This window comes from Ascaphus truei, chromosome 17 (genome assembly GCF_040206685.1).
Source record: "Ascaphus truei isolate aAscTru1 chromosome 17, aAscTru1.hap1, whole genome shotgun sequence".
NCBI lineage: Eukaryota > Metazoa > Chordata > Amphibia > Anura > Ascaphidae > Ascaphus > Ascaphus truei.
The window spans coordinates 18192431-18264276 of NC_134499.1; the positions used below are offsets into that span (position 1 = coordinate 18192431).

Consider the following 71846-nt stretch of genomic DNA (forward strand, 5'->3'; position numbering starts at 1 on the left):
GGGGTGAAAGGATAAGGGGAGGGGGTGACAGGATGAATGTGGGGGGTGAAAGGATAAGGGGAGGGGGGGTGAAAGGATAAGCGGAGGGGGGTGAAAGGATGAGGGGAGGGGGTGACAGGATGAATGTGGGGGGTGAAAGGATAAGGGGAGGGGGGGTGAAAGGATAAGCGGAGGGGGGGTGAAAGGATGAGGGGAGGGGGTGACAGGATGAATGTGGGGGGTGAAAGGATAAGCGGAGGGGGGTGAAAGGATGAGGGGAGGGGGGGTGAAAGGATGAGGGGAGGGGGGTGGAAGGATGAGGGTTGAAAGGATAAGGGGAGGGGTGAAAGGATGAGGGAGGGGGGAGAAAGGATAAGGGGAGGTGGTGAGGGAGGGGTGAAAGGATAAGGGGAGGTGGTGAAAGGGAGGGGTGAAAGGATGAGGGAGGGGGGTGAAAGGATAAGGGGAGGTGGTGAGGAGGTGTGAAAGGATGAGGGAGGGGGGTGAAAGGATAAGGGGAGGTGGTGAGAAGGAGGGGTGAAAGGATGAGGGAGGGGGAGGATAAAGTTGCCCGTTATACCTTTGTGCTACCTGTCTCTCTTCCCTTTCACTCCCTCCCATTTTTCTTCTTACTTCATGATTCCCTCCCCCCTCAGATTCTTCCCTGTGTTAGTTCTATTTCACCAGGGCTTTTTACTTTCTATTACTGAGTCTGTATATGCACTGTGCCTATTTTCATTTACATATCACCATGTGTCCCTGTGTGTGCACTGCGTCTGTTTCTACGTATGCTTAATTGGCTCTTTCTGTTCAGTAAAATATATGTCTTTTTGACGTACTCATGTCTGTTTGATCTATTGCTTTTTGCTGGAGTGCTGGGAACGCCAAGTGCTTTGTTTGGAACCTATTTTTATATCCAAAATGTTGGGTCCATATTTTTTTCTTTTTTAAAATGGGTAAAATTCCCAGTGAGCGACTCAGCTCTGTCCCTCAGATGTGTGCACGCTCTTCAGCCGTAGCTAACCACCAGGATAGATATGAAGATGTATAGTATTGTACATCGGTCCCAGTATCACCCTCCTACAGATGAACCTTTCGTGGAGCTGAACAATACGTTTGGGATCTCTAAAAATGCAGGTTCAGCAAGCTAACCATAAGAGCGACAGGACCAGGAATTTCATAGGGCTCATTAGTTAACAAAATAAACTTTGTGTAGCAACACCTCTTGGAGAAAACCAAATGCAGCCTGATCTTGAAAATCTTGACACCCTGCCCCCCCCCCAACACCAAATACCTGAAATCTAAGGTAGCTGCTGCATAAACATGTATATCAAGCAGATGATTGTTGCTAATAAAGGGTTGTGATGGTAAGGGGTAGCTGGCATCACAAAACTAAAATGAAGCCCAGCTTGCTACCCCTAAATCCATGTAACTTGGCCACCCATGTAAGGCTTATTTCAACCAAATGTATTTCATATCTGGGGGACAACAAGGAAATGTATAATGCACTATGTGAGAATCTATTCCAAAGCACTTTATTCCCGGTTAATGCAATCCCCAAGTTGAGCAAGCAATATGAGGTAAAGTGTTTTGTTATCCATGTGTAAGCACAGTGATGTGATTTGGGAGGCAGCCCTGAAAAGTGTTAATTGGATTATGTGACTTATGTACTCATTTCTAATATAGCAGACTTGTAATGGGACTTGCATGCGAGTTGCATTCCTATGGAGGGGACTCTGTGATTTAATCAGCTGAGGTTCCTGCAGATGTGTATTGAGACATTGGTTGGGAGCGCGGAGGTGATAGACATTTGGTGAGTTGACTGGACAATCAGGTTTGCTCTGATTGGCCAGCAGCCCCCATCCCATGTTAAAGGATAGCGACCAAGGGGTATATAAGGAACACTGCTGGTCAGAGCAGGAGTTGGGCATCGAGATGTTGGATGAACATCTAAAGAAGCTCAACGAGAAATTCTACAAGGAACTGGACCAGAACTCAAATCCGCTGATCAAGAAGCTTGCTGCGATCTCTGCAAACCCATTTGACCGCTACCCACGACCCATCACAGCGCTGACCCTGTGAAACCAACTCAACTGTGGCAAGTAACACAGATCAAGAAGCTTTCTAAAGTGTGCGACAATACACTCAACAAGAGAACTTGGAGTAATGAGGCTCAAGCCTCGGTATCCAATATCACCACTGACAGATTGAATCTGTCAGTCAGAACAGGCAGAGCAGGAGTTAGTTATTCCACAGAGGGAGAGACACTATGGGAAGGACTGTGGAGTTTCCCTCAGAGGACCATCTGAGAGACAGACATTCTGTGAAGGAGTTTGGATCTTGACAGTGACCAACTGGAGATACGTCATACGTCAGAGGGGCTGCTGTGTGATCAGCCCTCTGATATCCTGGACTAGAAGTGGACAGGATAAGCCTTCTTGAAGCAGGCCCCTCACCTAGCGAGGCTAGAGTCTACTCCCCAGGTCCCCAGTTGGTATTGTATCTTGCTTTGTGCATCTTTGTTATGTCTGCTGGCGTGCCGGAATAAACATCATTTTATTCAACAACCTTGTCCTGCCTGGTGCTAGTGATCCCAGTGGTTTCAGTGTAAAAGTACTGGTCTCCCGGGATGAAGGTGTTTAAATATCTGCAACTCAGCGAGAATCTGACATCACACTTTGATCATTGCAGTGAGGCATTGCAAAGGGATGTGTGACATTGGTGTGTATCCTAAACAGAAGGATAAACAGGTCTGTACAGGCTGCATTTATAGGCAAGGACACCGTTGGCTAAACGCTACAGGGCAGAGACCGGTGTTTACTGGTCTTTACACAGCCCCGTCATCTAAGATGCTTTTGGGACTGGCCTGTTTGCACAGGCGTGTTTAAAGCCCTAGATTTAAAGGATATCAATCGTCCTGCTGCAAGCCCCACTATTCATGAAAGGGTTAGGCTTGCATTTCTGTTTATAGGATTTTGCTTAATCTCCATTTTTGTTTTTTTTTTGGTGGGGAGAAGAAAATAACAAATCCTTTCATTTATTTATTTTTAGTAAGAAGCTCGGCACGGCTCCAATATATTCTGCAAAATGCGAGAGCCCCCTGCACGCGGGACAGGGGCACTAAGGCTGAGTCCAGGGTCAGCGCTGAGCCGCGCTCTCGCTTACCAGTGAGCCCCTGCAGCCGCAATGACAGCGGCTTTAGCAGGGGATCGCGCACGCGTCCGCAAGAGTAGGTCTTAGACATTTTTTTAGTTTCAAGCGCTCACGGGAGCGCAGGCCCGGTCACGGGAGCGGTTCGCCCAATGAGGGCGAACCAGCTCCGTGACGTCACTGGCCCGCCCCCCCCCCGGACGGCGCGCAAACCAAGGCCAGGGAAAGCACCCGCTGTCCCTCAGCCTCAGTGCGCCTCCGCACGGCTGCTGTAACCCTGGACGCAGCCTTAGAGACAGTGATGCCCCTTCAGGGACGAGCCTGAGAAGCCCTGAAAATACCACAGATCACTTTAAAAATTATTCTTTTTATTAAGAAAGAAAAAAAAAAATAGCAGCAAAAAACAAAATGTAAATGCGGGATAAACAAAGATGGAGACACTCCGAAGGTTGTGCAGACGGGCAGGGTTCGTCACTTTAGCTCCTTGTAACGTCCCAGGATGAGCTTCCTCGTGTTATCCCTGTAGGATTCTCCTGTTGGCCCCTTCTCTCGGTTTTTACCCTGCACGTTCCCGTCGCCCACGGGCTCATCACTGCAAGGGGACAAGACGGAGGGAGAGAAGGGTCATAGAGAGATGTGGCACAGCAGTGATGTGGGGGCAGTGTCATGCAGAGGCTCTCAAATGCCCATCTCAGGGATACAGACCCTGGCAACCCAGGGGCAGCCAACTCACGTCAGGTCAGGTTCTCAGGGTAGCCCTGCTCCCCCCCGCACAGGTGGCTCAGTCATGACTGAGCCACCTGTGCTGCAGCAGGGATATCCTGAAAAACCTGACTTGTTGGAGGCCCTTGAGGACTGGAGTTGGCCGCCCCTGCTCTAACCCCACTTGGGTGATGTGGCTTAGACACACAGGGTGGATGATATTAGGGTAATGGCATGCAGAGAACCAGAGGCTGGATCTCGGGGTGCAAAGACCTCAATCTGTAGGACTAGAGCTCAGCATCTCTAAGCTGAGGACTATTACAACGATGCACCTCTGGGTCTGGATGGATGCAAAGTCCAGTACACCTAGGACAGCTATGGATGCACGGCTGCGATGCAAGGACATGCGGCTCTATGGCAGGCGGTTGAATGAATGGGTTATAATGCATCAAGGTTTCAGCTGCATTACCCGAGGGAAACGCCAGCGTACTTTGGTCTCTTTCTCCCTCGGGAGCTGCCATCGGTCCCCTGGTTTTCCCGTGTCTCCTATCACAGAGCAAAGCACGTGTCAGAAGCCAGGCCCTCGCCAGGCGCGGTCGGGTGGAGCATGCAGGGGACAGCACGGGGGAAACGCAGCTTCCGGCTTTCAGGTACGTGCGGCGGCAGAGAGCCCGGGAGAGGCTCGTCCCTGGAGCCCTGCAACAGGTGAGGAGCATGCAATGTGTGTGTGTTACGGGTGTCATCGGTGGGCACAGAGGGGGCTGCAGAGCAGGTCTGAGGTGCAGTAAAAAGGGCTTAGTACTGGAATACTAATCCTGCTGGCAAAGACTGCACCCGTCGGCTCCCCTCCCCGATGCCCATGTGTGGGATTTAGTAACAGGTAGGCACACTGCCCGATGCCCGGTGTGTCATTGTGTGGGATGTAGTAACAAGTAGGCGCACTGCACAATGCCCGTTTGTATTATTTAGTAACAGGTAGGCGCACTGCACGATGCCCGTGTGTGGGATTTAGTAACAGGTAGGCACACTGCACGATGCCCGTGTGTGGGATTTAGTAACAGGTAGGCACACTGCACAATGCCCGTTTGTATTATTTAGTAACAGGTAGGCACACTGCACTATGCCTGTGTGTGGGATTTAGTAACAGGTAGGCACACTGCACGATGCCCGTGTGTGGGATTTAGTAACAGGTAGGCACACTGCACTATGCCCGTGTGTGGGATTTAGTAACAGATAGGCACACTGCACAATGCCCGTTTGTATTATTTAGTAACAGGTAGGCGCACTGCACGATGCCCGTGTGTGGGATTTAGTAACAGGTAGGCACACTGCACGATGCCCGTGTGTGGGATTTAGTAACAGGTAGGCACACTGCACAATGCCCGTTTGTATTATTTAGTAACAGGTAGGCACACTGCACTATGCCTGTGTGTGGGATTTAGTAACAGGTAGGCACACTGCACGATGCCCGTGTGTGGGATTTAGTAACAGGTAGGCACACTGCACTATGCCCGTGTGTGGGATTTAGTAACAGGTAGGCACACTGCACGATGCCCGTGTGTGGGATTTAGTAACAGGTAGGCACACTGCACAATGCCCGTTTGTATTATTTAGTAACAGGTAGGCACACTGCACTATGCCTGTGTGTGGGATTTAGTAACAGGTAGGCACACTGCACGATGCCCGTGTGTGGGATTTAGTAACAGGTAGGCACACTGCACTATGCCCGTGTGTGGGATTTAGTAACAGGTAGGCACACTGCACTATGCTTGTGTGTGGGATTTAGTAACAGGTAGGCACACTGCACTATGCCTGTGTGTGGGATTTAGTAACAGGTAGGCACACTGCACAATGCCCGCGTGGGGGATTTAGTAACAGGTAGGCACACTGCACGATGCCCGTGTGTGGGATTTAGTAACAGGTAGGCATACTGCACGATGCCCGTGTGAGGGATTTAGTAACAGGTAGGCATACTGCACGATGCCCGTGTGAGGGATTTAGTAACAGGTAGGCACACTGCACAATGCCCGTTTGTATTATTTAGTAACAGGTAGGCGCACTGCACTATGCCCGTGTGTGGGATTTAGCAACAGGTAGGCACACTGCACTATGCCCGTTTGTGGGATTTAGCAACAGGTAGGCACACTGCACGATGCCTGTGTGTGGGATTTAGTAACAGGTAGGCACACTGCACTATGCCCGTGGGTGGGATTTAGTAACAGGTAGGCGCACTGCACGATGCCTGTGTGTGGGATTTAGTAACAGGTAGGCACACTGCACGATGCCCGTGTGTGGGATTTAGTAACAGGTAGGCGCACTGCACAATGCCCGTGTGGGGGATTTAGTAACAGGTAGGCACACTGCACGATGCCAGTGTGTGGGATTTAGTAACAGGTAGGCATACTGCACGATGCCTGTGTGTGTGATTTAGTAACAGGTAGGCACACTGCACTATGCCCGTGGGTGGGATTTAGTAACAGGTAGGCGCACTGCACGATGCCCGTGTGGGATTTAGCAACAGGTAGGCACACTGCACGATGCCCGTGTGTGGGATTTAGCAACAGGTAGGCATACTGCACGATGCCTGTGTGTGTGATTTAGTAACAGGTAGGCATACTGCACGATGCCTGTGTGTGGGATTTAGTAACAGGTAGGCACACTGCACGATACCCGTGTGTGGGATTTAGTAACAGGTAGGCACACTGCACTATGCCTGTGTGTGGGATTTAGTAACAGGTAGGCACACTGCACGATACCCGTGTGTGGGATTTAGTAACAGGTAGGCATACTGCACGATACCCGTGTGTGGGATTTAGTAACAGGTAGGCACACTGCACTATGCCCATGGGTGGGATTTAGTAACAGGTAGGCACACTGCCAGTGTGTGGGATTTAGTAACAGGTAGGCGCACTGCACGATGCCCGTGTGGGATTTAGTAACAGGTAGGCACACTGCACGATGCCCGTGTGTGGGATTTAGTAACAGGTAGGCACACTGCACGATGCCCGTGTGTGGGATTTAGTAACAGGTAGGCACACTGCACCTGCCGGCTGCCGCCGCCCTCCTCTCTCTCCAGCTCCTCCAGCTCTCTCTTTGCCTGCTGCAACCTCTTCTGTATGGACTGATTCTCCTGTCAATAATATCCACATTCAGCCTGCGGCCGGCTATGCGGGGTCCCCACCCTCCCCGGGGGAACAAGCCCCCCTCTGGACCAGGCACCACACGTGCACAAACATTCATTATCAGCTCCTCATTGTACTATGAACAATACGCTTAGGGCTGTGAGGTCAGCCAATTGGAACACGCCATTCTGTTATCTGCAATAGATGCGTTGCATGCACAGAGCTTTCAGAAATAGAGCGCTCTGATTGGCTCCCGCGGTGGACGCGGAAACACGGGCCCGGCCTTCTCACTCACCTGTAAACCAGCGTGTGCATCGTCCCGTTTACCCACACATGTATGGGGTTTACCTTACAGAACAATGTCAAACTCACGCAAGGTTTCCCGTTTCCCCACTGATTTTGGAGATGTCCAGAGATTACAGCCCCCCGTGTCTGATATTAGGGTTCATCGCCCCCCTTGCAGAAAGTAATCCTTACACTTCCTGTAAGTGGGACACCCCCTAATCACCTAAGAGGTCGGTTCCAGTAATTTGGCGGAATCATGCTGCGTATCGCCAGCACACTTACCTCTCTCTCCCTCTGCTGGAGGTACGCCAGCTCCCTCTCAGACTGTCTGATCTTCTGGTGAATGGCCAGGTTTTGCTGCGAGAGAAGCAGACAGTTAGCACAGGAGTGTCACCTTGGTGTGAGGGGGACTCCATGGCACATCGTTCCCTTCTGCCCATCACGGTCACCTTGTTCCACACCGGACAGACCCCGTTTCCCCTAGGTTTCCCTTCTGTGTCACTCTGAACTGGGAGGGACAGCCTCCAAGCTCCCTTCTGTCAGTCACCCTGCGGTGGCAGGGGCAGCCTCCATGATCTATTCCGTCACCCTGCAGTGGGAGGGACGGCCTCCATGATCTATTCTGTCACCCTGCAGTGGGAGGGACGGCCTCCATGATCTATTCTGTCACCCTGCTGTGGGAGGGACGGCCTCCATGATCTATTCTGTCACCCTGCGGTGGGAGGGACGGCCTCCATGATCTATTCCGTCACCCTGCGGTGGGAGGGACGGCCTCCATGATCTATTCCGTCACCCTGCGGTGGGAGGGAAGGCCTCCATGGACCATTGGCCCCTTCTATCGGTGTCACCCTTTAGCGTCACTGACAGACTCCATGTGTTTCCATCGTATGGTCACCTTGTGCAGGTCCGACAGCTGCTGGTGCCTGGTCAGAGCTTCCTTGTTGGGGAACTGCCTGCGGCACAGCAAGCACGCCATCTTCTTCCAGTCTGTCAGCTTGTCCTGGGCACTGCAGACTGGCACTGTGGGAGCTGGTTTCGAGGTTGGCTTCGAGGCTGGCTTCAGGGCCAGCAGCTTCAGTGTTTGCTTCAGGGCTGTCGGCTTCGGAACTGCTGGCTTCGGGGCTGGCGGCCTCGGGGCTGGCGGCTTCAGGGCTGGCGGCTTCAGGGCTGGCGGCTTCAGGGCTGGCGGCTTCGGGGCTGGCGGCTTCGGGGCTGGCTGAGAGGAGCGAGGAGGTGGCTTTCTCCTTAAGGGGGGCAGCAGCATCTCCTGATCCTCCTCTTCCTCCTCACTGTCGCCTCCATACTCACCAATGAGCCCAATCAGAGGGTTCATCTGAGGCTGGGGAGGAGGGGATAGGAGTGTGTGGTGGGGGGGGAGAATAAGAGAGGGGAGGGAAAGAAGGGGGGGGGAGAGAGGGGAGAAAGAAGAAAGAGGGGGTGAGGGGGAGAGAGGAGGGGAAGGAGATATGTAACAGTATTTTTAACCATGTATTATGTCATCATAACTCTATGCCCAGGACATACTTGAAAACGAGAGGTAACTCTCAATGTATTACTTCCTGGTAACATTTTATAAATAAATAAATAACTTACCTCTGGGGGGCTCTGCTCCTTCATCATGGAGGGGGGTAAAGGCTTCTTAAAAGGATCTTCATTTAGCGTATTCCCCTGAAAGTCCAAGTCACGGCAACGTCAATTTAGACTGCAAGCTTCACGTACAAAATGCTACAGTTACTAATTCATATGAAAATCACAATATACAAATATCACTGTTCCTGGTTAATCAGAAGAGATGCCCGTGTGTCCCTACAAAGGCCCGCCCTGCGTGGGCCAGGCCCGTATCTCCCTACAAAGGCCTGTCCTCGTGGGCCAGGCCCATATCTCCCTACAAGGGCCTGTCCTCGTGGGCCAGGCCCATATCTCCCTACAAAGGCCTGTCCTCGTGGGCCAGGCCCATATCTCCCTACAAGGGCCTGTCCTCGTGGGCCAGGCCCATATCTCCCTACAAAGGCCCGCCCTGCGTGGGCCAGGCCCATATCTCCCTACAAAGGCCTGTCCTGGTGGGCCAGGCCCATATCTCCCTACAAAGGCCCGCCCTGCGTGGGCCAGGCCCGTATGTCCCTACAAAGGCCCGCCCTGCGTGGGCCAGGCCCGTATCTCCCTACAAAGGCCTGTCCTGGTGGGCCAGGCCCATATCTCCCTACAAAGGCCCGCCCTGCGTGGGCCAGGCCCGTGTGTCCCTACAAAGGCCCGCCCTGCGTGGGCCAGGCCCGTATCTCCCTACAAAGGCCCGCCTTGCTTGGGCCAGGCCCGTATCTCCCTACAAAGGCCTGTCCGTGTGGGCCAGGCCCGTGTGTCCCTACAAAGGCCCGTCCTGTGTGGGCCAGGCTCGTGTGTCCCTACAAAGGCCCGTCCTGCGTTGGCCAGGCCCGTTTGTCCCTAACAAAGGCCAGTCCTGGTGGGCCAGGCCCATATCTCCCTACAAAAAGGCCCGTCCTGCGTGGGCCAGGCCCGTGTCTCCCTACAAAGGCCCGTCCTGCGTAGGCCAGGCCCGTGTGTCGCTACAAAGGCCCGCACTGCGTGGGCCAGGCCCGTATCTCCCTACAAAGGTCCGTCCTGCGTGGGCCAGGCCCGTGTGTCGCTACAAAGGCCCGTCCTGCGTGGGCCAGGCCCGTATCTCCCTACAAAGGCCCGTCCTGCGTGGGCCTAACAGTAGGCGAAGGGCAGTGACCCCTTCTATTTACAAATCACACATGTATACACGTATTTGAGAATACATTTTTAAACAGATACGCAGCAGTAGCTTGGGTCCTTGAATTCAGTGTTCCTGGAGCAATTCAAAGCACTTTCATTTTTTCCCCCCAAGGTACAAATCAGTAAAACAGTCACAATTCGGGGGGATCCAATCTTTCTAAGGAGCGTAATTACACCAAATTGGGGATTTGGACCCAGTATGTCAGACATAATCTTTAATTAACACCAATGCCAGAGAGATCTGTTAAAGGGGCATGTAGCCCCCCTCCCCCTAGATTATGAAGCAACAGGTCTGTGGAGCTGAACCACATTCATCTCAGCTCCCTGCTTCCCGAGAGACTTCTCTCAGAAGGTTCTTCATGCATGTTTAAAGGCCCGGCGTCATGCAGGCCAATAAGAAGCCACGAAGGATGATGTTGTGGCTTCTTATTGGCCTGGGACCTTAAAGCTGCCATATTGTTCACCCAGGAGGGTACAGTACCCAGTACCTTCCGAGTTATTAATGTGGTCCAACTCCGGAGACCCCGGCTTCAACACCTACTACCAACAAAATAATAATAAACCCCTAGGCTGAGCCACACATTAAGCAACGCGTTTCACCCGCGGTTGCCAGAGGCCTGCCCAGAAAGAGTTAATCTCAAAGCCCTGTAAAAAGCAGAACTGCGGGTGGGGGGGACGGTTGAAAGGTAACATTGGCGTCTCACCTTGTCCTCTATGAAGCCCCTCCTTGCCCTCGGCGCACCTTCCTCTTCCTCGCCGGCCGCTCTCCGTAAATTGCGCTCATCGGGTTTCCGCTGCCGGGAGAGAGGAGAAGACGAATGTGACATCGCTCAGACCAAAGAAAGAGGCTTCCGCCCGACAGACGGGAGGGACGCGGGACAGTAACACGGGGGGTTCAGGGAAGGGGGCGTTTAGACTGTGAAGATTAACACGAATAACAAACTGGGGACTTGCAGCTGATTGAAGGGACGTACGGACAGAATATGGACCAGTGAGATGCCATCACTACGGCAAAAGGGACGTGTGGCTAACTGAGTGACACACAAAAGGCTGTTTCCATGGAAGACGGCATGTGACAGAGACGGGGTACATGTCCTAAGTTGACATCTATTATTGTATATAGACAATGTTACCTCAGTAATAAGAATACATTGTAGCTGCTGAGTTACACTGACTGCAGGATTGATTGAAACTGAAAGGCGGCCATTACGTGAACCCTGGGAAGCAGGATCTTTGCTGATCGATTAGTTCTCCCGTAATCGATTGTCAGCTTAGGTAATTAATTTTCAATAAATAAGAACATTTTAAGTGTCGCATGGATTGCCTGTTTAAACCAGAGTAAGAATTCTTAATCACGTCTGAAAAATGTAAATATGTGATTTTACTATAAAGTTTCCATTTGAGGCAGAGTTTTGTCAGCAGTGTCCCCCCCCAGTGTCAGAAGTATCTATTCAAATACATAACATCGCTACACTACATCTTCCTGTTATCCGGGGAGTGGTATGAAATTAAATGGGACGTCCCATCGCTGAAACTTCCTGCACCACAAGTGACATCACTAAAGAGGCGATATGATGACTTCCTGTTCTACTTCTCGGACACATTTGTGCGGTAATCTCACCAGTGTTTTGGGGTCATAGTACTTGTCGGTCAGGGGGTCCAAGTACTGGCCGGATTGTGCATCAAAGACGTAGCTAGGACCCTCGATTTCAGCTGTAAGACAGGAGCGTGACCCTCAGTGGGACGTTATACATCACACACATTGGTTACATTATCCCGGGACGATTCACGGTTTTGCCTTGTTTGTATGGAAGGGGATACACTTTACCTATGAATGAGAGGACATGGCTAGCAAACACAGGGTTAATAGAATAAGAATAAACCGTAATAGATGGGATTGTAATTCTGTTTTTTCCTTCTTCTGGCAGCTTAGGCCATAAATACAGTGTCGGATGGGAACTCTGCCGGGTGGTGCAATGTTAGAAAGGGGGTGGGAGGGGGTTTACCTTTAGGGGCATATGCGGGGAACATGCTGCGTTGGACCCTCTGCCTCTTCGCCTGGAAGGAGAATGGAGAAAGTGAGAGACCCCCCCCAAAACCAACCCGTGTCACCGTTTAGAAGGAATTATGGATATTCTGCAATGTACTAAAGCAGGGGGGGGAGAGAGGGGCAACCCCCGTCCTCAAAGGCCACCAACAGGTCAGGTTTTAAGGATATCCCTGCTTCAGGACAGGTGGCTCAATACTGAAGCAGAGCTATCCCCAACACCTGGCCTGTCGTGGCCCTTGAGGACGGGAGTTGGCCGCGCCTGTACTCGGCGTACGGTGACTGTAACAGAGGTCTGGTATTCCCGAGCACCGTTAACGCGGTGAGATTGCCTCACCTGGCTGGGAAACGTGGTCTTGTTGGCCCTCTGGTATTTGCTAGGTTCAATCCTGAAAGGATCCATCCTACGAGGGGGGAAGCAAAGGAGGTCAAGTTCTGGAGCCAGAATAGGCTGCTCTATCCCCCCCCTCACCCCCAACTCCCGGTGCAGGGAGATATCCCTGTCCCCTGCCCCCCAGGGTGAAGGCCTTTCCCCCCGCACAGAGATTATTTGAGGGCCTCATCCTATATTTCGATGGTCACAGCAGTGAGACGAGACCCTCTCCCTTGTGTCCCCCAGCGTTACCTCCTCTTCCCGATTGCCAGGTTCACTGTAACAGGGATTCCATCCACGGTCAGCGGCGGGTTCATCTCACGCACCAGCACCATGAGGCGCACGGCTTCCTAGGAGGCAGAGAGGGGGGGGGGTGTCTGGTGAACACGGGCAGATCACAGGCATCCTGTATGTAGCCCCCCTCTAGGGACTACCAAGTCATGTAAAGGGTTAACAGCATTAATTGGTTAACCGGGTGGGAGCTTAAAGAAGCATATGAATAGCACTGTGGATATTCTGAACACAGGATACATAAAGCTTGGCCCCCTGCAGACGCACTTACCAGAACTCCCTCCTACTGTCTCTGTACGTTCTCCCTACCTACCAATTAGACTGTAAGCTCCTCGGGGCAGGGATTCCTCTTCCGAAATGTTACTTTTATGTCTAAAGCACTTATTCCCATGATCTGTTATTTATATTATCTGTTATTTATTTGATTACCACATGTATTACTACTGTGAAGCGCTATGTACACTAATGGCGCTATATAAATAAAGACATACAATACAATACAATCACCGATATTGCCCTCCCCCATCATATGATGTGGGATGATTATGCAGAAGGGGTAGCCCCTCCCTTGTATGTCTTGTCACCATAGGGAGATAGGGTGGAGCTATATATACCCTTCTATGTTCTAGAAGCAGGTTCCTCGGAGTTCAGACTGAAGCCGCACAGTGAATCCTGTAAATATGTTTACGTGTATAGTTATGTATATTAACAGGGTCCTGTCCACGTTTGTTTTCAGTAAAGGTACGTGTCCTACCTAGTTTAGCGCCTAGAGCAGTGTTTCCCAACTCCAGTCCTCAGGGAACCCCAACAGGTCAGGTCTTAAGGATATCCCTGCTCCAGCACAGGTGGGTCAATCAGCGGCTCAGTCATTTTGACTGAGCCATCTGTGCTGGAGCAGGGATATCCCAAGACCTGACCTGCTGGGGTTCCCTGAGGACTGGAGTTGGGAAACACTGGCCTAGAGTAATAGCTCAAGATCATCCAGGAAGAGGAGTGAGCATGTGCTCAGAGTAGTAACTCTGAAGCATAAAATCGGCAAGTCCTTGGTAAGCTCCCGATCCAATATGCATGGACGAGGTATGCAGTACACAGTAAGGGGATACTGATCCCACAAAGCGGTGTACACTCCCATAGGGGCCCACCTGAGATTGGCACTCTCCTGCATATCTTCAATACAAAGTGAAACAAGCGTTAGTACCTCCCCAGCGTAGGCGTGAGCGCTACCAAGGGAAGAAGCACAGAGTGACGTGATGATTTGCCACCAGTTAATATGTCCGACATGTGAATAAAGCTCCTGTTTATACTAGGAAAATTATTGGCGCCCAATATTCTTCTATCTACATATCCACGACCAGCCTGCCTGGACCCAGCATCCGGACCAGGTATGAGAGACTGAACACAGCCAGGTGTATATATTCAACTCCATGCCAACGCCTTTAGAGCCGGGCAAGGAGGGTTACATGTAGATTTGGAGTAACCGACAAAGGGCCCATACCTGCCTCTGACTCCGCATTGTCCGCATAGATTGAGCAAGAACTGACTTATTAGCCCCAAACCCGCGCCCGCGGCATGCTGGGATTTGTAGTCCTTAGAAAAGCAGAAGACTACAAGCCCCAGAGTGCTTACAGATAGAAAGCGGAAGGACAACCTGTCTCTAAGAGTTGGGCGCTACCTGACCGGTATATACACCTGGTGTCCGATAGCAGAACGGGTACCAGAGAACAATGACTTCTGTACCGACAAACCCGGGCAGTCCCTTTATATTAATAAGGCTCTTCCACCCCACCCCCTCTCCCGTAACCTGTCACAAAAGTATACAACGCATCTGTGTCATTGGATTTCCCCCGTATAAGAACCGCAGAACCTTTTAGGACCCCGGCCCAACGTCGCCTATGTGCGTGAAATAACAGCGCTTCATATACACAGAATTATTATCCGCATCGAGTTCTCCTGAAACTACATCTCGGTACCACTCATTTATTCGCGTGGTACCTTGTGGTCCTTGAGCTCTATGAAGCCGAAGGTCGTCGGCCCGCCGAGTTCATTCTTGCGGTTCTTGATGATGCGCACGTTGCTGGGGGCAAGGTGCACGAAGCGCTCCAGGGCCTTCACCACGCTGTCGGGACGGCTGTTCAGGGAGATCCCCTTCATGATGACTGCTGCAGGCGCGGGGGGAGGGAGATAGAGGCAGAGAAAGGGTTTAAGGCACCTACCATGCAGGGGTCCCGGAGCTGAACCTCGGTAATTCCAGCTCCGGAGAACCCTTGCTTCCCGAGATACTTAGCAGGGACAGCGCTCCATGATGCCCACATCTACTGTGTACGCAGCACACCGCGCGGCGAATGAGAGACACGCCAAGGCCCAGTGTTCTGCTAGAAGACTCCTCCAGCTCTGGCAAACCACGGTACGTTATAGCAGACCACTGCTTACTAAGTATGTCTGGGCGGCGCCTGTTCCCTTTGTCAGGTGGATAACACGATGTGTATGCTGTGTGCGCGTGTAAGGCCGCGCTTATAGTGCCGGCGACCGAAAACAAATACATTGCCGACGCGTGAGCTTATAGTGCACGCTACGGCGACAAGCGACGGAGCGAAAACCTGAAGCCGGCAAAATTTGATTTTTCAAGGGCCACCGCGTCACGTGACAGCCCTTGAACAAATCAAATTGGCGGAATCCCGCGCGCCGCCTGGCGAAACATAACTTTCGCCGGTGGCGAGTGCGACGGGTGAGGTCACCCGTCGTGTTGCCGTCGACGGCACTATAGGCACTGTGTGCGCTTGCACTCTACCGTGTGACCGTGGGCACTTTAATCCCATCAGAAATTAGACTGTGAGCTCCCGGGGACAGAAGTGTATACGAGAACAGATTTCCTGCTCACTTGTGCTCTCTGTCTCGGTCTGCGGTGATCCCTTTGCCTGCCTCCTGCTAGCTGGGGGGCTCCTCTCCCTGGGGGGGGTCCGGTCCTTCCGCTTCTCCTCCTGGCTGGGGGGTGGGACGGTGGGAGACCACTTGAGCTTACGCTTCTTGCCGCGCTGCGATGCAGGGATGGCCACCGGCTTGGACTCCTTCGGTGAATCTCGGAGGGGGAGATGGTCAGATCCTGGAGGGGGGAGAGAGAGGTTATTCTGCCCTGTGAGGGACGGGGGGAATCAGCAGGAGCAACTTAGAGCACTGAGGGCGGGAACCCAGACCCAGTGTGATACTCTTATGACCTTGGGTACATCACAGTCAACATTTTTGATTGCAATCTGGGTGAAAGGTGCCCCCAGCATTGGAATAGCAGAGTGACGCAGTTAGATGCAGTGACAGCTGTGTGTGTGTGTGTGAGGGGAGAATGCAGAACTGAAATAGGAGAGTGAAGCAGTGAGATGCAGTGACAGCTGTGTGTGTGTGTGTGTGTGAGAGGAGGATCCAGCACTGCACTAGCAGAGTGAAGCAGTGAGATGCAGTGACAGCTGTGTGTGTGAGGGGAAGATCCAGCACTGGAATAGCAGAGAGAAGTAGTGAGATAGCGGTGTGTACTCGCCTGACCGCAGAGCACTGCACTGCCAGCACCTCTCTTTGGACAAGACATTAACCGCCTCGCACTGCAAAGAAAACCACAAACAGGAGTTACATTTCTACATGACATTGTATCATTATCTCTCTAGGCACTGGGACCCCCAACCTACAGTTCACCCTTAACTAGAATACACCCCGGTCGGGTTATTAAAATGGCGACCATCTGTCACAATACGTACCTGGAGGCAGCGCCACCTGTCTGAGTTTGGGATGTATTTCAGGGTTACCTTCTTGCCTCTGATGGTGACTGAACGCTGCAGAGTAAAGGAGACAGGTTACAGACCAGGACAGAGAACTGCCAGCCAGGCTCCAACAACAGGACTATATCCAAGGACCCCCGCCCACCCCACCCCCAGTGACACATTTCTGAGTGGCTGCCAGCCTGGGGGACAGGGGTAATACTGACAAGGTGGGCACTTGCACCCCAGCACCGGCTTGGTGCATTCCATGCCGTGATCTCGCAGTCAGCGTGATCACTGTCTGCTATCTTACAGATATAACTGCAGTGCCCCCACCACTGCCCTGTAACCCACACTGATAACCATGCAAAAAGGTGCAGCGAGGTGCAGATATCTGTGGCTTGCTACAGTAGAGGAAAGGTAAGCAGGCCTGCAGCAGTCAACACAGAAATTCTAGTTAGCAAAGTTATTTTGCAGGTCAGCAAGTTACATTAATAGGAAAGGCATTTAAAATGGAGAGGATCGCTATATAATACGTGTTCTCTGTCCAAATACATTGGTTTTTGTTTTGCAAAACAGAAAATAAAAGCACTGAAAAAAATACAGAATTACATTTTTCCCCAATTCCTGTTCGATATGTTGAATTAAATATTGAACCACACGGACCTCATCCCTGTTGCCTCGCCGAGAGGAAGTCCCCAGACACACACCGCTGCCCCCGCACAGTGAGGAAACCTTACACACTCCCAAACCCTGCCCCCGCGCAGTGAGGAAACCTTACACACTCCCACCCCCTGCCCCCGCAGTGAGAAAACCTTACACACTTCCACCCCCTGCCCCCAGTGAGGAAACCTTACACACTCCCACCCCCTGCCCCCGCAGTGAGGACACCTTACACACTTCCACCCCCTGCCCCCAGTGAGGAAACCTTACACACTCCCACCCCCTGCCCCCAGTGAGGAAACCTTACACACTTCCACCCCCTGCCCCCAGTGAGGAAACCTTACTCTCCCACCCCCTGCAGCGAGGGAACATTACACACTCCCACCCTCTGCCCCCGCAGCGAGGGAACATTACACACTCCCACCCCCTGCCCCCACAGTGAGGAAACCTTACACTCCCACTCCCTGCCCCCACAGTGAGGAAACCTTACTCTCCCACCCCCTGCAGCGAGGGAACATTACACACTCCCACCCCCTGCAGCGAGGGAACATTACACACTCCCACCCCCTGCCCCCACAGTGAGGAAACCTTACTCCCACCCCCTTGCAGTGAAGGAACATTACACACTCCCACCCCCCTGCAGTGAAGGAACATTACACACTCCCACCCCCCTGCAGTGAGGGAACATTACACACTCCCACCCCCTTGCAGTGAAGGAACATTACACACTCCCACCCCCTTGCAGTGAAGGAACATTACACACTCCCACCCCCTTGCAGTGAAGGAACATTACACACTCCCACCCCCCTGCAGTGAGGGAACATTACACACTCCCACCCCCCTGCAGTGAGGGAACATTACACACTCCCCACCCCCTGCCCTCAGACTCCCATCATACTCTATCAAACCGTATCATGGTTTTAATCTAGAAACGCCAAATCTCACTGGTTTTCGGTCCATGGACCTACACAGTGGTGTGCGTCTGATGCAGTGACAGAGCAGCTGTACAATTCACACGCCCCGCACCTTCTGATCATCCCTTGCATACGGCACAGACGCACCGTTGTAAGATGTACTTATCCTTTCTGTGCTATATAAGGCAAGATTGGTTGGGTAATTTATAGGCCCTTCCACTGCACGGGTTACCATCTCTCTTGGGCTCCGGTGCTAATTTCAGCTCCTGTCTCTGGAATCCAAATGAGTTGTACAGGTAGGTGATTTTTCCAATTGGCGCGACACAAACAATCAGCAGCGCGGTATTAGCTGCTGAGCAATATACGCTTCCGTCTCTTTCCTGAAGACGAGTGGGACATCACAGCTGATTTGGTTCCATTTCTCTTCCCATAAAGCCAAGGTTCGCATACGCTTGTCAGCAGGAGGATAAAATACATCGCTTCCGTCTATACGCCGAGCCTCACTCAGTTGGTCATCTTTACTGAACCTGTGTTGGGGTGCCACCTGATCTCTGGACATTATCTGGCATGCGAGCCGGAGACCGTCCGCTAACATTAGGCCGTTGAATAGGAGATGGAAAACTGAAGGTCCCGTCCAGTGGAAGATCTGTCCATATTTGAAGCGGAGCAGTGAGCTGGGCGAGGGTATCTCAAATGCACAGAGAGGTCTGGGAAACGTAGAAGACGTACCATGAAGCAGAGTATCTGCCAGCATGTCCCAGAGCCCTCTCCCATTCTGACCTCGGTCAGCTTGGACTCAATCTGAAAACCAAACGGACTTTATGCATGGAGGGAAGCCAACAGCACCTGGGCTAGGAGGGCAGAAGATATCTTCTACAAGAGTGGGTGCTTTGGGATTTCGCGAATAAACTAAAGGAGCATGCAAGGGCAGTCGCCACGCCAGCCAGCTTTAAAATATGGATCACACTAGAAATGGAGAAGCATTGGGTTTAGAAGAGAATTAAATTGTGTGTGTGTGTGTGTTTATGTGGTGTATATGAATGTATATATATTTTCTTTTCCAATCTCTGTCTAAGTCATAGAAACCTTTGTATATCACTATTGCTGACCTGAGGAAGAGAGGACAACTCTCGAAAGCTTGTCCTATGACATACATTGGTAGTCCAATTAAAAAAAGGTATCACCTAATACTGAAGAACTCATTTATTATGAGATAGAGATATATATATATAAATAATAAAGAATATCACTTGTGAGCACAGTACATTTACATGTCCTAGACAGGTCTTGCCACCACCTGCCTTTCAACCATTATCACCCACCTAGCATACAGTGCTCCCACTGCAGCAAGGGATTCTGGGAAATGACATGCAAATGAGCACACAATATGTCACCTTTTGTCTGAAAAGCCATTTACATGGAGCCCATATAAGCAAATGCATCGCTGTTCACAGATTTTAAGCACAGCATGGGATATGCAAAACCAATAAAACCACTCAGACACAGCAAAAAGTGACACATTGTGTGCCCATTTGCATGTCATTTCCCATAATCCCTTGCTGCAGTGGAAGCACTGTATGCTAGGTGATAATGGTTGAAAGGCAGGGTTGCAGACCTGTCTAGGACATGTGAATGTGCTCACAAGTGATATTCTTGATTGGCTATATGCCAACGGTGGAGGTTTTCTGTTGCCTCCTTCACCCACCGTAACTTAAAATGTGTATGATATATGAGAGAGAGAGAGAGAGAGAGAGAGAGAGAGAGAGAGAGAGAGAGAGAGAGAGAGAGAGAGAGAGAGAGAGAGAGAGAGAGAGAGAGAGAGATACATAGAGAGATACATACACACACACGTATGTAACCTCCCACCCCTTTACAACTTATTTGACTGCAGCCTCTCCCAACACTGACTGCACACAACTGCCCCTTCCCTCAACCCTCACCCACTGCAAAACCCTGAATAGACCCTAGCATTGCAATGGAGCAAAACATTTGACAAGCAAAAGGCACACCTCTGCTGTTTAGTCTGCACACACTCACTTGGCTCACTACAGCTCCATGCAGCATTACCTACCTCTGTGATAATGAACTTGGTATATACCTCAACTTTGTTCTCTCGTGGCCTCATGGAAATGTTACTCTATTCACTACAACCCCCCCCCCCCCTTCCCCTGGCCCACACCCATCACCACCATACACCCTGGATTACTCAAAAGCCTTGCACTATCTACTGAATGTTGGTGGAGAACTCTAAAAACCAGCACACCAACCACCGCACACTCTAATGGCAAACATCACAAATTAGCAACTTGCAAACAACTACTCAAATTTCTACTCATACTATTACTCTCTTTAGCAGGTGATACTGAACCTAACCCAGGCCCTCCCATTTCAACTCTGTCCCTTACCCCTGAGAATACCCCCTTCAAATTCCAAAAAGGGCTATCTGTCGCCCATATAAATATCCGGAGGCTGCTGCCCAAACTGGATGAACTAAGAGCATGGTGCCTTATCTATAAACCCAAAGCCATCGTTCTCACAGAAACATGGCTACCCCCTAAAACCCCTGATGCAAATATTGCCATTCAGAGATACTCCATTTCTAGGAGAGATAGGTCAAAGAGAGGAGATGGGGTGTTATTTTATATTGCAGACACCTTACAATTTACATTGTTTAATTGCCCCCCCCCCCCAAGCCCATCCTCTTTTGAAATACTAGTTGGCAAAATCTGCCTCCCCCTTTTCTAAGCCCATCTTGGTTGCTGGCATCTACCGCCCCCCTAAAGCCCCTCTACAGTCTCTGACTGATATCACACAGTTTCTTGGCTCAATTTCCTCTCTGAATGAGAAGAGTGAGCTGCTAGTTCTTGGGGATTTCAACTACAATTGGCTCAACCCTAAAAAACACAAAATCCAGTTGCAACTCAAGTCACTTAACCTAACGCAGCTCATTTCCCAACCCACGCGGACAAACCTGAAATCACACAACCATTCCTTGCAAGACTGGATTCTCTCCTCAAATCCCAGCAGAATCCAATCCTCTGGCATCCTTCCTGACATTTTCAGTGTCCATGCAATAGTGTACTGTGTAAGGAAAATTAAACCACCCCTATCAAGCCCCAAAGTTCTCACTAGAACATCTAGAAACTTTAACCCACAACAGTTTCTGGCTGACCTTACCAACTGCCCTTGGTACAAAATCGACTTAATTCCCGACCCTGATTCTGCGCTCGCCTATTTTCAGTCTGAGTTCTTAAAACTCTGTGATACCCATGCTCCACTACGCAGAATAAGAGTACGTGGGGCCCACCTTCCGTGGGTTACAACTGACCTTATAGTGCTTTACCATCTTAAGGGTGCCTTGTGGAAAAGCTACAAAGTAACTGGCACTACCAAGGATCTTAATAACTACAGATGCCTGCGGAACATGTGCACAAGGCAAACAAGGCATGCAAAAGCACAATATTACTCTGACAATCTCCTCCAGAATACATCAAACCCAGCTAACTTCTGGAAGGTTATCAATAACATATTCCAGCCTCCTAACCATCAACAACCAAGTAATATCCCTAAGAAGGATATTACTCTGACAAACCCTACTGACATTGCAAATGCATTCAATGATTACTTTGTGGGGTGTGCCACTAACTTACTAGCGAAACGCAGCCCAAACCACAAACCCGAATCTCATCCTGGGAGTACCCATATAGCCCCACCCCCTCCCACAATTTTCAATTTGGCCCAGTATTCGAAGAGGAGATAACACAAGCGCTCCTCAAACTAAAACCAAGCAGCCAATGTGAACCTGACTTACTACAATCTAGGTTCCTAAGGCTGCGCTTATAGTGACGGCGACGCTGACGTCACGGTCGCTGGAAAAAAACACATTGAAGTGACTTCCAGCGATCGCGACCAATCCATTGCGTCGCTCCTACTATAAGCGCACGCGACGGCGTCAATACATTTGTTTTGAAGCGACGTCGCTGTCGCCGGCACTATAAGCGCAGCCTAAGTCTTGGTGCCCCAGCCATTGCCAAACCAATTGCTTCCATAGTCAACTCTATCCTGTCTGCAGGCCATATCCCTGAGATCTGGAAAACTGCCAGAGTTGGCCCAATCTTCAAAAGTGGGGAAAAAAAACACAGTCTCAAACTACAGGCCAATCTCACTTCTCCCAAATCTATCCAAAGTCGTGGAAAAATGTGTTCACTCCCAATTAAGCAATTTCTCTAGCCAATTCCAATCTGGGTTTCGTCCCAAACACTCCACGGTAACTACCCTGCTAAAAGTTTGCAATGAAATCCAGTGTGGAATGGAACGGGGACAACTCACTGGTGCAGTATTCCTAGATTTTGCAAAGGCTTTTGATACTGTTGATCATGCTATCCTGCTCAACAAACTCCAGAGCTCTGGAATAGGGAAGCATGCTTTAAACTGGTTTCAGTCCTACCTATCAGGTAGGACCCACCATGTGTCCATCTCGGGCTCTAACACCAACCCCTTGGATAGCACCTGTGGTGTCCCGCAAGGCTCTGTTCTGGGGCCAAGTGTTCCTCAATGATCTTCCTACAGCTTATAACGGAGCTTCAATACACATGTATGCAGATGACACAATCTTATATGCACATAGCCATAGCCTCTCCGACCTTGAACACATACTTAAATCTGACTTTGAGACTTCAAAATTGGATTTCCCAAAACAAACTGTTTTTAAACACTGACAAGACTGTAACAATGGTATTTGGGACCAAGACTAAATTGTCAAAGCTTCCAGTGACTGAGCTCCAGATCAGAACCAACGCTAACACCAACCTAACTCCTGTTACTAGTTTTAAATACTTGGGCATATGGTTTGACTCCCATTTAACATTCAGGATGCACATTGATACCCTGACAACCAAGACCTATGCCAAACTAGGGGTACTTTACAGGAACAAATCCTCCCTAAGCCTGCTGGTCAGAAAGCGTATTGCACAGCAGATGCTAATGCCAATTATCGATTATGGGGACATAGTATACGGTTCGGCACCCCAAACCCACCTTAGCAAACTTGACACCCTCTACAATTCAATATGCCGTTTTGTTCTCCAACGCAACTACAACACACATCACTGTGAAATGCTCAAAGAACTAGATTGATCATCACTTGAGTCTAGGCGCAAACGTTCACCTTTCCTGTCTTGCCTTCAAATTCTTTCTGGGCAAGCTACCCAGCTATCTGAACAAGCTCCTCACCCCTACCACATGCAGCACTTATCATATGAGATCTGACTCCAGAAGACTGTTCATGGTCCCAGGGCTCACCAAAGTATCCGGCCGCTCCTCCTCCTCCTCTTACCGTGCACCCCAAAACTGGAACAACCTACGGGAGACTCTCACATCCACCACCAGTTTAAGTGCTTTCAAAACTAAAGCTCTCACACATTTTAATCTGGTCTGTAACTGTTACATATATTATAAGCGTATTATCTTTAACTATGCATGCATTGTCTTGTATATAAGGTATACCCTGCTCACTTATGTAACTATGTATTTGTCATCTTAACTCTGTGCCCAGGACATACTTGAAAATGAGAGGTAACTCTCAATAATTACTTCCTGGTAAAACATTTTATAAATAAAAAAATAATAAAATATATATATACATATATATGCACATATACACACATACACACACACACCAATCATTAGAATACAAAAGTGATGAATATAATAAATGCGTGACAAAAATTTAAAACACAACCCCATATCAGGCTTTGAGGTCCGTCTCTATGGGGAAGGTCCCAGAAATATAGATGCATAAATTGGAGTGCGACACTAAGGAACAACATGTGGGGTAAAGAAAAAACACAAATCGCCCAATTGTGTGTGTTGCACTGTTTTTTTTTTCTTTACCCTGAATGCGGTTCCTGAGTCACACTCCAATTTATGCAACTGTGTGTGTGTGTGTGGTGTGTGGTGTGTGGTGTGTGCCTATTATATATACATTCATATATATATGTGTTTACTGGAGACTGTAATGGCAGATACAATAGATTTGTTAAAAAAAAAGGTTGGACATCTTTTTAGAAAGGAAAGGTATACAGGTGTATACCAAATAAGTAACATGGGAAGTATGTTGATCCAGGGAGAAATCCGATTGCCAATTTTTGGAGTCAGGAAGGAATTTATTTCTCCCCTTATGATACATCATTAGATGATATGTTACTGGGGTTGTGTGTTTGCCTTCTTCTGGATCAATATACTGTAAGTACGGATAGAGGATAAAGTATCTGTCATCTACATTTAGCATAGGTTGAACTTGATGGACGTATGTCTTTTTTTAAACCTCATCTACTATGTAACTATGTAACTATGTATATACCGACACACCGACACGCCGACGGCTTAGCTGTCAACTTGGAAGAGGACATGAATGGATTGAGGGCGCGAGTTACACCAGGAAGAACAGCCCCAAAAAGAAGAAGCTGAAAACTTTACTTTCCATCATACCTCTCCAGGATAGATAAGTCCTGCACATCCCCCGTACCGGTCACAGAACGGGTGCAAATATCAGGCTTTTTGTTCTTTTTAAAATGGAATGAGGAAAAGGGGTTCGAGATTAACCCTTTGAGTAACGGACGGGCCGTGGTACCTGAGTGCCACGGTCCATCTGCACAAGTACGGTCACATGACCTCGGCGGCCATTTTGCAGGAAGAGGAATCACCCTCTGCCGTTTCCTTACTGGTTAGATGGCATTGCTGTGCTCTGTGGGAACACAGTACGCCATCCAAGCGCCAAAACCCACCCGCCCTGGTCATGACGCAATGACGGCGCCCGGGGGCTCCCAAAGGGCTACGGACAACTTTGCGTTTCCGAGTTTTCCCAGGAGCGTTACCCACACCTATACCACGGAAAGCATCGTTTCTAGGTGATCAGGGAGTAAAAGGGCAGGGCGGGAAAGGTTTGGGGTAACACGCACAGTTAAAGTGACCACTATACCCTCAGAGCCCCATGACTTAACACGGGAGGCCACGTGGTCGGCGGCTACACGAGATGCTGCGCAGCATCTCGTACACTCTCGGCAATTCGATTTCACCCCTGAAACGACAAAACAACGGTCTGCCGGCCGCCCCGACAGCGAAGAGGACATCGGTGCCCAGAAAACTGGACAATGTTTTGGGCAGCAAGGTAACCAAAACACCGCGGGAGGGGCTATGGGAAGGGGGCAACCGTTAACGAAAACGTACTGCGTCTTCCCGCCCCTCCCAGAAACAAAACGGGTGCAATGGTACGTTTGCCGGGTCCGGGAACACAAAGCACACGATATGCATGATACAAGCACACATGCAGCTTCCGGCAAAGGAGAATGGGATTTGCCAAGGAGCACAAAGACCGACGGATGGATGGATGATGGAACGTGTGCGAAGATGGGCTGTTCAGATGAAGGTGCGTTACCCCGACGCTGCGTCAAAGGATTATTAATGAAATGTCAAAAGCAACGAGGTCTTATTTTACAAAAGCGGCGTCCAAGCACGTGTCCAAGAAGACTATACGACCCCCGTCTACATGGTGGAGGGAAGGGGCATTGGAAGGGGGTTAATGTCGGAGCGGCTTACAGGACATACAGCCGATCACCACTAGGAGAAAGGCCCGGGTACAGCGATTCAGATTAAATCCCCGGGTCAGGCGAGATGTTCAGCGATACAGACCCGGCCCATCTTTCGACTCGGGGAACTAGCAGAGAAATATTACGGTGGGTACATGAGCGGCTCCGAAAAACAGAGCCCGTCACGTGTTGGACAGTTCGGCTCGGAGGGAGGGCACAGAGATGCCGACATCAGATCGCCTGATACCATAAAGCATGAAGAGCTCAGAGTGCTACTTCACATACTACACAGAGCCTGGAAGTAGTGTGGGTGATGGCGCTATGCCCGTGCTACCTATACCGCACAAGCGCAACACTAATCCGGTGGTTTTCAACGTCTTTCCTGGGGGAAACCCAGCCAGGCCATGTTTTAGGGACAACCAAGTCATAGCCTATTTATACGCAACCTACATTCTCTCTCTTGCCTGTTAATTCCTTGGTCATTCCCAAACCTGGTGTGGCTGGGGAGGGTTAGAAACCGCTGCTCTGTGTCTTATCTGGAGTAGGGACTCTCCTAAGGAGACTAAGAGCAACGCGCGAGTCCTGGCATTTACCCTATTACCGGTGTCTGAGAGTCACGCAGAGGCCAGGCTGCAATCCTACGGGGGATTGTGGGAGTGTCTTGGAGCCTTGCTTATGCAGTGACTGTTCTTGGCCGTCACAGAGCATGGCACTCCGCTACACCAGGAGTCTGATCACACAACCTCATGGGGCAGCACACGGAGGGTACCCAAGTGTGGCCGCCTTGGCACAGCACAACTAGTGGAGAGGCTGTGCAGACACAAACAGGCGTGGTGGTCCCACAGGTGAACCCTCTGTGTGCCCCATTGGTCACACATTGACCTTTCAGTGTAAAACCCGTTCCCACATCCTCCCTCCCCCTCCTCCTCTCCGCCTCTCCATCCTTCCACAGCAGGGCTGGATCGGTGGAAAAAGCAACCTTGTTGGCTTCCATGCATCCGACGGCCTCTTCCACGAGGGAAAACTGCACACAGACAGAGCCGAGGCTGTAACCTGGGGACAGCATGTGATACAGACAGGACGCGAGTTAGTGCTGGTCTGGGAACGCACAAAACGTCACATATTTACCCCCCACCCAACAGCAAAGAAGAAAACAGTCTCCTTTATTCTGATCCCCAAAACAGCCCACCCGGCATTGTAATTACACATACCCCAACGCTCAGCCACACGGAGCAGGCTGCACACACACAAAATATATAAATATATATAATATAAATATATATGTATATATATATATATATATGTATATTATGTATATAGACATTGTGTGTCAGTTATCATAAGACATTGTAAGAACATTAGAACCGTGGTGCACAGAGGAGGAACCGGAAACGCAGAAACACAAAACAGAGCGGTGAACGCGGTCAGAATTAAAGTCAATTACCACTGCAAAGTCTTACACCAAGAAAATCTCAAGAAACCCAAAAGCCCTTTGTACTAAGAGAGTGTTTTAGGTTTTTAGGATTAGCAAAATGTCCGCAGGGGGCGCGCCGGGCGGGACGTCAGCAGGGAGAGCGCGAGGCGGGACGTCAGCAGGGAGAGCGCGGGACGGGACGTCAGCAGGGAGCGCGTGGAGCGGGACGTCAGCAGGGAGCGCGCGGGGCGGGACGTCAGCAGGGAGAGCGCGGGGCGGGACGTCAGCAGGGAGAGCGCGGGGCGGGACGTCAGCAGGGAGAGCGCGGGGCGGGACGTCAGCAGGCCTGAGCTCAGGTTTTCTAACAGAGCCATAACATTGTATTGTTCTTCCCTTTGCAGGCCCATTAATCTGAAGCAGCAGCAGGGTTTTGCAGGCTGGATTCCCCCCCAGAGGCCGCTGCAGTGAATGTGTCAGAGTTATAGAATAGTAAAGCTGTTTGAAATGTCATTCTGTGCAAAAGCTGCCAGGGAGCGTGTGGATAAAGCAGGCTGCCCTCATCCTGTACATTACCCTATTAACACACAAGGCCTCCTCTCAGAACACACACACTGGCATTGACCTCCCTGTGAGATATTTACCGCTTGCACTCCGAAAGGCGGGAGAGAAATGGTTCAGATCAGAGTGGCATATGGTTCCTGTACGCTCCTTGCGTCCGTTTCATCCAGTGTGACGGCCCAGACTGTGTCCGCTGCGTATTAAACCGGCTAACACCTCATTCTTCATCTTTTTAAATGCTCAGTTGCCATTGGCCGCAATATATTTTGGGCGAGCAGCCAAGAGCCCCTTTATCTGGTCCCAGAAAGAGATCCTAAGCTCTCTGTGGCAGGGAATCACTGGCACTTATTCGGTAAAAGTACGAATAGTGCCGATCCAGCACCAATGGGGCTTCCCGTGCGACAGCGCAGTCGGAGGTATTCGCACTTTTACTGTACACGGGACATTACGCCTGTAAATATGCACACTACAAACACATTGCTCCCTCTGCAGGACACAGCTGGGACTGAATACCGATATCCTGCTTTTCCGATACCAGGAGGTGCTTAACCAATGGAAAGTCTCCTTTACCAATGACTGATGACATCACTGGCAACATGGCAGCCCCCATGCTTACTTTCGTGCTGCCTAACTGTTTTATACTGTGTGGGTAGTGGACAGCAAACTAAACATTTACATAAAGGTACATACATTATTAGCTGATAGAAAGACCTGGCTCAGCATCTGTGGCTCTGAGCAGAACAAACCCAGGCCCAACAGCAGAGGCGTCACAGGGACGAGGTCTGTGCGATTAAAAGCTTATTCTAGAACAGGGGAGCGCAATCTTGTTCTCCTGCGCCCCCCTCTCCGCGCGCCCCCACCCCTTACCTTGGTTCCGGCGTTCTGGGCGTCGCACTGCCATGGCAACGCGTCACGAGAAGACGTCTGAACCAAGGTAAGTGAAGTATACAGAGGCCTTCGCCGCTTCCCCGGCATTTAATTTAAGCGCCCTCGGGAAGCGCGCAGGGCTGCCCCCTTCCCCCCCCCAGTTTGCGCACCCCTGTTCTATAAATTATTTTACCAGCGCTTTCATTTCCTGCCTTGTTAACTTTGCAGCTGGGGAGAAAAATGTGCCATTTTCAGTGGGTGAGATTTAATTAGCGCGCGAATATTCTGCGCATGTTCCGTTAACGTAGGCGGCAGTGCTATCTTGACAGAGAAGTGTAATTGCGCTCAGCAGCGAGTGGCGGAAGCAGGATAAAGACTTCTTCACATTCGAGACGCTGCCGCAGATCAGGCGGAGAAACAACGTAATCTAAAGAATGGGACAGATATCCGGGGACGAGGTGGGGGGGAGGAACCACGACAGCACGCGGGGGGGGAGGGAGGAACCACGACAGCACGCGGGGGGGGGGGGGGAGGAACCACGACAGCACGCGGGGGGGGGGAGGGACCACGACAGCACGCGGGGGGGGGGGGGAGGGAGGAACCACGACAGCACGCGGGGGGGGGGGAGGGAGGAACCACGACAGCACGCGGGGGGGGGTGGGAGGAATCACGACAGCACGGGGGCGGGGGAACCACGACAGCACGGGGGGGGGGGGAGGGGGGAGAAGCACGACAGCACACGGGGGGGGATCACGACAGCACGCGGGGGGGGGGGAGGAAGAACCACGACAGCACGCGGGAGGGGGGGGGGGGGGAGGGAACCACGACAGCACGCGGGAGGGGGGGTGAGGGAACCACGACAGCACGCAGGGGGGGGGGGGGAACACGACAGCACGCAGGGGGGGGGGGAACCACGACAGCACGCAGGGGGGGGGGAACCACGACAACACGCAGGGGAGGGGAACCACGACAGCACGCAGGGGAGGGGAACCACGACAGCACGCGGGGGGGGGGGGGGGGAGGGAGAACCACGACAGCACGCAGGGGGGGGGGGGGAGCACCACGACAGCATGCAGGGGGGGAGGGGAGAACCACGACAGCATGCAGGGGGGGGGGGGGGAGAACCACGACAGCACGCAGGGGGGGGGGGGAGAAGGGGAGAACCACGACAGCACGAAGGGGGGGGGGGGGGGAACTACGACAGCACGCGGGGGGGCCACGCTGTAGCACATGTGGGAAACTAGCTCCTTATTAATCTTTCGGCTCCTGGAGCAGCGCGCAATGTGACATCTTTAGTAAGCCAGACATTTTGGTGCGTCCCGTCAGGATGGCCCCCGGGTGTGGCTCCTTTACAAGGCTTTTCAGATTCCAAGGGCCCCCCTGGCTCACATTGCAAAAAAACACATTTAAGCTTTATGTCGGATCACCCCGCACAGAAAGTGGGGGGGGGGGGGGGGGGAGGGTGGAGGCCAAAAAACACTTTAATCCCAGAGACGGAGAAGCGCTCAACTCACCTGGAATAAATCCGATCAGGTTAACGCGGTGATCAGGCAGCTCCTCTCCAGCGCCCAGCGCGTACAGTATCTGCAGAAGCGAAACGCACAGTGAGAACAGGAGCGTCTCTGCGACCCTTACACATCTACCCGTCCTAAACACTGCACCTACCCAGTTACTATACCCCTAACCGTGCACCTACCCCATCACTATACCCCTAACTATGCACCTACCCAGTCACTATACCCCCTAACTATGCACCTACACAGTCACTATACCCCCTAACGTGCACATACCCAGTCACTATACCCCCTAACCGTGCACCTACCCTGTCACTATACCCCCTATCCATGCACCTACCCCGTCACTATACCCCCTAACGTGCACCTACCCCGTCACTATACCCCCATCCATGCACCTACCCCGTCACTATACCCCCAATCCGTGCGCTTAACCCATCACTATACCCCCTAATCGTGCACCTACCCATCACTATACCCCCCAACCATGTACCTACCCCATCACTATACCCCAACCGTGCACCTACCCATCACTATACCACCTAACCGTGCACCTACCCCATCACTATACCCCATTACTATACCCCCAACCGTGCACCTACCCAGTCACTATACCCCCTAACCGTGCACCTACCCAGTCACTATACCCCCTAACCGTGCACCTACTCCATCACTATACCCCCTAACCGTGTCCCTACCCTGTCACTATACCCCCAACCGTGTACCTTACCCCATCACTATACCCCCAATCGTGTACCTACCCAGTCACTATACCCCCAACCGTGCACCTACCCCATCACTATACTCCCTAACCGTGCACCTACCCGTCACTATACTCCGTGAGCAAGCACCTATCCCATCACTATACCCTTCTAAGCGAGCACCTACCCCATCACTATACCCTCCTAAGCGAGCACTTACCCCATCACTATACCTCATCATGATAATGAAGTATTATGTATTTTAATCCATCTGGTGCTTCAGGGGTTAATGAGCTACAGTTTGAAATATATATATATACACACACACACACACACACACACACACACACACACACACACACACACACACACACACACACATATATAGTTGATGACAAGCCCAGGCTTGTCATGGGTGGGTGCTGTGCTTCAAACCGAACTTAAGTGGGGGGCCTGTCATGGATAGCCCACTAAAAGTGACACGTGGGTGCAGTTTGATTTAAAAAAATACAAGAGATGTTTATTGCCTGCTTGCCCCTTGGCCAGGCCTGGTTGTAGGACTGTTAAAGAATCTAGAGATGTAAGTAAATGATGGTTCTCCCGACACGCACATAAACAGGACCCTAGTTAAGGGATTTCAACGCATTTTCTAGAAGGGGTTTATGGATAGCCAGGGGGCGTAGCTAAGAAAGTATTCAACATGAGTGACTATTAAAAATGAGAATGTTCTGTGATGTCCTCTCCTCTGCATAACAAGAGTAGCAAAACTAATTGTCCCACCGAGAGGCACATTCTGAAATCACACACACGTGTATGTTTAAGCGATAATAAGGGACATATATTCATTTGTCGCTTAAATTTAGGATTAAGATGGTTATGTTTGGTCTCGTTGGGTAGGCCATGAGTGCCTAAATGTATTGATGTGTTTCACATGTGTGTAAGTATTACAGAAGTGAAGTTATGAGTGCAGTTATATACTGAGGTACAATTCAAACGTCATTGGCACAAGTTTTTTTTCCTCTGTCGTAAAACCATCAATCTTACAGCTGATTTACGACCGGGGGTTGGTTTATGTGGTTTACATGGGAAGAACGAATATTTAAGTCTGAGCAAAGATTATGAAAATCAATCTCAACATCGGGGTATTCGGAACTAAATACATGAGATCTCATATTCTGAACCTATGACCTCACTGGGAGAAAACATCGGGGTAATGTACTGTATAGGGATTTCTATTTGATGTTTTATCATTTTATTTTAAGAAACTGTCCTGCATTTATGGTAACTATGTTCTTGTAATATTTATTTCTGTAACCGTGGGTGGGTGCGGTGTGTGGTGTGTGATATATATATATATATATATATATACACACACGTGTGTATAATGTATGTGTGTGTGTGTGTGTGTGTGTGTGTGTGTGTGTGTGTGTGTGTGTGTGTGTATATACACACACACACACACACACACACACACACATTATACACACGTGTGTGTGTGTGTGTATATATACACACACACACACACACACACATTTAATAAGTAATGCTTTGGGCTCTGAATGAACTGTTGCACGCTCTGGAGAGAGTATTTGCGTTTCCGGACACTTTTTTCTACAACGGATTTTTGGTGTCTTGAAGTGCATAGTTTTTTCTATAATTCATAGGGACCTGGGGCCCTCGCAAATATTCATTTGACATATTTTGTTTGCATAAGTATCCCAGGTGGTGCAAGTGTATAGATGATTGCAATTAAGAGGTTAATATTAACTCAGTGGAGGTACCTTGCGCATGCCAAAGGTGAGTTGGTTAGATTAGCCATGTGCATTAACCATGATTGCATATCTAAGTCACGTGCCCACTTGTGTGCCGTTCGTGATGGTGGTATATGGGGAAGGATTTAAGGGTGATGCCAACTCATTTGAGGGACCTTTGCGAAGGTGAAGAGCGGGGCAGCTTGCGGGTTGTGTATTGACCCTTGTCCTGTAGAGGAGATATTGTCCATTTGAGGAACTTCTGCAGAGGTGAAAAGTGGGAGCGCTTGCCAGCGCGAGTATTAACCCTTGTCCCTTATGCAGAACGCGTGCTCGCAGGGGTGTCGTACGTGACACCCCCTAGCCGTGCACCTACCCCATCACTATACCACGTAAGCGAGCACCTACCCCATCACTATACCACGTAAGCGAGCACCTACCCCATCACTATACCACGTAAGTGAGCACCTACCCCATCACTATACCCCTTTGCATTGCACCCAACCCTGACCTGCTGTACACTTTGCGGCTGTTGCCAACACCTCTCCATGCTCCCTCTAGACCTATCTGATCCCTGTACCGTCCACCACTAACTGCCCCTCTGCCAGCACGCGGGTATGGGAATAGTCTCAGCGCCACGCTCAGGGTAACCCTTCACTGACAGAGGGTTAGCAGTGCATTGCAGACTGTGTAAGTGTTAAAGATGCAATCTCAACAACCCAGTGTTATCTTCTCCATTCACTGACAAAGAAAAGCATTCTCAGTCCTGCGGATGGAGATCGGGGATAGAGAAATATGGCTGCCGGTTAATTCTGCTTTGGTGCGAATAAGGTTATTCCCAACAGGTTTATGCGCTTCGCACCCTGTACAAAGTTTCCAGGAAAAAGCACATGGTTAGTTTAATTAAAAGTTGAAAGGACTAGTAAACACCCCCCCCCCGCTCCCTCCCTCTCCCCCCCACACCATTGCCGCTTACCTCTTCTCTGGATGCCCCTGTCGGTAACCCGTCCAGCCATATTACCCTGGTGGCCCCATCGGGCAGGGAGCCCCTCCTGTAATCCTTATCCTGGAGAGGGACAGAGGGGAGACGTGTGAGAGGGACAGAGGGGAGGCGTGTGAGAGGGACAGAGGGGAGGCGTGCGAGAGGGACAGAGGGGAGGCGTGCGACAGGGACAGAGGGGAGGCGTGCGAGAGGTGCAGAGGGACAGAGGGGAGGCGTGCGAGAGGGACAGAGGGACAGAGGGGAGGCGTGCGAGAGGGACAGAGGGGAGGAGAGAGGGACAGAGGGGAGGCATGCGAGAGGGACAGAGGGGAGGCGTGCGAGAGGGACAGAGGGGAGGCGTGCGAGAGGGACAGAGGGGAGGCGTGCGAGAGGGACAGAGGGGAGGCGTGCGAGAGGGACAGCGTGTGAGAGGGACAGCGGGGAGGCGTGTGAGGGGCGACAAGGAAAAACAGGGGGGCTGTGAAGCGAGACGAGGCTCCCCTGTAAGCGCTGCCATTATACAGAACACACAATTCCAAGGTGAAATCCCCAAACGCAAGCTTTAAAAGATACACTGTATTTGGAACCAATGCGTAGGAGGTTACAAGGAGATTTAAAAAAAAAAAAAAAGTACAGCTGAACCCCGTTATAACGCGGTGCTCGGGGTCCACATAATGAGACCGCATTATAACCGGGATCATGAAATGGCTGCCACGATCAGCGAGGACTTACCCAGCATCTGCAGCTCTCTCCTCCCCCTGCTTCATCAGGCTGCGTCCATTTGCGCGGATTTCAATTTGACTTTCGAGCGCAGAGGAGTGTCACATGACCACTGACAGCCCAACAGTGAATACATTTTATATAATACACATGCAGGAATCGAACCCATGGCCCTTCAAATGCTAGTAGCAATTCTCTAGCTGCTACACCACAAGTATGGTATAATTTATCAATTATTTTATATAATAATTTATCAATTATAAAATAAAATAATAATTTATAAATTATAATTCAAATAATAATTTATACATTTTACCATACCATGCAGGAATTGAACCCATGACCCGTCATATGCTAGTAGCAATTCTCTAGCTGCTACACCACAGGGTTGGTGTGATGAATCTCACTCTATAAACACACTTAACATCTACTGCACAATGCAATCCCATAGATGTTAAGTTTTGCTACTAGCATATGAAGGGGTATGAAGGGTCGTGTTCGATTCCTGCATGTGTATTATATCAAATGTATTCACTGTTGGGCTGTTATTGGTCAGAGAAGGGTCATGTGACCCGCCTCTGCGCTCGAAAGCCAAACTTAAAGGCACGCACGTGGACGCAGCCTGATGAAACAGGGAGAGGAGAGAGCTGTCGATGCCGGGTAAATCAATAAAGCATTAAATGTTATTTAAAAAAAAAAAAAAAAAACCCTTGGAGATGTTTATAAATCGGGAGCCACACTCAGACTGCGTTATAAGCGGATCCGCGTTGTAGCAATCGCGCTATAACGGGGTTGAGCTTAGATGGCCGCTTTCCTGTGTTGCAGGCCCCTCTGGAAGCATTAAAGGACGACCCCTCCTAATTCCACTATGTTTACGGGATTTCATGTGGGTATTTGATGCACTTTTCCAAATCTGACAGATATTTAATGTATTTAAGTTATATTTGGGAGGGGTTTCAGTTCCTCTGGCTGCACCCTTTGGTGTGATGTCACTGTGTGATCTATAGACTCCGTTTCTAATCTGCTACTTAATCTTCAATGCTACACTGCCCTGCCAGGTCTGTTTTATATACTCTCTTTCGACTCCTACTCTGATCCTTCAATATCTGGGAACACTCTCCTCCTCCATCTCATTATGCCATCCATATTTGCCGTTTTCTCTCCCCTTTGTAAACTTCTCTTCTCACCAACTTCCCCACTCCCCTCCTGTCCACATTTCTTCATCGCCCCTTCCCTCCATTTATGCCTGTACCCATACGCTGCACCACTATTTACACACCGCTTTCCCAATAATTTCTACACCCCTAAATAAAAAGCACCCCGACAAATCCTCTATTTATCTCCTCTCCATCTCGCTTTCTACTCCTTCCTGCTGCTGGGGCTCTCTCTCCTAATCCTGGACCCAGCCATATACACATCTGCTCTCACCCACACCTCCCTGCTACCTCTTTCCCTGCTAATGGTGTTAACCCATCTAATACCGACCAACCATAAAACGCACATTGCAAAAGAAGCATCCCAATAGCCTGCACTCATGGCTACTGTCCCACACCCACAGAAACTCCTACCAACCATTGGGGCCAAGCACTCCCACCGACTGTGCTTACCCACCATAAAGGCCAGGCACTGCCATCTACTGCATTAATTCCCTCACCTGCTGTCTCCAAGTCTCCCAAGATACCACATAGACTCTAAGCTCTCCGGGGCAGAGATTTCCTTTCCTATTGTCTAATTGTATTATTATAATTCCCTGTACCGTTTTTGTGAAGCGTGGAGTACACTTTTGGCGCTATATAAAGATATACATACTGTGTGAGGTCACTGTAGGACCAGCGAGTGCATGTACAGACAGAGTCCCCCCTCATCTTTACTGACTCTCTGATAAGGACAGGGTGGGATACTGGGAAAGAAAACACTTGATTGACCCCCAAGACATTCAACTTGACGACTATGTGGGATTTACACTTTAATTTAAACTCATCCCCCTCCCCCCCCCAAATACCTTACTCCCAGGCAGAGGCTCTTCTCTGGGCCTCCCTTTAGTCAACGGCTTCTCTTGTCTGTAACCGATTCTGAGGTCTACGTCTCGGTACTTCATGTTCCTATAGTCCGTGTCCTGCCTCCCAAGGAATGCCAGTTCCCCCGGGTTGTCTCCTGCCGGCGTCTCTCTGCTGGGCGCAGGAAGTTGGGGGGCAGAGCCCTGGGTGGGTTTTAACGGAGGCTTTGCGCGCGTCGGGGAGAGGCCGTGTCCTCCCGTCGTACTGTCCGCTCCGTGTTTCTGGGTTAGCTCCTGGGCAGCCAGCTGCAGGAAATCGTAGAGCAGAGACTTCGAGCCCAGGATGTCCGCAGGGAGCCCGGCCTCCCCCCCTCTCAAATCTTCGTCCTCCTGCCTATAACCCGTCGCTCGGAAGTCACGGTCACCGCTGACCCCGCTCAAATCCTGGGCAAAGTCTTCTTGGTTGCGCAGATCTTGGTCGCCTGAACCCAAGAGGTCAGAACAAGGCTCCTCCACGATGGTCTCAGCACAGCCTGGGTATTCCATGTCCTTGGCTGCAATCTCTTTGTCCGTAAACTCGGTGGGGTCTGGGTTTAGTCGGTCCCGGAAGTCCCTGTCCAGCGCCCCTGGGCAGTCGGTCAGCTTGGATTCCAGGAGCGCTGCTCCCTTGGCAGGGTCTGCAAGAGGAGATTCCTCCTGCCTGCAGCCTGCGTGAGAAAGATCCACGCGGGGATCCTCTGTCCTGCTATATTCCTCAGTTGGAGGGACCCAGTCTGTATAATGTGAAGGAGAGTCAACCTCCTTACTGGTCAAAACTGGACTCTCTGTCTCTTTATACGACAAAAACGGAATCCCTTCCTCTCCTTCAGCTTCTCCCTTACTGTAGTCCCCAAACACCCTCTCTTCAGAGACGATCTCACGCCCAAAAAGTCCTTCATCAGAGACAGTCTCACCCACAAATACCCTCTCCTCAGAGACGGTATCAGGGGTCAGTTTCTTAATATATTCTGTGTCATGAGATTCCATCTCTTTATGATCTTTATCAGTCTCTCGCTCACTGTAATCTGATGCAGCAGTCTCTTTCTCGGTGTAGTCTAACCCCGGAATCTCTTTCACTTGGTGGTCCATCACTGCAGTCTCCGTCTCCCCATACTTCAAAACTTCAGCTTCTCCCCCCCTGCAATCTACCTGTGCAGTCTCTCCGCCCCTGTAATCCAAACTTCTAGTCTCTCTCCCACTGAAATCTCCCCCAGAAGTCTCACTCTCCCTATAGTCAAGGTCTGCAGTCTCTCTGTCGGTATAATTTATTATCAGAGTCTCTCTCTTCCTGTAATCTATGGTTACTTTCTCTCTCTCTCTATAGTGCAATGGTGCAGTGTCTCTCTCAGAGTAATCTATGATTAGCCTTTCCCGGTAATCTCTCTCTGCCGTTGCTCTCCCTCTGTATTCCTGGCCTCTCTCGCACTCTCTGTATCTCAGGGCAGCAGTGTCTCTCTCCCTGTAGTCAAGGTCCGCAACCTCTCTCTCCCTGTAGTCAAGGTCCACAACCTCTCTCTCCCTGTAGTCAAGGTCCGCAACCTCTCTCTCCCTGTAGTCAAGGTCCACAACCTCTCTCTCCCTGTAGTCAAGGTCCGCAACCTCTCTCTCCCTGTAGTCGAGGTCCGCAACCTCTCTCTCCCTGTAGTCGAGGTCCGCAATCTCTCTCTTCCTGTAGTCGAGGTCCGCAATCTCTCGCTCCCTGTAATGCGTGGAGACTCCCCTCTCTCTGTAGTCCTCAGATGGAGGTAATCTCTCTCTGTATAACATGGCCGCCTTTCTCTCTCGGAGCGCCAACACTGCCGCCTCTCTCTCTCTCAGTTCTAACACTGCCGCCTCTCTCTCTCTAAATCCCAACACTGCTGTCTCTCTTTCTCTGAGTTCCAACACTGCCGCCTCTCTTTCTCTGAGTTCCAAAACTGCCGCCTCTCTTTCTCTAAGTTCCAAAACTGCCGCCTCTCTCTCTCTAAATTCTAACACAGCCGCCTCTCTCTCTCTGAGCGCTAACAAGGCCGCATCTCTCTCTCTGAGTGCCAACATCGCAGCAAACCTCTCCCTGTATTCTAAAGCGTCCCTCTGTCTAGAGGTCACAGCTGGAGTAAGCCTCTCTCGGTATATAATGTCTGCCTCCTCTCTTTCTCTATAATCCACATTGGGAGACCCCCTCTCTCGCTGGCCCATGTGCGATGCCCCTCGCTCTCTATAGTCCATGTCTGAAGCTGTGTGCCCTCTGTAGTCCATATCGGGCGTCTCGCTTTCTCCATAACTCGCGGCTTCGGGCACTACGTCCTCGTAGTCCACGTGAGACATCTCCCTAGTCCTGCAATCTATATTCTCCTGCCCCGGGAAGTTACGGTTCATTTCCTCTCGGTCGTACGGCAGCTCCTCCGGCGGAATACACTCCCCTCCCCAGGACTCATCCTGGGTACTGTCCGCATCTCTGTAGCTATAAGCAGGGTCCCCACGGCTCGCAAATCGAGGGTTTGGACCCCTTGCTGCACCCCGGAAGGGGAAAGGAGGTCCCCCGACTCCACGCCCCCTCAATCTGGGGTGGAAACCCTGCATCCATCTGGAAGGAAAAGTTCCGTCCGGACGTCCCCTGTGGAAGAGGAAAGCACTTAGAGTATTCTAACACTGGAACCCAGTCTCACTTAGCACAATATATTGCACTTAGTGTACAGACAGCTGGATAAAAACAGCCATTTAATGATTATTTGACAACTTCAATACGATTCAAAACTAAACAACCAGGTGATCATAGCACAAAATGAATATAACAGTGCAGTAAACCCAGAGAATATAAACGAGACACTGATAGCACATATACTGCAGCTCCATGGAACAGGATCCTCTGAAGTGGATGCTTCTTGGAAACCTGATGAAGAGAAGAAAGCACAGATGCATGCAATATGGGGCATTAACATTTTACTTTCATTAAACAAACAACACGGGGAGAAAGGAACAATTCACAATTTCCCCACTGGTCAATAGCAGAGAGTGACTTTGGGCGCACTCCAACCCTACTCCAGGCTCAGCTCCTCGTCGTAGGCGTGCTCACGTGCACGGCTTCTCTGATCTGCGTCTCACTCGCGTCTTGGGTTCGCCTCGCATCAGCCCATCAGGTTCCTAGTGGAGTAGGTACGGTGGCCTCTGAAGTCCAACGTGTCTCGTACGTGTATCGACTTCTTCTGGGGTTATTGTCATGTGTCTCTGAATCCCATCTTTATACCCTACATTGTTAGGATTGAGCAGCTGTATCGATTTAGGTTGTGACAATGTAGGGTATAAAAATGGGATGCAGAGAAACACATGACATAATCCCACAAGTCGATACACGGATGAAACGCGTCTGATTTTGATTATTTGTTCACATTATCAATTATATTTTTTGCGCCTTATTTTGTTTATTTGATCAATACGATTCAAGCCTAAAATGTCCAACACCACAAAGAACAATGGCATACCCCACTGATAATGCAATGTATGGGTAAAGGATGTCGCAGTGGTTTGAGAATTGAAAAGTTAGAAGGTATTTCAAGAGAATGCCCAATGGCAGTCATTTTTAATGAGATGGGGGAAAAAAAGAAACTAATTTTATTCTGCTTCAATAGGGGGAGGGGTGAGGTTCTTGGGGTAGTGAGAGATCCGGGTGAAAAATAAAAATAAGTGTTTCCTTGCGATAGTTCCCCTATGGGCACGATCGCAGTTTAATGAACCCCCTATAATCGGGCAGGGATGGCTGAAAATTGTAATTCTTTAACTTCTCCTGACAGTGCACAGCACAAAATGACATCTTCACCCACCGGAAAGCGGGGTTGGGAGGCCGTGGGATGCCCCACATCGTCTTCCTCCTGGGGGGGCAGGCTGGTGCAGATCCGTGGGTGGTGGAGGGTTGCAGTAGAGGTTGAACCTGCAGACAGAACAGCAGAAGATACAGAGATGTTACATGTGAGATTTACCTGCATTTTAAAAGAATGGTGTCACGCTTTAATGACTTGAGATATAGCTATATATTCGACAGTCAAAATGGCTGCACTCGCAGACGGTAATTGCCCAATAAGGCAGTTTCAGTGCTCGATAAAAAAATTAAAAAAAGGATCAATAAATACCAAAGTAATCTTAGTAACAGCACAGGACATGAGTGAGGATAATATAAAGGTGTTAATTGTCCCATAACACAAAATGCCACCCGATGTTTCAAAACCATGAAGAAGTTCCCTCTTGGGAGCAAAACGTCAGGTTACTTTTTGTATTATGGGACAATAAGCATTTACATACTTAGATTAATACACAAAGACGCACACCTGTACCTGTTTGTGTATGTATACGTGTGTGTATATGTATAATAATGATGTGTACTCACCAGCACACCCGGTTTCTCCTTCCCTCCTCCGACCGCCTCACAGCGACAATCGTCACAGCGACAATAGAGCGACACTTCCGCGCCGGAAACGGCAAGCAGAACGGGGCCGCTGGGAGTTGTAGTCTTTCGTGGCCCTCCCAGAAACGGAGACCTGGAAGCGAGACTACAAATCCCAAGAGGGCAGAGCGCGCCGAGTATCTAATGGAGAGAGGCGGGCCTTGTCTACAGGCTAAGGACAGCGGAAGCAATCTCTTCTGCAGTGCATGCCGGGAGCTGTAGTCCTTCTAGCTCTTACATTGAGTCAGGACATATATATATAATGACTGCAATATATATTTCACAGGACAATTATTTATATTGTACCTGTATCTTTGTTATCAACATGGTAAGGGAAAAAATATTTAACCCTTTAAGTTCCAGATTTTATGAAAAATTAGAGGGGAGAGGGAGAGGGAGAGGGGAGGGGGGGGGGGGTGGGTGGTGCAAAAAAATAACCCTGTTAAACCCTTTTTGCACATTGCAGACCCCGTCGCCCTAAACAAGAATTCTGTTTATAAAACTCAACCATTATTAAAAGAAGTGATGGGCCGGGTCCTTAAAAACATCGGTTACCGGGTACCTGGGGGGGAAAACAAATTCCGGGCCCCTTAGGTTTGGGGGGCGGAGGAAGAGGAGGAGGACAGCAGAGTGGCACAGGAGGATAGCCAGGAGGAGCGCACCCCAGCGGTCCAACACGGAAGTCTTCTGACCGGTCTACCGCTGCTACAGTGCAAGTCCTCCCCGGCGGTCCTCCTGTGCCACTCTGCTCCTGCTCACTTTGTCCTCTTCTCCCATCGCCGCCGGCTGCCGTCCTTCTCTACCTCCACCGCTGCTGTCCTCGGCAGGTTGCCATCCTTCCCTTCCTCCGCCGCTGGCTGCTGTCACCCTCTGCATGCTGCCATCTTTCTCTCCCGCTGCCGCCGGCTGCTGTCACCCTCTGCAGGGTGCCATCTTTCTCTCCCGCCGCCGCCGGCTGCTGTCCTCCTCTTCTGCTGAAGTACCCGGCACCGGGTTCCAGCGCCCTGGGCCGGGTTCGGGTAATTTCCGGGTAGGGAAAATATGGCCGAGTATGCCGGGTACCGGGTAATTACCGGGTACCCGGTACATCACTAATTAAAAGTAGTTACATACAGTGTATGTAAGAGGTAGAAACCTCTTATTTACCACTTCCTCTCAACATCTATTGTAACCAGATCACATTACATACATTACAATACTCTTATATACACTGTATATAATATTGTGTTTCTGTATTTCTGCCATACCCGATGAAGAACCATGAGAGGTTGGAAAGCTTGTAACATCAACTACTTGTTGGTCCAATAAAAGGTATCATACTCCTTACTCCCTCCCCCTCCTGTGTTACTACATGGAAGAAAGGACCAACACAGCTCCACACCCTGCTTTGCCATTATTAACAGAGAATATTTATTATTTGTGACTTTTTTTCCAGCTTCAATTTAGTCTAAATAAATGTATTTCCCTCCCCCGACCTCGCCTGCCTCCAAGGGAAGTTGTCATTGCTGTCAATATTCTTCTTGAAGCATCAAATTCCCTCCTACTGTATACGTTCCTCCTACCAATTAGATTGTCATCTCTTCAGAGCAGGGACTCCTTTTCCTAAATGTTACTTTTATGTCTGAAGCGCTTCTTCCCATGATCTGTTATTTGTATTATTTGTTATTTATATGATTGTCACGGGTATTACTGCTGTGAAGCACTATGTACAGGAATGGCGCAATATAAATAAAGACATACAATACATTAAATATACGGTGACAGAGTCACTGTCCTTATGGACTAGTGAGCTAGCGGAGTGGATAGGTTCCAGTGTACAGGAGGTTAAATTCCTCTATGGTAGCTTGCTGCACCTGGAGCACTCCAAAGTGAAGGTTTAAAAGGCAGGAAGTACCCTACACCAAAGAGACTGCTTTTCCTCAGCAAGGGGGGGATTGATTTTCTCCAAGCCAGGAAGGACTCTGGCTGTTCTGGTTCCCCAGCACTGCAGGAAGCACGGCTGCTGGGACCAGCTGGGAACCCCACCCAGGATATAGATTTCCACGGGCTGGACACAACCTGCTCCCCGGAACCGGCGTAACTGTTGGACCTACACAGAGACACTGGGATAGGAATCCCCTACAATACAGATAAGCAATCAATAAGACTCTGCAATGTTAAGACTGTTTGCTTGCATAGGATAGTATATGTTTTGGGCTCGGAACCAGTTTAGCTTGCCAGCGCCATTAGAAAGGGCCACAGCAAAGTTTAGTTAGTTTTCCTATAGGGAATAGGTTTTTATTTTATGATTTGTTTTCTTAAAGGCACAGTGTACCTGTGGTTTAATTGGCTTGTGAAAAAATAAACCGCTTAAGGTTGATGGCTGAGTGCCTCGTGTGTGTGTATACACGTTTGTCCTTTTCTACAAATGTAACCCTAGAAGACTGTCGCAAAGAGCCTGGGCAAACGGCAGCTCTACATAAAGGGAGGCGTTTGCCACAAGACATAGGAAAATAATTGCATGGAGTCAGTGGGAGAGTGTTATGTGCATCACCGTAGGATCTAAAGCTAGCTACTTGTATATAGAAGTTATGTCAGTGTATCTTTATTGGTATACAGCGCCATGCACGTACGTAGCAGTAATGCATGCGACAAAATAATATAAGATGTAATACATCATGGGAATAAGCGCTTTAAACATTAGGAAAAGGAATCCCTACCCTGAAGAGCTGACACTCAAAGTTATTCCCTGCTGGACCGCCCTTCTGGGACTTTCATTCTGTCAACAAATGTAATATCTCTGGGGGGCTTCATTTAGGGGAAATGTAATATCCCGGGGGGGGCGGCAAAGGGGGGGGCTTCATTTAGGGGAAATGTAATATCCCGGGGGGGGGGGGGGGGCGGCGGCAAAGGGGGGGCTTCATTTAGGGGAAATGTAATATCCCGGGGGGGGGGGGGGGGCTTCATTTAGGGAAATGTAATATCCGGGGGGGGGGGCTTCATTTAGGGGAAATGTAATATCCGGGGGGGGGGGGGGGCTTCATTTAGGGAAATGTAATATCCAGGGGGGGGGGGGCTTCATTTAGGGAAATGTAATATCCGGGGGGGGGAGGGGGGGGGCTTCATTTAGGGAAATGTAATATCCTGGGGGGAGGGGGAGGGCTTCATTTAGGGAAATGTAATATCCGGGGGGGAAACTTCATTTAAGGGAAATGTAATATCCGGGGGGGAAACTTCATTTAAGGGAAATGTAATATCCGGGGGGGGGGGGGGAGGGGGCTTCATTTAGGCAAATGTAATATCCGGGGGGGGGGCTTCATTTAGGGAAATGTAATATCCCGGGGGGGCTTAAATCAATGGAAATGTTATAACAAAGCTTGGATGAATCAGCAGAAGGGGCGAGGAAGGGGTTAAGATGCTTACATCTGCAAATAAATAGTGATAGGGTAATCTACTGGGGATAAAATGTGTTGGGTTAAAACAAATGAATAAACCTTTTAACAAACAAAAAATATATACTATATAATTTAATATGGGTTTATTTTTTTTACCTCTTAATCCCCATGGGGCCAGAGGGGCCAAGAAGGGGTTAATGGGATAGATGGGCAACCCAGTGGGGAATCCTGTGCATACCGCTGAGATAATAACAGTGAACTACATTTCCCACAATGCAGCAGGGGTGCAGCGATACAGCCACTGACGTTTAGCGTGCAGGAGGAGGAGGCTTGTGCTGCAGGTGGGCACAGGGGGAGCAGTGTGTGTGGCACCATGTGGGCAGCGCAGGAGCCCCAAATCCTCCCCCGTGTCCCCTTGGCAGGGCATGCAGGGTGACACAGACAGACTGGGCAGCCGGACACAGGGTAAGCGGCACTGATCTGACCCTGCAGCTGTGTGCAAAGTGGGCACCACTGCTCTCTAATCGAAGCGCCCAGACTTTCCCTGCTTATTGCATGCAAGGTCTGTTTAACCCCTGGGGTACTGGGTTGCACTGTAACCTATGTAATACCCCATAAGCATGACGTAGAGCAGGGGTGGCCATCTCCAGTCCTCAAGGGCCACCAGCAGGTCAGGTTTTAAGAATATCTCTGCTTCAGCACAGGTTGCTCAATTAGTGGCTCAGTCAACGAAAATGCACCACCTGTGCTGAAGCAGGGACAGCCTGAAAACCTGACCTGTTGGTGGCCCTTGAGGACTGGAGTTGCCCACTCCTGCAGTGGAGCTTCTGCGTATTGGGACAGATTGACTAAACTGGCATTTAGTAACAAGACTTTGTGTCTGGAGAGATTTCCCGCTTTATAAGGAGGTTTGTCTCTTGCCTGCTTATACTGGAGGTTGTCATTCTCTAAGTCAGCGGTGCGCAAACTCCCTGCGCAAACTCCCCCCCCCCCCCGTACCTGCTCTGCACCCCCCCCCCCCCCGGTACCTGCTCTGCTTCTCCATCGCGCCCCCCTCACCTCCTAATGTTGCGTCAAATGACGCTGCAGGGTCATGTGACGTCACGTTTCTCGCGACTGGAGCCGGGTAATAAGATTACAGAGACCTCGCGCCGGCAGCGCAGGACCTTTGTAAATGCCGACCCCCCCCCCTGCGAAAAGTCCAGGCGGGGGCATGCCCCCCTGTTTGCGCACCGCTGCTCTAAGTAACCGCCTGGCACTGCAGGGCGACCATGTCCTAATGACACCGCTCTCTCTCTCCCATATATAGCGCATGGCTTCTGGTGCGCACAAGACCGCAGGGTGGGAGGGGGGAGCCGTCTCCTTATCCGCCCCAGAAAACCAGGACACCCACAGATCAGAGAGCCCGGCACCTGCGCTGACCCAGGGCACAGAACCAGGTGAGAGGGAGCTGGCATCTTCCCTGGCACACGTTATGGGTCGGCAGGCTTGGGACCGTTCCATTATCACGAGGAGCATGGGGTCGCTTTCCATTAGCTGATTCTGTTCTCCCTGCTGCGCGTGTGTACACCGTGTTCAGAAGGGAAAAGGGGACCCCTTTATTTTTTCCATTTTTATATATATATATATATATAATTCTCGCTCAATCCCCATGAGAATGTGCACAATTGTAGGTCTGTTATTTAGATTAACACTGTATAAGAAGCACAATGTAGACAATCAGCAGTTAACTAAATGAATGTCACTGCATGATGTCAACAAGTACCAGGTGCACTGCGGGAGGTTAGTGTTCATTAAACGGGAAATCTGAGTTTTCCATCGTAGCAAATGTGTTACACTGCTGTCATCTAATCAAACACTAAGATTACTATGTAGTTTGCGTTCAAAGTGTGTGTTCAAAATGTCCTCCTCCTGCGGAAACGCCCGAAGACGAGAACGTCGCTGTCTGATTGCATCATCAATAACGCGCTGATCCAGCGGCCCCCCCTCCTGCACAATACAAATGATTTTTTTTCAGTCCTCCTAGCGTCCGTCCTTTTATCCGGGAACATTTTAGGGAAGCGTTTTGGACCACAATTCTTGCTCGGTCTCAAAGCGTTTTCTAACGTGTTCTCTTCTGCGCTAAACACCATTATGTAACAATGCACGGGATGCGATCATCACGCCGTCACCAATTCCAAAGAACATTTAGATTATCAAATCCTTCTTAAATAAAATAATACACTTTTTCTGAACGGTGTGAGTTTGTTGACGATATACAATCTACTTGGCGCTTTACAAAAAGACCATACAGTATAGGTAATTATAATGCAACAAAGTCAGACAGTAGGAAAGGAAATCCCTGCTCCGAAGAGCTTACAATCTAAGTGGTATGTTGGGAGACTTAGAGACCACAGATGTCGGAATAAGTGCAGTAGATCAGGGGTGCGCAAACTAAGGGGGGTTTAGTGCGTACAGCGGCCCCTCGCTCTTCCCCCAAAGCATTTAAATGAAATGCCGGGGGACCGCACGAGGCCTCTGTAAGTTCTCTTATCGTGTCTCTGAGGGTGAGTCAAATGATGCTGCGGGGTCACGTGATGTCACATGACCCCGTGGTGTCATTTGATGCCGGAGCCAAGGTAAGAGGGGGGGTGGGGGCGCGAGCATGGGGGGGAGAGCAGGCAGAGAAAAGTTTGCGCACCCCTGCAGTGATGAGGCACAATGGGTGGTAAGAGGTTAGCTTCTCTTTCCCTGCCTCTCCCCATCCCTGCCTCCCCCTCTCCCCTCTGCCTCTCCCCATCCCTGCCTCCCCCTCTCCCCTCTGTCTCTCATCTTTCCTGTCTTGCTCCCTCGCTTTGTAACCCCAGGGGCCAGCCATGATGGAGCGATGTTCGTCCATGCACGATCCTACGAGGACCTCACTGGAGACGAGGAGGGGTCTGCACCTGGGACCCCCGGCGCGGAGTCAGAGGGGGATCCCGGCAGCATGGAGGAGATTAGCCGGGACTTCAGCAAGCTCAGCACCCAGCTGAGTGTATCCTCTTCCCAGGGGGAGGAGCAGAGCATGGAGGCAACCTCTGATCCGGCCCGGAGGGACTCGGCCCGCTCCGCAGGGCAAGAGGAGGAGGAGGAGACTCTGGCGCTGGACGCCTGGTACCGCCACCAGAAACACATCTTCGTACTTAGTGAGGCGGGGAAGCCCGTGTACTCCCGCTACCGGTCCGAGGAGGCTCTCTCCAGCACCGCGGGGGTCATGATGGCACTCGTGTCCTTCCTGGAGACCGATAAGAACGCCATCCGCTCCATCCATGCAGGTAATAAAGTGCAAAGCGCGTCCTCCAATCAGAATGCCCCGTTTGGCGCGGCCGATCTGGAGTCGGTCTCACTGATTTTTGCCGGCCATATAAACTTTAATGGAGAATCGCGTCAAATCCGGCACCTTTTCCATTAAAATTGTACTTTTTTTTTTATTGTTGCCTAGGTTACACCCCAAATATGTCCGATTTCCGTACTCGGAGGATATCTGAGACCTCTGTTGTGAGGTTGCAGTACATTGAGATTCCTCTCTGGGTTCTCGCCTCAGAGTTTGTTGGCAGTAACGGGCAGCAAAGGGGGCTCCCGTTTTCCCCCAAATCTAATAAAAGCGGGACACTCTTTCTTTTAAATCCCGGAGAGCGAGATCAGAGGAGATACTCCCGTCCTCCCGGGGAACTGATGGGTCATCTCCAGCTTGCAATACAAAACGTTCATTCGCAGCCAGCGTAGCCAGGACTCCTGATGAAGGGTCAGGATGGCGGTGAAACGTTGGCTGAATAATGAATAACTTTTGCAGTGTAGGCTGGGGGATCTGATTGTATCAACCAGAGCTCCCTGCCCCCACAGAACTCCCTATCGCGCATGTAGGCACGCGTGGCACAGGGAGGAGGGGCCTTTCCCCAGGTCACAAGCGGTTGGGGTTCTCCCAGGTTACATAGTAGATGAGGTTGAAAAAAGCCATACGTCTATCAAGTTTAACCCTATGCTAAATGTAGACGACAGATACTTTATCCTATATTTGTACTTACAGTATTTTGATCCAGAGGAAGCAAACAAAAAACCCCAGTGACATATCATCTAATGATATATCATAAGGGGAAAATAAATTCCTTCCTGACTCCAAGAATTGGCAATCGGATTTCTGCCTGGATCAACATCCTTCCCATGTTTACTTATTTGATATATCCCTGTATACCTTTCCTTGGCCACTGAGATGCGTCTCTGTTGTCTCTCTCTCTGATGTCTCTCTCTCTCTCTCTCTGATGTCTCTCTCTCTCTCTGACGTCTCTCTCTCTCTCTCTCTGACGTCTCTCTCTCTCTGACGTCTCTCTCTCTCTGACGTCTGTCTCTCTTTCTCTCTCTGACGTCTCTCTCTCTCTCTGACGTCTGTCTCTCTCTCTGACGTCTCTCTCTCTCTGACGTCTGTCTCTCTTTCTCTCTCTGACGTCTCTCTCTCTCTCTGACGTCTGTCTCTCTCTCTGACGTCTCTCTCTCTCTCTGACGTCTGTCTCTCTCTCTCTCTCTCTGACGTCTGTCTCTCTCTCTCTCTGACGTCTGTCTCTCTCTCTCTGACGTCTGTCTCTCTCTCTCTCTGACGTCTGTCTCCGTAGACGGGTACAAGGTCGTGTTTGTGCGTCGCGCTCCCCTGGTGCTGGTCTCCGTGTCTCGCACGCAGCAGTCGGAGCAGGAGATCTCTCAGGAGCTGCTCTACGTCTACTACCAGATCCTCAGCCTGCTGACCGGGACGCAGCTCCACCACCTCTTCCAGCAGCGGCCCAGCTACGACCTGCGCCGCCTGCTCTCCGGCTCCGAGCGCATCGCGGACAGCCTGCTGGACCTGATGGACACGGACCCCAGCTTTCTCCTGGGTGCCGTACGCTGCCTGCCCCTGGTGCCGGGGATACGGGACGCTGCCTGCTCCAGCCTCCAGCAGGCCAAGGGCAAGAGCCTGGTCTTCTCAATTCTGATGTCCAGGAACCGGCTGGTCAGCCTGGTCAGGAGGAAGGAGCAGTTCCTGCATCCCATTGACCTCCACCTGCTCTTCAACCTGGTTACTTCCTCCAGCTCCTTCAGGGAGGGTGAAGCCTGGACCCCTGTCTGCCTCCCCAAATTTAACCCCTCCGGCTTCTTCCACGTGCACATCTCCTACCTGAGCCAGGACCCCGAGCTCTGCCTCCTGCTCGTCTCCACTGACCGAGAGGACTTCTTCACAGCGTCCGACTGCAAGAGGCAGGTCGTAGAGCGGCTGGAGAAGCGGGGAACCTGGGGGCTCCTGCAAGAGGCACTGGGGAGCCCCTTCTATGGAGTGACCCAGGTGGGGATCCCCGAACTGCGGCATTTCCTGTACAAGTCGAGGAGCTCCGGCCTCTTCACCAGGTGAGTGGGGGGTGGAAGGTGACCCTGAGGAGAGGGGAGGAGGGGGCACGGTGACAAACCAGATACTAGTAGTGCAAAGACACTTATACTGTGAGATGTGTGTGTGTGTGTGCACACATATATATATATATATCGCTCTGTATACACACACAGCTATAGTATTGCAATGTATATACGCACAGAGGTATAGATCACTCTGTATACACGTACACAGGTAGATATATATTGCTCTGTGTACCTTGCTCGGTATACACACACAGCTATATATCGCTCGGTATACACACACAGCTATATATCGCTCGGAATACACACACACAGCTATATATCGCTCGGTATACACACACAGATACATATCGCTCGGTATACACACGGATATATATCGCTCGGTGTATACACACGGATATATATCGCTCGGTATACACACACGTGTACATATATCGCTCGGTATACACACATGTATATATATCGCTCGGTATACACACAGATATATATCGCTCGGTATACACACACGGATATATATATCGCTCGGTATACACACACTGAGATATATCGCTCGGTATACACACGTGTATATATATCGCTCGGTATACACACAGATATATATATATATCGCTTGGTATACACACACTGAGATATATCGCTCGGTATACACACACTGAGATATATCGCTCGGTATACACACACTGAGATATATAGCTCGGTATACACACACGTGTATATATATCGCTCAGTATACACACAGATATATATCGCTCGGTATACACACACGGATATATATATCGCTCGGTATACACACACTGAGATATATCGCTCGGTATACACACACGGATGTATATCGCTCGGTATACACACACGGATATATATCGCTCGGTATACACACACGGATATATATCGCTCGGTATACACACACGGATATATATCGCTCGGTATACACACACGGATATATATCGCTCGGTACACACATGGATATATATTGCTCGGTACACACATGGATATATATCGCTCGGTATACACACACAGATATATATCGCTCTGTGTTAATTCATCTTCAATACATTATATCCTCTAGATATAATAATTCTGCATTCCAGTTGAGCACACAAAAGAAACGTTTATTTGTCCAAAGTTAATACTTACATGTATAGTATCAGATATATCTCAGTTCACATCAAATATGTTCTATGCTTTTCAAACTTGTCATGTTGTTTCCTCCTCTCTTGGTGGAATCCTTTCCTCTGATGTTATCATGCCTTCTGATCTGACAATTCTGATCTTCTTATACAGAATAAAAACACACACGTCACCCGATTCTCAGTATTATGACTGAATATGGTATCAATTGTCTTTGTACACTAGAGGGAACCATAACTTTCTTACAACTATGGTAATCATCCTTGTATATCCTTGAAATCTTATGATAGGATCCTTTCACAGAGAGCCCAAGACAGCTGTATGTTATATCATCTATCCCGGAATCTCTAGCTTAAGGCCTTGCCCCCGCTGCATGCTGCAGCGTCCGCTGTGGCGGACGCTGCGCTCACCAGAGCCCTCCCCGCAACGGCGCCGGGCCCGCTGCGAGGAGGGGCCGCAGCGCTCGCGCGAGAGCTACTCCTGCTTTCAATAGAATTGAGAGCAGGAACTCGCGTCGAGCGGCTAGGCACGCCCCCCGGCGGTTCAGCCAATGAGGGCGAACCTGCCGGTGATGTCATTGGCCGCGCCCCCGTCACTCCTCCGGCACGCCCCCCCCGGTCTCTGCTCCTGCAGTGAGCTGCAGATCGGGGAATCGCCGGAACGCGCAGCCGAAAGCGCGGGCGCGCATTAGAGCGCCGTGACCGGGGCCTTAGCCTTAGGAGTTAGCCTAAGCTACTTCAAATAACATCATTGTAACGTTTATCTGCTGAACATTCTTCACTGTCGGAATGCATCGCATGTAGCATCTGTTTTATAAATCAAACCAATATGAATGATAATTTAGTAGTCAATAAGAGTATCTAACACTCTGTGTGTATGTATGTATATTATTATTAGATATTTTTTTTTTCTGCTCTGAATACACACACACACACACACACACACACACACACACACACACACACACACACACACACACATATCTCCGTATACACATAGATATGTCACTCTGTATATATGAAACACACCGGCATATATTGCTCTTTATACATACACACATAAATATATATCGCCCTGTATACATGCACACAGGTATTGTCATGGAACAAGAATCATATTTCTGTTTGACCCCCCCTTCTGCTTGTCAGCTCCTTAAGTTCAGCTGCATGCATTTGTTCCACACACACACACCGTGCCTGTGTGATGTATCAATATGTTGCCCTTTCTGCCTGTCAGCAGGTAGCCAGTGAGTTGCTACAGCAACCTCTGAGATTCTTTTCAGAATGGGCTATTCTGCCCTCCCCCCTGTTTGTTTCCAGATAGTCTGTCCCAAGACTATTCCCTTTACCCACATTCCCCCTCACTTCCTTTTCCACTTTGGAGACTGTGAGTACAGCACCCATCTCTGTTACACCCCCATGGCAAGGCCAATTCTTTTCACCTGCCCTTAATTATGAAGCACCTATAGAGAAGCACTCTCACAACACCATTACATCCACAAGTGCCTGTATATACTGCTCATTTCCTAATAAAGTGAAGAAAATATAACAGGACTTGGTGTGCTTTGGAAAGGGGGCTGAGTTGAAGCTATCTGGGTTCATTCATACCCTAGACATGACCCTGGGTCCAGAATAGGTATATATCGCTCTGTACTGTGTATGTATGTGTGTATTTATTTATGTATGTATGTATATGTATCACTCTGTATACAAGCACAGAGATATACAGTGGCAAGAAACATTTTGTGACATTAAGTCCTAATAATATATAAAGATAACCAGATCAAACAAATTACACAAAAACATGATACTTTTTCAACATTTATTGATCCACAAATGATTAAACATTCAATATCCAGGTATGAGAAAGTATGTGATCCTTTAGATTCAGTACCTGGTGGCGCCCCCTTTAGATTCAGTACCTGGTGGCGCCCCCATGAGCAGCAATAACTTCAACTGCGCGTTTCCTGTGACTGCTGGTCAGTCTCTCACATCGGGTTTGAGGAATTTTGGCCCATTCCTCCTTACAGAACTGCTTCAACTCAGTGACATCTGAGGGCTTCCTTGCATGGGCAGCTCGCTTCAGGTCCTGCCACAACATTTCGATGGGGTTTAGGTCCGGACTTTGACTAGGCCATTCTAAAACGCAGAATTTATTCTTCTGCAACCATTCCTTTGTAGATCTGCGTGTATGTTTAGGATCATTGTCTTGCTGCATGATCCACTTTCGGTTCAGTTTCAGCTCACAGACAATGGAGGCCTGACATTGTCCTCTACAATCTTCTGATACAATGCAGAATTAATGGTTGTGTCAATGATGGCAAGCCATCCAGTTCCTGAGGCAGCAAAGCAGCTCCAAACCATCACACTCCCACCACCATGCTTGATGGTTGGGATGAGGTTCTACTGTCCGAACGCAGATTTTGGTTTTCACCAAACATAACGTTTTACCTTTGACTGTTTGTCCAGAGAACATTGTTCCAGAAGTGTTGTGGATCATGTATGTGTTCTTTGGCGAGCTTCAGATGGGCAGCAATGTTCTTTTTAGAGTTTAGTGGTTTCCTCCTGGCTATCCTTCCATGAATACCATTCTTTTTTTCTGATAGTTGAGTCACGAACACTCACATTAGCCAAGGCGAGTGGATTGGTGGAGCCCCAAATCCTTAGAAATGGTTGTGTAACCCTTTCTAGACAGATTGGCATCAATAACTGCTTTTCTGAGTGTAACGGGTGCTCACCACAAACAGGACGGGACCGCGAGGCTGAGGTGGGGATGTTGGTATGAACCGACCACCAGCCACGTGAGTGCATCCGGAGTGCAGAGTGATAGTCGTATAGCCATGTCAAGTTAGTTCAGGCCTGCACAACTTGTAAAGCGAGAAGGGCCGAACTGCTCCAAGGAAAACAGATTCCCGCACGGGTAAAATGATCATATCTCCCCCAACACCCCTCATCATCTTCATATATCTCCCCCAGCACCCTTCATCCTCATATCTCCCCTTGCACCCCTCTTCATCGACCTTTGTGAGACTCACAATCTATCTCACACACCCATCTCTCCCCCTCACCCATACACAATACTCCCTCTCCACATAACACACAATACTCCCTGCAGACCACACACATCCCACCTCACCACTCTCCCCCCCACCCGCATTTCACATCACTCCCCTGCACCTCACATCACCTCATTACTCCGCACCCCCCTCTACCTTACCTCCCCCCCTGCACCTCACCTTCCCCCCTGCACCTCACCTTCCCCCCCCTGCACCTCACCTCACTCTCTCCCCTGCACCTCACCTCACTCTGTCCCCTGCACCTCACCTCACCTTACTCTCCCCCTACACCTCACATCACGGCGGCAGGGCAGGCAGGACTAGCACACTCGCAAGCAGCGGGCAGTGCCACACGCATAGAGTGTGCAGTCCTGAGAGCATGCTCGAGGGGAAGAGCGGGCTCGCGGGCGGGAGGGGGAGAGCAGCTCGCGGGAGAGGAGGGGGAAAGTGGGCTCGCTAGGGGGAAAGCGAGCTCGTGGGGGGGCAATCTGGTTCGCGGGGGAGGGGAGCAGGCTCGGGAGGGAGGAGGACGGGGAAATGAGTGCAGACGGGCCACCTGCGGGCCGCACAATGAGTGCAGACGGGCCGCCTGCGGGCCGCACTATGAGTGCAGACGGGCCGCCTGCGGGCCGCACTATGAGTGCAGACGGGCCGCCTGCGGGCCGCACTATGAGTGCAGGCGGGCCGCCTGCGGGCCGCACTATGAGTGCAGACGGGCCGCCTGCGGGCCGCACAATGAGTGCAGACGGGCCGCCTGCGGGCCGCACTATGAGTGCAGACGGGCCGCCTGCGGGCCGCGTGTTGTGCAGGCCTGAGTTAGTTGATAAAATCAAGGGTTCACTTTTTTTTCACACACCCTGACTCTTAATTACTCATTGTTTGTCTAATTCATACATCATTTTGTTTCAAAACACATGGAATTGGTTCAAATAAACCCTACTGAATATTTAAGAAAAGACTGGTTTTGATTCAAGAAGGTAATTGTAATTATCATTGGGTTTCTCACCACTGTATAGTGCTTTGTATACACACATATAGGTATATATCACCCTGTATACAAACGCACACAGGTATATAGTGTACATACATACATACATACATACTTTTATAGTGATGGAATTCTGTCCCCCCAGCCCGGCGGTGGAGACCCCGTATGACACTGACAGAGAGAGGAGGCGGCTGCTGTCTTTGTATCAGTATCTGCACAGCCGAGCTCACAGCACATCCCGGCCCCTCACCACCATCTACCACACGGGACCCTGCGAGAACCTGCTGGCCTGGGTATGTCTAGGGGCAGGGGGGAAAGGAGGGGGGTGGGGGGAAAGGGGGTCAGGGGGTAGGTGGGGGAGAGGGTACGTTTATTGCAGAGGATCCTTGAGTGACCTGTTCCTATGGCAGGGAAAGTTAATGCTACACTAGGAAGGCTGGGTATATGCAGGGAGAGAGGGGAGGCTGGGTATATGCAGGGAGAGAGGAGAGGCTGGGTATATGCAGGGAGAGAGGGGAGGCTGGGTATATGCAGGGAGAGAGGAGAGGCTGGGTATATGCAGGGAGAGAGGGGAGGCTGGGTATATGCAGGGAGAGAGGGGAGGCTGGGTATATGCAGGGAGAGAGGAGAGGCTGGGTATATGCAGGGAGAGAGGGGAGGCTGGGTATATGCAGGGAGAGAGGAGAGGCTGGGTATATGCAGGGAGAGAGGAGAGGCTGGGTATATGCAGGGAGAGAGGAGAGGCTGGGTATATGCAGGGAGAGAGGAGAGGCTGGGTATATTCAGGGAGAGAGGAGAGGCTGGGTATATGCAGGGAGAGAGGGGAGGCTGGGTATATGCAGGGAGAGAGGAGAGGCTGGGTATATGCAGGGAGAGAAGGGAGGCTGGGTATATGCAGGGAGAGAGGAGAGGCTGGGTATATGCAGGGAGAGAGGAGAGGCTGGGTATATGCAGGGAGAGATGGGAGGCTGGGTATATGCAGGGAGAGAGGAGAGGCTGGGTATATGCAGGGAGAGAGGAGAGGCTGGGTATATGCAGGGAGAGAGGAGAGGCTGGGTATATACAGGGAGAGAGGGGAGGCTGGGTATATTCAGGGAGAGAGGGGAGGCTGGGTATATTCAGGGAGAGAGGGGAGGCTGAGTATATACAGGGAGAGAGGGTAGGCTGGGTATATACAGGGAGAGATGGGAGGCTGGGTATATACAGGGAGAGAGGAGAGGCTGGGTATATGCAGGGAGAGAGGGGAGGCTGGGTATATACAGGGAGAGAGGGGAGGCTGGGTATATACAGGGAGAGATGGGAGGCTGGGTATATACAGGGAGAGATGGAGGCTGAGTATATACAGGGAGAGAGGGGAGGCTGGGTATATACAGGGAGAGAGGGGAGGTTGGGTATATAAAGGGAGAGATGGGAGGCTGGGTATATACAGGGAGAGATGGGAGGCTGGGTATATACAGGGAGAGATGGGAGGCTGGGTATATACAGGGAGAGAGGGGAGGCTGGGTATATACAGGGAGAGAGGAGAGGCTGGGTATATGCAGGGAGAGAGGAGAGGCAGGGTATATGCAGGGAGAGAGGGGAGGCTGGGTATATGCGGGGAGAGAGGGGAGGCTGGGTATATGCAGGGAGAGAGGGGAGGCTGGGTATATGCAGGGAGAGAGGAGAGGCTGGGTATATGCAGGGAGAGAGGGGAGGCTGGGTATATACAGGGAGAGGAGAGGCTGGGTATATGCAGGGAGAGAGGAGAGGCTGGGTATATGCAGGGAGAGAGGAGAGGCTGGGTATATGCAGGGAGAGAGGAGAGGCTGGGTATATGCAGGGAGAGAGGAGAGGCTGGGTATATGCAGGGAGAGGGAAGGCTGGGTATATGCAGGGAGAGAGGAGAGGCTTGGTATATGCAGGGAGAGAGGAGAGGCTGGGTATATGCAGGGAGAGAGGAGAGGCTGGGTATATGCAGGGAGAGAGGAGAGGCTGGGTATATGCAGGGAGAGAGGAGAGGCTGGGTATATGCAGGGAGAGAGGAGAGGCTGGGTATATGCAGGGAGAGAGGAGAGGCTGGGTATATGCAGGGAGAGAGGAGAGGCTGGGTATATGCAGGGAGAGAGGAGAGGCTGGGTATATGCAGGGAGAGAGGAGAGGCTGGGTATATGCAGGGAGAGAGGAGAGGCTGGGTATATGCAGGGAGAGAGGAGAGGCTGGGTATATGCAGGGAGAGAGGAGAGGCTGGGTATATGCAGGGAGAGAGGGGAGGCTGGGTATATGCAGGGAGAGAGGGGAGGCTGGGTATATGCAGGGAGAGAGGGGAGGCTGGGTATATGCAGGGAGAGAGGGGAGGCTGGGTATATGCAGGGAGAGAGGGGAGGCTGGGTATATGCAGGGAGAGAGGGGAGGCTGGGTATATGCAGGGAGAGAGGAGAGGCTGGGTATATGCAGGGAGAGAGGAGAGGCTGGGTATATGCAGGGAGAGAGGAGAGGCTGGGTATATGCAGGGAGAGAGGAGAGGCTGGGTATATGCAGGGAGAGAGGAGAGGCTGGGTATATGCAGGGAGAGAGGAGAGGCTGGGTATATGCAGGGAGAGAGGAGAGGCTGGGTATATGCAGGGAGAGAGGAGAGGCTGGGTATATACAGGGAGAGAGGGGAGGCTGGGTATATTCAGGGAGAGAGGGGAGGCTGGGTATATTCAGGGAGAGAGGGGAGGCTGAGTATATACAGGGAGAGAGGGTAGGCTGGGTATATACAGGGAGAGATGGGAGGCTGGGTATATACAGGGAGAGAGGAGAGGCTGGGTATATGCAGGGAGAGAGGGGAGGCTGGGTATATACAGGGAGAGAGGGGAGGCTGGGTATATACAGGGAGAGATGGGAGGCTGGGTATATACAGGGAGAGATGGAGGCTGAGTATATACAGGGAGAGAGGGGAGGCTGGGTATATACAGGGAGAGAGGGGAGGTTGGGTATATAAAGGGAGAGATGGGAGGCTGGGTATATACAGGGAGAGATGGGAGGCTGGGTATATACAGGGAGAGATGGGAGGCTGGGTATATACAGGGAGAGAGGGGAGGCTGGGTATATACAGGGAGAGAGGAGAGGCTGGGTATATGCAGGGAGAGAGGAGAGGCAGGGTATATGCAGGGAGAGAGGGGAGGCTGGGTATATGCGGGGAGAGAGGGGAGGCTGGGTATATGCAGGGAGAGAGGGGAGGCTGGGTATATGCAGGGAGAGAGGAGAGGCTGGGTATATGCAGGGAGAGAGGGGAGGCTGGGTATATACAGGGAGAGGAGAGGCTGGGTATATGCAGGGAGAGAGGAGAGGCTGGGTATATGCAGGGAGAGAGGAGAGGCTGGGTATATGCAGGGAGAGAGGAGAGGCTGGGTATATGCAGGGAGAGAGGAGAGGCTGGGTATATGCAGGGAGAGGGAAGGCTGGGTATATGCAGGGAGAGAGGAGAGGCTTGGTATATGCAGGGAGAGAGGAGAGGCTGGGTATATGCAGGGAGAGAGGAGAGGCTGGGTATATGCAGGGAGAGAGGAGAGGCTGGGTATATGCAGGGAGAGAGGAGAGGCTGGGTATATGCAGGGAGAGAGGAGAGGCTGGGTATATGCAGGGAGAGAGGAGAGGCTGGGTATATGCAGGGAGAGAGGAGAGGCTGGGTATATGCAGGGAGAGAGGAGAGGCTGGGTATATGCAGGGAGAGAGGAGAGGCTGGGTATATGCAGGGAGAGAGGAGAGGCTGGGTATATGCAGGGAGAGAGGAGAGGCTGGGTATATGCAGGGAGAGAGGAGAGGCTGGGTATATGCAGGGAGAGAGGGGAGGCTGGGTATATGCAGGGAGAGAGGGGAGGCTGGGTATATGCAGGGAGAGAGGGGAGGCTGGGTATATGCAGGGAGAGAGGGGAGGCTGGGTATATGCAGGGAGAGAGGGGAGGCTGGGTATATGCAGGGAGAGAGGGGAGGCTGGGTATATGCAGGGAGAGAGGAGAGGCTGGGTATATGCAGGGAGAGAGGAGAGGCTGGGTATATGCAGGGAGAGAGGAGAGGCTGGGTATATGCAGGGAGAGAGGAGAGGCTGGGTATATGCAGGGAGAGAGGAGAGGCTGGGTATATGCAGGGAGAGAGGAGAGGCTGGGTATATACAGGGAGAGAGGGGAGTCCTAATGTCTGTCCCTCTCCCTCCGCAGGTGACAGAGGCCTTCGAGTTGTACGTCTGTTTCAGCCCCTTGGGGACAAAAGCTTCAGCCGTCAGCAGTGTGTCCCGCCTCCTGCGCTGGATCCGCAGGGAAGAAGAACGCCTGTTCATCCTGAGCTCCCCAACCTACTGACAGCCCCCCATCATTATCATCAGCGGAGACCCCCAACATCAAAGTGAACCCAGGGGGCTCCCCAACATTACCAAGGATGAACCCAGTGGAGACCTCCAACATCACCAAGGCGAACCCTGCGGAGACGCCCAACATCACTATGAACTATTCAGCAGGGACCCTCCAGAGACCCGCCACCCAGTCCATTTCAACACACCCAACATCACAAAGAAGAACCCAGCAGAGACACCCAAAATCACCAAGGAGAATTCTAACCCTATCGGCAAAGAAATGAGTACCCCCCCCCACCCCTTAAACAATATCTATAGGGAGATGAATGAAACTATACCTGAATGCAAAGCAGCAACGTCTCAGAATCCTCTGTTGTAGGACTGAGCAGAAGTCTCTTCCAACCTGATTTCGGAGGGGGAATAGGTCTGTCAGATAGCCTCTTCCCCTTTTTTTATTTTACAGAATATAATCAAAAAAGCTTTGCCCTAATGTACTGTATAATAAATGCAGGTTTGTAAAAATATTTTTTTTAAATAAAATGGACACAGGACTACTTTTTTTTTTTTTCCTTTGGAGAGCCTTTGGGATCTTTTTTTTAATTGAACTGCAACAGTCCAGATCGGGGCACTATTGCGCAATTTAGTCAATGGGCATTGCCATGCGATAGTACCCGATCAGCACTATTGAAGTTTACAGAATAGCCCACCTTTGAATTTTGCCAGGAGTTGCTCAGATTGGGAAGGATAAGGAGCAACGGGACAGGGGGTCTCACAGCAATTTCATGAACCCCTCTCTCTGTATATACAGACCATGGCAGGGAGATACCAGCAGTGACCCTGCGTGTTTGCATCATTAAACAGTAACCTATTTGTTGGTTTTTCAACCTTTTTAAAGGATCGCGGGATGTCCTTCACTGTGGAAGAGATCAATGTCTTGTGCAAACAGCTAGGACACATCTCCAAGTTCGGTAACCCGACTGCTGCTTGGTATAATAATCATTTATCGAAGAATAATGAGAATAAATAAAGGCAGTAGAGCGTTTACCCAATGCGTTTCACGCTGCTACGAGTCCAATCTGTAAGACCCACAGGAATGCTGCGTAACGCGTCGGGTGACCTCTGCTGCCTTTTATTTATTTTTTATCCTTTTTGTACACTTTATGCTTTTCATATTGTGTTGAAGAAATTATGGTTGTGCACTGATTGTTTGCACACGACATCGGCCATGTTCGGTAAGCTTTCACAAGCACGCTTAGGGGGTATCATTCTTCCACTATATAAAGGCAGGCGGTAGAATTTATACTGTATGTATGTATGTGTAAGGATGTCCGCAACAATCCATATAGGAAAAAAATACTGTTCCCAAGCGGTCACCCATCCAAGTACTAACCGTATCGGTGTTTCTTAACTTCGGTAATTGGATGAGAAGCGGTGTGTTCAACATGATATGGCTGTTGCCAACAAAGTATTAATATTTTGTAATATAAAACAAAGTGTTACATAATGATTATAAGATCGTGATGCGGTTGTAAAAATAAACTGACAGTGGGTAGATACTTATAATATTTATATTATATTATCATTATACTTATCGCTACAGCAAAGCGTGGATACTATTGTGAGTGATGATATTGTTGATCAACTCGCATTCCCGGAATAATTCTTAAACAGTCTTACTCAATCCAGAATACCTCTTCATGCACTGAAAGTTACAGTACGAGCCGTTATCATGCTCCTTAGAAACCAACGTAATGCCATTGAGAGGACTATGTAATGGTACAAGACTTACTGTTACTCCTATACAAACACACGTAATCAAAGCAAAAGTGATCGGTCCACAAAACAATTTCCCATACAATTTGGCTTTTTCAATGTCACAAGGCCAATGTTTGGGAAAATATGCTAACCTGAGCCTGTTTTTAGTCCAGAGTCAGATCGGTTGATTCATTTACTGTAGTGTTAGAAAAGAACCCAGAAATTGACATTTGTGTCTTTAGAGAAATCTTTAATTAAAAAAATATAGCTGTACCATGTTGAACACACCCGTGGGGGGAGGCCATCCAAAGGGGGGAGGGGGCCATCCCAGTGAGAGCTCAGCCCAAGTGGGGTCTCCTCATCCTCACCCTAGTGGTGGTCTCTGCGCTCCCCCTTCCCCCCAGTGGAAGGGTCACTTTAGGTCTGCACAATACTCTGTGGAACCAGCTGGGACTTCAGCCCCCTCCCCAAACCCAGTGGGGGCCCTATGGGAGTTTCCTCTCTTTCTCCCCCCCCCCCACAAACCCAGAGGGGGGGAGCTAGATCGGTCTGCCCCCATTTTATCAGAGGCCATTTTGGCTCTGCAGTAGGCGAGTACCTTTCGGTATGGACCGCTGCGATTTTGAATGTACTACGTGTGGTGGAAAAACTCAGTCCCACACATATTCTATTTAGGCAAAAACAATCTGTTGAAAAACTTTTCTTGCTGCAGCTGCTTGCAAGTGTAACATTCTCATAAAAATCAAGACACGCGCCTGATCTAACATAAATGAACTGAACTATAGGCTCTAAGTAAGCTATCTTATACCAAAAGGGGCGGCGGGAGTATTTAAAGCTGCAGTTCAGTCTTTTTTTTTTTTTTTTAATTTATTTTTTTACTTCAATAGTTTCATGTGTGCAATCTCTAATTACCTAAAGAACTGTATAGCTGCAGGTCAATTCGTTCTCCATGTATTGATAGGCAAAATTTGGTGACATAATTAGTGAAGGGATCTGTTTTTCTTCTGCTTCTGTCACTCAGTGGAAGCTCATGAAAATTCATGAGCAATCCTGCACTGACGTGCTAGAGGGAGGGCAGGGCTGACAAAGGGGTGTGCCAGGGCTTGTGACAGGACATGAAGGGGCAGTGCCTTAGCAAATGGCTGTTAAAATAGAATACAAGAAAATTGGTCTTTCAAATTTGTTTTTTTAAAAATAGAAAATGCTAAAAGTATTTTTTCTTACTACAGAACTGATTTATTAAAAAAAACCACATGCAGGATATTGACTGAACTGCAGCTTTAATATCACAATAACAGAACTATTTAATAGCACAATAACAGAACTATTTAATAGCACAATAACAGAACTTATGACTTTGTTGCGCATCTTACTTTTCTTTATCTTGTTTTTCTTGCAGTTAGTTGGTTATACATTTTGCAATATATTTTAGCAGACTAAACAAAATAAAAAACTCATGCGCTAAGCTACCTCATCTATCTCAAGGCAGACAGCCTACACAGGGTTTAATAGATAGGACGAGGGGCCCAGCTAAACAAAGAAATGACTGTTTCAGCATTAAGGAAAGTTGAAGGGAAAAACGTATTCTGTGCACACACACACACACTTTCTCACATACACACACACACAATTTCACTTGACCCATAACGCAATGAAACACAAAGCATGACTCTTCCTATAGCTGTGGAAAACAAAAGCCTGGTTATAGCTATACATAGAAATAATGTGAACATATTATTCTTCTATACACTTCTCTATTCAGGATTGATGCAATTTTAACTTTCGTATATCGGGAAAGCTTTGGAACACATAGTCCACATAAAATAAACACTTTGCCCTAAAAGTTCCAAAATGGGCAAAACACAAACATTCTTCCTCTCTCTTTCTCTTGCTTGCCTTGGTCCCACATTGGGCGCCAAATGTAAACCTCCCTGCCTGGTTTCTAGGGTGATTAAATCGGTGTATTTAATATGGATAATTTACAGGAATACCTAATGGAAAACAAAAAATTATTAATAACAGTCAGCATGGATTTATGAAGGATAGATCATGCCAAAGTAACCTTATTTGTTTCTTTGAGGAGGTAAGTAGGAATTTAGACCAGGGTAATGCAGTTGATGTGGTCTACTATGATTTTGCAAAGGCTTTTAATAGGGTCCCACACATGAGGTTGGTGTACAAAATAAAGCAAATTGGACTCAGTAAAAATATTTGCACCTGGATTGAAAACTGGTTAAAGGACAGACAGAGGGTTGTCATAAATGGAACTTTTTCAGGTTGGGCTAAAGTCGTGAGTGGAGTACCTCAGGGATCGGTACTGGGACCCCTGCTTTTTAACGTGTTTATTAATGACCTTGAGGTGGCATTGAGAGCAAAGTTTCCATCTTTGCTGATGACACTAAATGGTGTAAGGTAGAATCAGAGCAGGATGTAATGTCTCTCCAGAAGGACTTGCAGAGACTGGAAACGTTTGCGAGTAAATGGCAGATGAGGTTTAATACAGATAAATGTAAGGTTATGCATTTGGGAAGCAAGAATAAAAAGGTGACTTACAAATTAAATGGGGATACATTGGGGGAATCCTTGATGAAGGAGGATTTAGGAGTGCTTGTAGACAGCAGGCTTAGCAACAGTGACCAAAGTCATGCAGTAGCTGCAAAGGCAAACAAGATCTTATCTTGCATTAAACGGCAATGGATGGAAGGGAAGTAAACATAATTATGCCCATTTATAAACCATTAGTAGGACCACACCTTGAATATGGAGTACAATTCTGGGCAGCACTCCTTAGAAAATACATTATGGAACTAGAGAGCGTGCAGAGAAGAGACACCAAATTAATAAAGGGGATGGACAATCTAACTTATGAGGAGATGTTGGCTAAATTCAATTTATTTACATTAGAAAAGAGACGTCTAAGAGGGGATATGATAACTATATACAAATATATTGGACAATACAAGGAGCTTTCAAAAGAACTATTCATCCCAAGGGCAGTTCAAACGACTCGGGGCCATCCCTTAAGGTTGGAGGAAAGGAGATTTCACCAGCAACAAAGGAAAGGGTTCTATACAGTATACATGTGTAATTCATTACCCATGGAGACTGATGGCAGATACAATAGATTTGTTCAAAAAAAAGGTTGGACATCTTTTTAGATGGGAAAGGTATACAGGGATATACCAAATAAGTATACATGGGAAGGATGTTGATCCAGGGATTAATCCGATTGCCAATTCTTGGAGTCAGGAAGGAATTTATTTTCAACTTATGAGATGTCATTGGATGATATGTCACGGGTTTTTGTTTGCCTTCCTCTGGATCAATATACTGTAAGTATAGATATAAGATAAAGTATCTGTTGTCTAAATTTAGCATAGGTTGAACTTGATGGACGCATGTCTTTTTTCAACCTCATCTACTATGTAACTATATTAGATATGGCTAATCTGCATTGGTTACCTTGACTCGGGGTGCTGGATTCAGGCGGCTGGGCGATGAGGTAGCAAGGTTGTAGAATAATGAGCGCCAGGAACACTTACAAACCACTCCAGTTTGATGATTCTCCACCCTCAGGTAACAATTAGAGTGGCAGAGTCTGTTGATTAGTACTTAGTGTAAACAATCAGGCAGTTAACTTTTGATCACAGTGCTTAGGCTCAATCAGCCGGCTGCCCTTCATGACCTATTAGCATAGCAGATGGTCTGCATTTTCAGACCAGATCCAAAATACCATACATATACACTTTAATATCTACACATATTAATAAGTTCCATTCTGGTGGGCTCAGTGGGTCGAAATTTGCCAGTTCTTAATGCCTACAGTGACTCCACACATTGGCCAAATATCAACTCTTTGCGACCTCCAGAACCGGAGATACAGAAATGCACTTTGAAACATTAAAATACAGGCTTATAATGAAACATGGGAACAGGGAAACATACATTTTCCTGACATGACAAGGTGTAAGCCACATTCCTGGACCGCAGTCCAGTTAACCCCTTGCCTCCCTGGTGAGGTCAGGGTGTGGCCATATGGGGTGCAACCACTTTAATACCGGGCCAACCCCCCCTCTCCCTCTACAACTATACCTGTCAATAACATAATAAAGTCTGATCTCAGACACGCTATTAGAGTGAGCTCGGGTCCCTTACAATGCATCTGATCTCAGACGCGCTATTAGAGAGGGTTGGGATTCATTGCAATGCAACTGATCTCAGACACGCTATTAGAGAGGGTTGGGGTTCTTTACAATGCATCTGATATCAGAAGCGCTATTAGAGAGGGTTGGGGTTCCTTACAATGCATCTGATCTCAGACACGCTATTAGAGAGGTTTGGGGTTCCTTACAATGCATCTGATTTCAGAAGCGCTATTAGAGAGGGTTGGGGTTCCTTACAATGCATCTGATCTCAGACGCGCTATTAGAGAGGATTGGGGTTCCTTACAATGCAACTGATCTCAGACGTGCTATTAGAGAGGGTTGGGGTGATTACATAATGTACTGTGTTTGGTTACTCAGTATGGGTGAGTACCTTGACTCAGGATGCTGGATTCAGGCGGCTTGACGATGAGGTAGAAACGATGGAAACTAATGGGTACCAGGAACTTTTGTACTGTAGTATAACAGTCTTTTATTTGTGTCCCGTAGCACGGAGACTGCTCACACGCAGGGCCAGCTGGGAATATCGCGGGGCTGTGTGCACGGACATGTCATGTGAGGTCTCTTACCTTCTCTGTCTCTTCCTGCAGGATCCCTCATCATGGCGCAGAGATGTCAAATGGCGTCAGGTTGACATGACAATGGGACGTCACGTGACACTACAGGGTGCGGCACCAAAGGGTGTCCCGTTGTCATAGCAACGTCACATGTCCCGTTGTCATGGCAACGCGACACCATATGACGTCGCAGCGCCGTGATGAGGGACCCTGCAGGAAAAGATGGCGAAGGAGAAGGTAGGAGAGTTATAGAGGCTCTGCGCTCTCCCATGGCGATTAGTTTAATTGTTGTGTGGGGCCTCTATAACTGCGGGGTTTGGTGCCGTGGTACCGCCATCAAGCCGGGCCTGCGTCACACACATGAAAACGTTCTCCTGGTTTTATAATCAATGTACATAAATACGGCGTTTCCATTAGTGCCCACTTTTAACACTGAAATGGAGGTGCAGTCACTTAGTTGTTCTACGTGTGTGGAACACGGCCCTCCTTTTGTTGCTTCGGGATCATCCATCGATATTACCCTGGTTACACTACACCCACACTAGGCCCCATTGATCATGGTTGGTCCTTCACAAGTGACCACAATACCTTTGACCTGTTTGGGAACTGCCACTTCCATACAGACTGAGGAGGAATATTAATGTGGATCTGAGATTAGATCCGATCCTCCAACACCCGGGAACCCTCTTTCCTGAGGCCCTCTGTGGCATACTGTAGGAGACATATGCAGAGTTATAACCAGGGAGACATATTTGAGGAAAATATACCATGGATTTATTTAGCCCGTATCTTCACACAATCTCTTTAAAGAAGCATACAAATAAATAAACAGGCCTAACCCTATGTAAGGGCTAACTCACTTTCCCAGTCCCTAACTGCAGGGCTGGGAGGATAGGCCTCTTACCAGCCTCTGACCCAATGTCCAAAGAGGTACCTGTAAGCAGGGGCTCTTTCCCTCAGTCTGGGTTGGTGTCCATGGGGTGCACCCTCTGGCGGGTTCCAGTGACCGCTGTGTCCTGGAATAGAGGGGCTGGTTCCCTGGGACCCCTCTATGACAGCACTTACCATATTAGTTTAGGCAAGAGGCTTTTCTACCTGACTGATGAGCCAGGTGGAGACTGGCTAATGGTCTCTAGCTGCTATTAACCAGCTCCCTGCTGGACTATTCATCCATTCCAGATACAGACTTCCTATTGGGATGTGACTGCTTTTAATAAAGGTCAAGCCCTTCATTACCCCTACCTGTCAGTAATATATTGGTATTATGAGTATATATACTATATTATCTTTATCCCCTAGCACCAGCAGTTTCCCTTTTTTATTTTACTTTGGACTCTCTTGGTTTATTTTTCATACCAAGATAGTCAGTATTATTCTTGGGTCTGGTTTATCCACATATATATAGTGTGAGCAACATTCTTTTTGTGTGTTTGTCATATATATATATATATATAAACTAACTAAAACAATGGGTACACTGTCCCTTTAAATTGAAACGTAAACAAAAAGCCTAACCCCGGTCGGGGCACTGACTAAACAAAAAGTGCAGGCTAACTACCTGGCTGGCTAGCTAACCTAGTCCAGCCCAACAAGGTTCAGCAATAGCAGTTGGCTCCTTACCTGGGAGCTTTATTCTCCCCCCTTGGGACAGGGTCAATCTGAGTAGCTTGTGTCTGTGTGTCAACACTCCTCTGTCTTCTCTCGGCACCTCAGAGAGAGAGACTGCCGCCCCAGAGGCATTTCCTCTTCCTGTTTTAAAGCAGGTAACTAGCTTAATTTGAATCACCTGTGGTCTGCTTAACAAGCTGGGTTAACCCCTCGTCTACTGGAAAGCATGCATACTGCCATCTCCTATTAACATATACTGAGTCAATGACCCTGTCACATATCCCCCTTCCCAGCGTAACGTTACCGAGTGGAGCGGCCCGTGCACCGAGACTGTGCACCCTAGAGAGTGCATCAGCATTACCGTGCAGTATGCCTGGCCGATGTTGGACCGTGAAGTTGAAAGGTTGCAACGACAAAAACCAACGGGTAACTCTCGAGTTCTTTTCTTTATTTCTATGCATCCACTGTAGGGGTGCGTGATCTGTAATGAGCGTAAAAGACCTGCCTAACAGGTAATACTTCAATGTGTTTGTTGCCCACTTTTCGGCCAAACACTCTTTTTCTACTGTGGCATATCTTTGTTCGCGGGGACACAATTTGCGACTTAAATAGAGGACCGGGTGTTCCTCTTCTCCTACAAACTGGGACAGTACTGCTCCAAGTGAAATAAAATGAAAACTGCGCTCATAAATGGATAAAATAATGGTGATGTGATTCAAAATAACTGTGAATACAACCTTGTAGGATGAGGTTTGATGCAGCTGTTCAAACGGAGAGCTCAGCACTCCAGGCTAATACAGAAAACAAGGAAAAGAGAACAGCGCAAAGAAAAACCTCATGGTGTAGTATATTAAGAAATTCAATTTATATTTAAAAAGGGTGAGTATTGCACGTACATCTAGTAAAAAATCACAAAGCATGACATGTTTGGGACATGTTACCCATCTGTAGACAGCTGTTCGTCAGTGGCAGAGGTTCGCATGGATCAGCTCGCCGTTGGAAATCACTCAGCAGTAGCAGGGACTCTCCTGGATCAACTCGCTGATGGAGATCACTCCCAGCGTCTGTAACGGAGACCACAGTGATAACTACAGACGCTGGGAGTGATCTCCATCAGCGAGTTGATCCAGGAGAGTCCCTGCTACTGCTGAGTGATTTCCAACGGCGAGCTGATCCATGCGAACCTCTGCCACTGACGAACAGCTGTCTACAGATGGGTAACATGTCCCAAACATGTCATGCTTTGTGATTTTTTACTAGATGTACGTGCAATACTCACCCTTTTTAAATATAAATTGAATTTCTTAATATACTACACCATGAGGTTTTTCTTTGCGCAGTACTGCTCCAAGACCTATTTCGGAGGCGTCCGTTTGCAGAAAAAACTCCTTAGTAAAATCCGGGGCTACCAAGACTGGGTGACTACAGAGCGCTGTACGTAGGTCTAAAAATGCGGTCTCCGCATTACTGTTCCATTTTACAACATCAGGTGCCTTTGCCTTTACTAGATCTGAAAGCTGTGCTGCCCGGGTTGCAAAATGGGGTATAAATCGCCTGTAGTAACCTACAATGCCTAGAAATGTCCTAACCTGTTTTTTTTTAAGGGGACGGGGCCAACTCTCAATGGCTTCAACTTTATTGAGCTGGGGTTTTACTGTCCCCCTTCCCACAACATAGCCAAGATATTTTGCTTCTGCTAGGCCGACTGAACATTTAGCTGGGTTGGCTGTAAGACCCGCCTCCAGAAAGGTTCTCAACACTGCCTCAACCTTTTGTAGATGTGAGTCCCAATCTGGACTACGCTGAGGCGTAGTTCGAGTGTGGGTGTAACAATTTATTCATCAACCTTTGGAAGGTTGCAGGCGCCCCATGAAGACCAAAGCGTAAAACAGTATACTGAAAAAGACCATCAGGTGTGGAGAAGGCCGTTTTCTCTTTTGCTGAACTTGTTAAGGGGATTTGCCAATAACCCTTTGTAAGATCTAAAGTGGTTAGAAAACGAGCCCTCGCCAACCTCTCAATTAACTCGTCTACCCGTGGCATAGGATAGGCATCAAACTTCGAGACTTCATTTACTTTTCTAAAGTCATTACAGAACCGTATTGACCCATCTGGCTTAGGTACCAAGACAACAGGGCTGGACCATTGACTATGGGACTCCGCAATTACGCCTAAATCTAGCATCTTCTTTACCTCTGACTGAATAGCCCCTCTTCTGGCTTCTGGGATTCTATAGGGTCTTATCTTAATGGCTACGCCTGGCTTGGTGACGATATCATGGGAAATCACCCTAGTTTTCCCTGGTACGCTGGAAAAGACATCCCTGTTCCTTTTTACCAAGTCCACAGCTTCTCTGTATTGTTCAGGGGTGAGTTCTGCCGATATTCGAACAAGTGGTTCCTCCCCTTTACCGGATTTATTAGCTACTACCGTCAGACATACCTCTCTATCCTTCCAGGATTTTAATAGATTTATGTGATAGATTTGCTCTACCTTCCTCCGATCTGGCTGTCGAATTTTATAATTCACCGGGCCGACCTGTTCTAGAACCTCATATGGCCCCTGCCAATGTGATAGCAGCTTGCTTTCGGCCGTGGGAACAAGCACCATTACACGGTCCCCTGGTCGGAAGTTACGAACCGTAGCCTGTCTGTTGTAAAGGTTCTGTTGGGCCCTCTGTGCCTCTTCTAAATGTTGTCTGACTATGGGGGTAATATGCGCAATACGTTCTTTCAAATCTTACACAAATTGGACGACATTTTTCCCTGGAACAGCTTGTTGCTCCCACTCTTCTTTGAGGCTATCCAGAATCCCTCTTGGGCATCTCCCATACAGGAGTTCAAATGGGGAAAACCCTGTAGAGGCCTGTGGCACCTCTCGGATAGCAAACAAGAGATAAGGCAACAAGGTGTCCCAGTTTTTCCCATCACTAGCAACTACCTTTCTCAACATCATCTTCAGAGTTTTATTAAATCGTTCTACCAGTCCGTCCGTTTGCGGATGGTAAACAGAGGTTCTTAGGGACTGTATTTTTAGCTCTACACATAAGTCTCGCATAAGCTTAGATGTAAACGGGGTTCCCTGATCTGTCAGAATTTCCTTCGGTATCCCGAGTCGGGAGAATACCTGTAACAATTCCTTAGCTATAGCTTTGGAGGAAGTATTACGTAAAGGCAACGCCTCTGGATAGCGAGTGGCATAGTCTAAGATTACTAGGATGTATTGATGACCCTTGGCAGATTTCTCCAAGGGACCCACTATATCCATGGCGATCCTCTCAAATGGGATCTCAATAATAGGCATAGGGATCAATGGGGCCCTCAAACTTGGTCGGGGGGCTGTCAACTGACACTCTGGACAAGAGGCACAGAATCTCTTTACTGCATTATATATCCCTGGCCAGTAAAATCTTTTTAGGATTCTTTGCTGTGTCTTCTCTACTCCCAGATGACCCCCCAATAAGTGAGAGTGTGCTAGCTCCAGGACCTTCCTTACTAATGAACTGGGTACTAGCAATTTTTCTATCTCTTGGCCCTCCTCTTGGCTCACATGGTATAACAAGTCATTTTTAATACAAAAATAGGGATAGGATTCCTTGGTTGTCCCTTCTACCGGGACTCCATTAACTTCTACTGCCTGGCTAAACCCATTTTTCAACTGGGGATCATTAGCCTGCTCCCTACCAAAGTTAGTCAGGGAAAGTTCTAGGCTTTCAAAACCTTCCTCATCTGGAGTTTGGCCGGTTACCTTCACGGGCGACTCGGACACCTGAGCATCAACAGGTCCTGTCTCGGACAACTCTTCTCCCTCTGGTCCCTCTCCGTCAGGAGTAGTGGCCACTGCTAACTGAGAAGGGGGTGTACCTCTTTTTTTTTCCTTCCTACGTTCTCGTTTCGACTTCGGAGTTTTAGACACCTCGGAGACTAATTCGGGGTCTGTAAACGGAAAAAGCTCATCTGGAGTAGGATTGTTTAAGGTGAGCTGTCCTCTGATCAGGGTGTCAAAACCCGGGAAATTACAGCCCAACACTAGGGAATGGGGTAACTTTGGTACAATTGCTGCCGTAGTTTGGATGACTTGCCCCTCGATTTTTACTGTTATCAGAGTCGTGGTGTACGGAAGCGTACACCCATGCACACATAATACCCGCAACTTCTCACCCTGGTGTAACCGGAGAGGCTTAACCAACTTTCCTGATACCAAGCTAATATTACTCCCTGAGTCCACCAGGGCGGAGACTGGTTTACCATTTAAAATCACCATGGTGAGGAAGTTGTGGGTACGTTTTGCCTCGCGGGTCATACCTACCACTCCACAAAATTCAGACTTCACAGAGCCATACGCACACTCCATTGGCTCAGACAACTGTGGGCAGTGAGCCTTAATATGTCCCGTCTCCCCACACTCAAAACAAACAATTGGCCCAGTTCGTTCTTGAAACCCTTTCTGAGATTTAGAGTTTCTGTCCCTATACGGGTTTTCTTCCACCCGCTCAAATCGTGCGAACGGTCGTGGGTCCTGGCGCCAGCGCTGGCCTCTACTGTTCGTGTTGGGACGTGGGTTGTGGTTTGTGCGAGTGGGGCGTGACAGTTCACGGGTAGCCAGAAACTGCTCCATCGCGCCTTCAATGGCATCACAAGAGAGGGGATCTCCCTGCCCCACCCACTGTTGAAGGTCCTGGGGTAACGCTTGAATGAAGCGGTCCAACACCACCATCTCAAGGATCCGTGCCGGGCTATATTCCTCTGGTTTCAGTCACTTGGTCGCTAGGTGAATCAAATCCCATAACTGGGACCTGGGCGGCTTCTGTTCCTGGTATCTGCACGTATGGAACCTCTGCGCACAAACTGCGGGAGTCACACCAATCCTTGCAAGGATTTCGCTTTTCAGACAGTCATAGTCTGCTGCGGCTTCTTCATCAAGGTCACAATACGCTTTTTGGGCTTCCCC

At 49.5% G+C, this 71846-nt stretch overlaps 2 protein-coding genes across 5 annotated transcripts; one reads left to right on the forward strand and one right to left on the reverse strand.

Moving 5' to 3' along the window:
- Positions 1-3480: 3480 nt before the first annotated feature.
- Positions 3481-40629, reverse strand: LOC142468049 (uncharacterized). 3 transcript variants are annotated; one of them, XM_075574123.1, is made up of 21 exons: positions 40509-40629; positions 39949-40055; positions 36116-38744; positions 33388-33477; positions 29960-30029; positions 26586-26659; positions 16444-16518; positions 16230-16290; positions 15582-15803; positions 14696-14862; positions 12665-12762; positions 12377-12443; positions 11999-12050; positions 11614-11705; positions 10697-10786; positions 8832-8906; positions 8134-8577; positions 7521-7595; positions 6875-6961; positions 4301-4377; positions 3481-3721 (listed from the first exon to the last, which is right to left on the reverse strand). In XM_075574123.1, the coding sequence occupies exons 2-21, from the start codon at positions 39984-39986 to the stop codon at positions 3601-3603; spliced, it is 4704 nt and encodes a 1567-aa protein (XP_075430238.1). In that variant the 5' UTR covers positions 39987-40055; positions 40509-40629; the 3' UTR covers positions 3481-3600. The 3 variants fall into 3 exon arrangements, with proteins under 3 accessions (XP_075430238.1, XP_075430239.1, XP_075430240.1); XM_075574124.1 differs by lacking the exon at positions 4301-4377; XM_075574125.1 differs by lacking the exons at positions 4301-4377; positions 6875-6961.
- Positions 40630-44230: 3601 nt separating this feature from the next.
- Positions 44231-59367, forward strand: MON1A (MON1 vesicular trafficking associated A). 2 transcript variants are annotated; one of them, XM_075574147.1, is made up of 6 exons: positions 44235-44404; positions 45249-45378; positions 46786-47232; positions 48565-49330; positions 54650-54797; positions 58683-59367. In XM_075574147.1, exons 2-6 carry the CDS (start codon positions 45252-45254, stop codon positions 58821-58823), a joined length of 1629 nt encoding a protein of 542 aa, XP_075430262.1. In that variant the 5' UTR covers positions 44235-44404; positions 45249-45251; the 3' UTR covers positions 58824-59367. The 2 variants fall into 2 exon arrangements, with proteins under 2 accessions (XP_075430263.1, XP_075430262.1); XM_075574148.1 differs by lacking the exon at positions 45249-45378 and having other exon boundaries at positions 44231-44404.
- Positions 59368-71846: the final 12479 nt, after the last annotated feature.

Coding starts and splice junctions, on each gene's coding strand:
- LOC142468049 (XM_075574123.1), bottom strand. CDS start 39,986: ATGTGGGGCATCCCACGGCCTCCCAACCCCGCTTTCCG. Junction 16,519..26,585: donor GATGCATGGAAGCCAACAAG/GTTGCTTTTTCC, acceptor TTTACTCTGCAG/CGTTCAGTCACCATCAGAGG. Junction 7,596..8,133: donor AGCTGTCGGACCTGCACAAG/GTGACCATACGA, acceptor CTTCTCTCGCAG/CAAAACCTGGCCATTCACCA.
- MON1A (XM_075574147.1), top strand. CDS start 45,252: ATGGCTTCTGGTGCGCACAAGACCGCAGGGTGGGAGGGGGGAGCCGTC. Junction 45,379..46,785: donor GACCCAGGGCACAGAACCAG/GTGAGAGGGAGC, acceptor TTGTAACCCCAG/GGGCCAGCCATGATGGAGCG. Junction 47,233..48,564: donor CATCCGCTCCATCCATGCAG/GTAATAAAGTGC, acceptor CTGTCTCCGTAG/ACGGGTACAAGGTCGTGTTT.